Here is a 72,089-nt window from a genome sequence, read left to right as displayed (position 1 = left end):
ACTTCACTTGCCTTAAAACCTCCACTAGGTTCTAGGCTTTTCTCCCTCTTAAGCATTGTGATGCTTTGTATTTTCACATTGTTGCAATTACAACTTAACTAATATGCCACATTGCATCCAATTGACTAGCTCCTCGTGTGCTTGGCTATTAGTAGTTTAGATTGGGCATGGCTAGGTTATTTAGGCATTTTATTATGGTTATTATGATGCTTATTTGGGGCATTTATATTGGCTGACTAGCATTCAATGTTGATTGATCTACCCCTATTTTAGCATTATTTTCTTCTTTATATACGCGGCTCCCTCCTCATTCAGTCACATCATCACCTACAAGTTCTGTGGAGAGGGAGTTGGTGCCAGTGTCTCGGAGCCAGAGACTCATTGTTATATACTTCATTCTCGTGTTTGGTATATGGATTCCATTTCATGAGCACATCTTTGAGTTATCTTCTTTTTTGTAGTATTCTTCTGTCTTCTTTCTTTTTTGTCTTTTGTTCAACAGTTTATTTCAGTACTTGTCTATGCTTCCATTGCTGCATGACTTTTGACATGGTATCAGATTGCAAGATCTAGGTTCATGTTGCGAATTTTTTGTTGATTACAGGTCTTTTTTTCCCTTGCTGGACAGGCTTGCGTTTTTTAGACCAACCACCTGTGTTTTCAGCCCGCACTTGGATTCGAGTTTGCAATCGTCATTTTGTTATATTAAATGCTCAACTAGTTCGCCTTTTTCTTTTTTTTACCCCTAATCGTGGTTGGGGAATTTTTGATTGGTTTTTCTTCATTTTGCAGTAGCTGGCCTTCGTTTCTGATGAGATTTTTGGTTACACTGCATCTGAACTCATTTTGTGAAGTCTTTGCTATTGGTTTGGCTATATTTTCTCTCTCTGTACCCTTTATCCTCTTATCTTCTCTTCTTCTCCTCTCCCGATGGCTCCTTTGTGCATTTCTGATAAGTTACATGGCCCAGACTATCTTACATGGAGTGCTGTGATGAAAGCTTGGTTTGTGGAGAAGCAGATTTGTTACATTGTATATGGAGCTATCCCTCGACCTTAGCTTCCTTTTCCTCTTCCCGAAGATTTTGATGAGGATAACCATGAGGAAGCTTTGCTTATGTAGGATTTGGACGATGCACGAGCGTATTTTGCACTGTTTCGGTGTATTTCTAAAGAAGTTGGATCAGCAGTTACCTCTTGCAAGACATTCCTAGAAATATGGTTGAAGCTTCAGATATTGTATAAGGCACCTTCCTCGATGCTTGTTGTGGCACATTATGGACAGCTTCAATAGATGAAGTTTAAGCCGAAGGACACCATTTAGTCATTTTTACTCCATGTTACATAGGTATAAGACTAGCTTCGACACATGCAGACTCATTGGAACAGCACTCTACAAGCTCCTCTTGGAGTTTGACGGAGTGGCCAATGCTTTGCGGGTACAAACATCCTCTACATCTATAAGCTTTACACACGTCCTCCATGTTGCTTGAGCATGGGGCATCTTTGCATTTATAGAGGAGGCTCTCATCTCATTATGGAGATTCCAGTGAGGCCTTTACAACTTCAGAGAGGCGTGAGAGGAAGAAGTTGAAGGCATGGTGTTATCATTGTGATATGAAGGGACACTTGTGGAAGGACTGTAAGGAGTTCGCAGTTTCATGGAAGAAGAAAAAGTAGCTGGATGCGGACTTCTTCGAGAAGTCATCCTCTTCCTCAGACTTCGACTCCAATCCTTTGGCCAAGGGGAAGACCAAGGTGTGGCCGAGATCCACTTCTTTAAATCGAGGTAAGTGCTTGAATGCCCCTTCCTTTCTTGCTTTCTAGTCCAGGTGATGCAGTCATCCCTCACGACTCTCTAGTACAAGTGAGCGAGAGTGAGCAGGTGGTGAGATGGGGCAACTAAGCCTCATCTATACAAGTATACAGGTGCACATGTTCCAGAGAGGGACGTCCTTGATGCATTGGCCAAAGTTTAGCATATTCAAATCCTGGAGCTACAATTGAGATCCAGGTTCATGATGAGCTGGTTATATGATAGTGAGCGGGATTGGCTCCTAGTCCAAGCTCACATGAGGGGACATTTTGGCGGTCTTGGCCAAAGGCAAGGAATCCATGGTCATGTATGTTCAAAGACATTTTCAACAGGATTGACTCGTATGCTATTGTGAGATATTATTGACAGACATAGAGATTTGTTATGACTCTTCTCTATTTCAAGAGCTAATATAATCGACATCGACATTAGGTTCTCTCCGAGGCATCTTGGTGGGGGACTTGATTACCACTGCTTGGGTATCCATGGTTCTATTTTGGTAATTCTATGTTTTATGGACTGTAATGAGTCATTATCATTGTATTGTTGTATTATATTAGATCACCCATGATCTAAAAGAGGGTGTTAGCAATTCAGATAGCTCATGTGCGAGTCTCGGGCATGGCTAGGTTATTTAGGCATTTTATTATGGTTATTACGATGTTTTTTTGGGGCATTTTATGCTGGCCGACCTACCCCTATTTTGGCATTATTTTCTTCTTTATATACTCGGATCCCTCCTCATTTAGTTAGATCATTACCTACAAGTTTTAGGGAGAGAGGGAGTCGATGCTAGTGCCTTGGAGCCAAAGACTCACTATTGTACGCGTCATTCTCGTGTTTGATATACAGATTCCATTTCTTGAGTACATCTTTGAGTTCTTTTCTTTTTCTAGTGTTCTTTTGTTTTCTTTCCTTTTTGTTTTGTGTTCACTAGTTTCTTTTAGCACTTGTCCATGCTTCCAATGCTACACCACTTGTGACACTACCCACATTTTGAACATCATGCTGCTGCATTGGCTCTTTCTTCAGTGCATATTGGTGTCTCGAAGCTCTTGAAGATGATTTCCTCTTCTTGCCTTTGTTGTCGTTCTTTAAGGTCTTAAAAAAGCAAATGAATTGAGGATCATTTGCCAATTGCACCAACATTTTAGTTGGTGTTCTCAGCTGATCTTTAAATTGATCATCAAATTCCTCTTCCTCTTGTTGGTGTCATCAACTTCAAGAGATCTAGAAGGATCCGCATCATCATCACCTTGTTGTCCATGTTACTTGCCTTGTCCAAGATCATGCATTGCATTTTCCCCAACACTGTGAATTTCAGATTGAGAGGCGTCATCCTTGGTTGATCCCATGTCACTATTTGAAGACTGTCTTGTTGTAATGCTCAATTGAATACAATTTCAGCGGTAGAGCAAAGCATAGTCACCAAGGACCAGGATGGGGACGAGGATCTAAAAGTTATATGTTTATTAGACATAATTGAAATACTCTAAAGAAACTAAACAATTACAATAGCTTGACTCAAAAACCTTGTAAAAATATCCCATAAAAGTTTAAAACATTACATGAGCTATGAAACTTGAAAGTTGAAACACAAATGAATAATGAATACTCAAATTGAAGGGTTGTCAATGCTAAATGGTGAGTGATAAATGTTGTATGACTTAAAGACTAAAGTCCAAAAGTAAATGATGAATAATGAGTCCTTAGATTGAAGATTACAAGAAATAATACAAACTGAGAAATGTAGTAAAAGTTATAACTGAGGAATCATAAATGCCATATGCCATGAAGACTAAAGTCCAATAGTAACCACTAAATAATGAGTCCTTGGATTGAAGACTACAAGAAACAATACAAGCTAAGAAACAATAAAACTAATGATAGAAAACTACAAGAAACAATACAAGAGTACAAGCCCTATGACAAGTGGCTCCCTTGCATCCCATCCGATACGTATCTCCCCCAGTCCCCCTCTTCGTGGGACACGTTTCCTTGTGATGGACCATTGCATGGAGATGCACCCTTTTTGGGACGCATTTGGGACGAGTTCCTTGTGTTCTATGCTCGTGTCCCTTGCATTCCCTGTGACTATGGAGCAAAGCTTTTGACCTTCAATCAAGTGCCTTGGGCCTACCGATTAGAGGGAGTTGATGGTATCCTGGCGATGGAACCTTGAAACTAGCTTTCCTTCTTGGATAGGGTGGTAAATAACCTGATTTAACACTAATATATAGCAAGCATAGAGTTCATATAAATTAAAAATGCATATTTTACCTTTAAATCTTAGACAATGTATAGTCTGTTGCCCCCAAATTTGGCACCCCTTGCGGTATTTCTTTAGTTTTGCAAATGGATGGAGCATAACTAAGATTCTCTCATCTCCCCTGCTAATACAAGTGCCTCTTGCTATCATAAATGACTATCAGGCCTTCAAACCAATTTGCCCCTTGGTTTGCTTGGGGATTGGCCGATTAATGCTAAGCTCTTAATTCTTGAATTTCGGCTATTGAAATTCAAGTCCTTGGTCGTCAATTTTGGGCACACATCATGAGGTGGTTGTCAAACCTTGATTTCTACTATAAATTAGGGTTTACATAAGAGATTTTTCAATATATCTAGCCATTTGATGACTCATATGGTTGGATTTTGTTGAGGAGAGTTGAAAAATGACTAGAGAATGAGATAGAATGCTATACAGAGAGAAATTTCAGAGTTTCATCGCAAGAAAGATTGAAAAACTGTTACTGCCCTTGGTCAAACAGCAATGGAAGTTGTTACCTACAGCTTAGGACCACCAAAAGGTTGTTGCCCCCTCTTATATGTTGTCACCTACACCAGAAGGACCTTAAGGTGATTTCATCTGTATCTGGAGGGGCTTCAAACTGTTGTCACTTGTTGTAGAACTAGTCCCTGATGGTTGCAAATCACAGCAGCAGCATCTCCTTACTCTCTAACGGCTTCTTTCTCTCTCACAATGGTTGGAATAGACTTCCACTAGCTCCCAAAAACGTTTTTTTCACTTGTATGGGCAAGTTTTGCTAAGTGATAGCCTTTTAATCTCATTTTCTTGCATTATCCAATTTATCACATTAATTTTTAGAATATTAATTTAAATAATTAATTTAATAATTAATATAGTGCACAAAAAATTAATTTCACCAGTCAATAATTAAATTGGCTAGGCCAAATTGTCTTCCAAGTATCCACGAGTAGTTATTGGCCCTTAGATTGGCATTAATTAATTAATTAATTAATTAATCAATGTCTAATCTCTAATGTTACCACTGACATTAGCGACTAATATATTGGTCTAGGCTAAAATCTAATGGCAGATACCACGTAGTACCTCAAACATAACTTATTACAACTTTTGCCTTTGACACCAATTGTTATCTTGGAGACTTGAAACCTCACATGTGCAAGTCACATTTGCACATTTGATTAACTTTTAATCAAACGCTAAGCAAAGCAATAAATCAAAGGGGATCTTATTTGTCCATATACAACAAAGGTCAAGGAGGCAGCTTGCATATGCGTTGCTGAAGAAAATAACAAGAAGAAAGTTTGCAGCCCAAGACCGTTGCTGCAATAAAAGTAGAAGAAGAAATAAGAGGAAGAGAAGGCTAACCCGTTTCTTCTTGCTCCTACATGGGTTGTTTGTCTTTGTAGCCATCACCAAATTTGGCCTCCATGCTCGACCACAATTGCTGAGTAAAGTTGCATGGTCACTACCTCTAGCGTTAGTGCCATTTGCTCGTGGTGTGCTCAATCCACGCTTCATACTTTAGACTAGCACGTGTGTTTCGCGCCAACTAGCAGAATCTAATGTGCATTTGTGTTCGTGACTTGTCGTGTCCATCAGCCTTTGTCCAACCCATCATTGAAACGATTGTCACATTATTTTCTACTTGGTGGTGCTTGTCTCAACTTTGCTATGCCACATCACCACAAATTTAACGTGGGCCGATTGGTAAGTTTGATAACTTTTAACAAAATAAAACATTAAAAAATAAAAACAACTTTATACCTGCCTTGTGTATGCAAGTTGCCCTGCTCATGTCTACCCCATGTGCTTAGCTGTTTTTTACCTTAGATTTTGTGCCACTTGTAGCTCCTACTCATGGCCACTTCTTTTCTTGTCACTATCCTCTTCTTAGTTAGTGATGCAACTACTTCAGCCACTAATCACATCATTATTTGAGTTTGCTAGTATTATCTCTACTTTACTATCCTAACTTTGACCTAAAGCGTTGCCTTAGTTCAGGATAAGTGCTGCCATTAACTAGCAAATAATGGCATCTACTATTGGGATGTCAAGGTATGGTATCTTGATTGAAAAATTCTTGAGCATTAGCTTCTCCATCTGCAAGACAAAGATTTAGCTTATACTTGTACGGAAAGGCGTATGGAAAGTTGTGTCCACTAATGAGCCGGAGCACATTTTGGGCAATCCATAACTCCATCAAGAATGGCTCGAGAAGAACGAGAGTGCACTTGCCATCACAGGACTTAGCCTCTCTAACAACCTTCCTCATCACCTTGATATTACAAAAATAGCAAAGGAGGTATGGGAGGGCTTTCAAGGCACATTAGGGGGAGATATTAATAATTTCAAATTATTTTTGAAGATGCAATTGTTTAGTACCTCTTACAATCCTTTGAAGACTCTTAAGCAACATCTCGATTGTTTTAAGTCTTCTTTACGAACAATTGACCAGTCTCAATAGTCATCTAGATGACGATGATAAAAAAGGTTGAACTACTTAGCAGCTTTGTGAAAGAAGCACAATTCAATGAGATCATGACAGCTTTCAAGGTGGCTCGAGAGATGAAATATGAGGAGATGGTCGCCATCCTTCTCAATGATGAAAGGCGCAACAAAGATTCTGACATAGCATTGATAGCCTTCTACACCAAGAAACATTTACGGAAGTGCCAATATTGCAGGCGTATTGATCACATTGTTAACCAATGCTACCAAAGAAAAGGACACTTCTAGTTTGACACCATTTAATATAACCAAGTCAGTGTTTCTTCATATCCATTAGGTGGAGTTTCCTTCGATTGTCTTATCTTTTGAGAGGTGCTCATCGACAATGATGCATTTAGTCATATGGGAGGCCTTGGCTAATTGACAATAGTGCATCAAGTCATATGACTCCTCAAGGAGATTGGCTCTAGGATCTTTGTCTATTAGAGGGTATAGTCATTGTTGGAGATGTTTCTTCAATGCCTATTTGTGGTATTGGCATCTTGCTTGTTTTGCTTGACCATCCATTGAGCTTTGCTTTGGAGGCCCTACACGTTTTGGACTTGGGGTTTTATCTCCTCTTAATTCATGGCTGTACGGATTTCGTTTTTGGGCTGTCTTTGTTGAGTGGGTTGTCTTTGTTAAGGATTCTTCTATAGGAGCCATTCTTGCGACAAGTTGGTAGGAGAGGGGTTATAGAGACTCCATTCCCCTTCCATTGTGCAAGGTCCTTTGAGGCAATTTTCCGTTATTGTGCCTCTTTATGGTTGTGCATCTCATCCCACAAGTTCCATTCCATTCCACAGGGATTCCAACCTACTTGACATTCTTTATCAATAGACTTCATCAACATTGGCACTGTTCTTGCCACCTTCGGATCCACATCTTCTTTGGTCTTTTGCCACATCAAGGACTTGAGAGGGGGTGTAGTAGATGCGTGTCTCGTACAATCAGCTCCTACTTGTGAGCCTCAGTCTGAGTCAAATGAGGACATTAGAAGTTTGGACATTGTCAGTTTGTCATTTTGTGTGTTTTAGGTACTTTAGATGCAAGGTACATCAATGTGTTTCCTTTTGGGCACTAAAGGCTGTCATGGATGCCCACATTATGGGCCCAACCACTTGATTGCCAGTTGTGGCCCCACTTTGCCTATTTATAGGCGGTTTTTCCCCCTCATTCACTCCATTCATCATTGATCCATTGCGATCGGCCAACCCATCCTCATTCTCTCATCCCATTGCTATTGTTGAGCGCCCACATTGACATGTAGAGCTGCATATTGGGGCTGACCGTTGCAGCCTTGCATCTTTCAGCCATTGCAGTTAGATTGTTTCTTCTCTCACCTACATTCTCTTTCAGTCTTCTCTACATGTATACAACACCATACACACCTCAACAAGATGGTGTGGCTGAAAGGAAAAATGGTCTCTTATGGGGATTTCAAGATCATGGATATATGCTTACTGATAAAGGGATTCAGCCATCCTCACAAGTTTTGCTTGGAAGCAGTTATATGTTCAACTTATATCCTTAATTGCTGCCCCACTAAAAGCATTGGATTCAGCTATGCTGTATGAGGTTTGAAATGGTGAAATCCAGTGGTCAACCCCATGCATGTGTTTGGATGTTTGGCATATGCCTTAGTAACATTGCCATGTTGACACAAGCTACATCAAGGCAATAAAATGTTTTGTTTTGGAATATAGCGTAGAAAGTAAAGGGTGCTATTGGTACCAACCCTTGATCATTGTTAGTTAGGATATGGTATTGCTGAAAATGCAGCCCTTCTTCCAGTACAAGAAGCAGCCCCACATGGGTCGACAGGATGTATTTGACACAATGAACCCAGCGGTTAAAATATACCTCATAAGATAATGTGGAGTTTCTCTTTACTTCTGCTTGCTTATAGGATCTTTCCTTTGATTTATTTCTTTGTAATGGCAGTTTTTTTGTATTGTTTTGGGCTCTACTCACATCATCATGGTTCACAGGGAGAAAATTGTTACCATGCCAGCGAAACAAGTCAAACGAGAGGCACGAAGGGAGGCAAAGGCTGAGGTTGCAGCTGTCTTAGACAAGGTATTGTGGCATTTACATAAGGAATGTGTTGGGAAGGGTACAATAATGCGTATGCAAGGGCTATGCCATGTTGGCCTGTTTTTTGAGTAGTTATATGCTTGTTTCCAGGCAATAGAGAAAGAATTGCTTCAACGGCTACAAAGTGGTACTTATGGTGATATTTACAATTTCCCTGTGAAACAATATGAGGATGCTTTAGAGCTTGTTGAAGCAGCTGATGCAGAAGAGGTACGACTTGTTTTTAGTGGCTTGATTCTGCTACCGCTAGTTTGTTGATAGCACTGATGAGAAAAGGGCCATATTCATTTGGCAGGAGGAAGAACCAGAGGTTGAGTATGTTGAATATGAGATGGAAGATGAAGACGAGTTTGAAGATTTTGGAAAGGCTCAACATGAACAGGGAGGTATGCAGGAGCTCTACCATTTTTTGTAGCAGTAACTGCAATTTTGTTCGAACTTTTGGTTCACCTTCTTTGTCTCTCAGGTGTACTTTCTTCTGACGACGAAGAACCTGAAGGAAGTGATGAAGAGATGAACAATTTGTCAAATGTGGGTGGAAAGAGGAGTGTTCCTCTTTGGGATAAAGGGAGACTTGAGCCAAAGAAGAAGAAAAAGAGAGCTCACGTTGAGGTATTTGATTGTTTGACAAAGCAGTGACGTCGCCAGATTTTTTGTGCCATAGTACTTCTGACAGGCTGCTTACTGTTTTTATACAGATTGAATTTGAAGGAGAACCAGAAGAGGTGAAGCAAAGGGTGTGATACTTTTTGCTGAAGATCGTGACGTACCCTCTACATGGTGGAAAGCTGTTCGGCTGGTAGTTTGTTTTCTAAGAAAGGTGCAATACATAAAGCCAATGTGGAACACAGACCCTGGCTTCTCCATTGATAAGCTCCTTGCCTTGACCGGTCATGCCTTCGCTTTCGACACCTGTTCATGAAGTGATGATCAGGGTTTTTTTGTATAACATCCCTAGTCCTGAGGTTGCAAGAAATGTGGGTTTTGAGAAGCAGAAGCCAGTGATACAGTCTTGCACTTACGAGACATGAATGAAGGCAGCATGGATCCACTTCTCTTTTGTAATTGGTGGATGAGAGTGATTTGTAGCGGTATTTTTCTGGGTGCAAAGGCAAGCCCACTGTTTCTCCATGGGCTCAGTTTGACCATGGATAGATAAATGTTAGAATAGAAAACTGCAAACATACCTCCTGGAGTTGTCTTTTTCCTGTTTGTTTGTCCCTGAAGGGCCTCAGGTTTTGGATGCCAAAATTCCTTCACGTCACTGAAATCTAGTGAATGTTAAGAGTTGCCTATATGTATGCATGCTATTCTATGTTAGTGCTGCTTTCATGCTCAAAGGAGTTTTAGCAAGATGCCTGTGCTCGTTCAGAAGAGGACCTTTTCTGCTTCTCTTCCTTTTGAAGCAGGCCCTTGCTCTACATTTGAGACTGTACTGACATTTTTGTCCTAAATGGATGACTATATTATTTAGTGTGTCCAAGAAGATCATAGTAGTGGGAAATGTCCCGAAACGCCCCTTGAGAGGACCGTAAGGAGACAGGCCCAAAATGCATTCCCCCAGCCGAAACATCTCCCCTTCAGGGAGACAACTGCCATGTGGCATTTTTGGCTTGGTGAAACATTTCGGGTCCACCCATTTCCCCACTCACCTGAAACAGTTTTTTAAAATGTGGAACTTAAGCATTAATGTTTGACATTTTTGGTCTTTTGTTATTTGTTTGTGGCCGTTGATGCATTCTCTAGATCTTTTTAGCATGTACTAATGACTTTAGGCAGAATGTATCCCATCTTCACCATTAGATAGTTGGTTGTTCACGGATTAGCTATAGCATGTACTAATGACTTTAGGCAGAATGTATCCCATCTTCACCATTAGATAGTTGGTTGTTCACGGATTAGCTATAGCATGTACTAATGACTTTAGGCAGAATGTATCCCATCTTCACCATTAGATAGTTGGTTGTTCACGGATTAGCTATACCCATGGTTTTCTTCTCGGGATCAATATCATCAATGCATTTCATCTAATGACTGTGTCCGTACATGAGCTTTGAATCGGCACAACCAAATCCAATCAAAGTGTAGAAAGGAAAAAGTTGATTTATACACACGAAAAGTGTCCTGAAACTAAAATTCCAAAACTCAAGAGATCATACGATACTTTTGAAGTCAAGTTTGTGTCTTGATGTTTTCATTCTTTTTTAAAATGTTATTAGTTGAATGTTGTGCTTTTATTCTTTGAGTCAATGGAATGGGACTTCATGGGACAAGCTAGTCCACAAGTGTATGATTTGGTCTTGACTTATAGAAGATTTTGGCAATTTGCAAACATCTCTCTACCATAATAATGCCATGGATCAATTGTTATGTTAAGAATGATCAAAATAAATTCTCTCTCTCAATAAAGTTCCAAACCGAAAAACATGAGCATTAAAACTTTAATAAAGATTTTCACTTAAGTCTTGTGATTGCACTCACACATTCTCACTCCTTTGTGTGCGTGCATGCGTGTGTGTGTGTGTGTAAACTTGGAATTAGAAAACTTTGATTTTGAGCGTGAAACTTGTACAATTAGGCCCTAAGCTTGTCCTACACATTTAATAGCTATGAAGTGGAGGTGCAATCAATTTGTTCTTGGCACTTGCAAACAAGGGTAGTTATCTTATTGATATGGAGTCATCATCCTTGGGCTAGGTTTTATCCTCGAGCCTCAATGTTGATGCAATAAGAATTTTGGTAAATCTACAAGCTAGTCTTGTTAAGAGTACCTTGGTTGTACTTGTCAAGTTTAGGGAGTCTTTCTTATCATTTAGATTTCAATGATTTTCAGCACAAAGGTGCTCAATTTTAAGATATTGGATCATTCTATACTTCAAATTTTAAACAAAAATGTTCCCACTTAACATGGTCCAAGTGTTGTACAAGTGGGTTTAGTTATAATCATGCATCAATATAGATATAGTGATCACATTGGCCTAACATCTTTGATATGTTTGGGGGGGGTGTGGGGGGCCATGACTCATAAGGACCCCTTGTAAAGGGTGATAGACTGTTTGAATATCAAAGGATATTTGAAATAGACTTTGCACTTCACTACATAAAGTTCTCAAATGTAATAAGACATGTCTACTAGTGTACTTGCACCTACATGCAACATTAGTTTAGATCATACCAACAAGCAGCAACCCAATTGGTTGGGTGGGTCTACGATGTGATAGGTTTGTATATGGAATCCCGCAACTAGGTAGCTTTGAGATGCTTGCACCTTTGGGTAAAATAGTAGGATCCCATATCTCCGAAATGCAAAAATACATATGATAAAAAACAATAGTGTAGATCCTCACATATGGTCTTAACATGCTTGTGTTTGGCATTATTTTGAAGTCATTAAGAGAAAAATCATAGCTTAAAAATTGAAGTTGCATATCATAGGTTTGGAGTTACTATCATGCTCTCAAGAGTGTGGTGAATAATTAAAGGGCATTGCTTAAATGGAAAAGGTGGCTATTGGTAGTATTGAAAAAAAGAAGTTCTAGTTTATTTTACCAATTTAATGTTTTGAGGTACGACTCCCTAAATGACATTGTCATAGTATCACAATCACATGATGCACATGTAAATATGATATTTAATGTTTGATCTGGCTAAAAGGAAATTGGGGATTCAGTTTGGTCAACATATGGTAATTTCATACATGTGCATACCTATTTTTCAAAGTTTGAAGATCCTAATTAAAGTCTTATCTTTAACCTTTTATGGCTCTAATGTATTACTTTTGTACTCTAGCAATATTTGCATTAGCACGAGCTAGGAAAATTCATGGTTTGTAGCCTACTTCTATATATTTATACTAAACATACTTATAAAGAATAAATTGCATTAATATTGAATGAATGCACAAAATTTAAAATATTTCATTTAACAAAAATGTAGATTAAAAAAGAATTTTGATGGTAGGCCACTTGGAAAAAATGGTGCTAGCTTCTCCTTCACTAAAGAGGGTTGTCTTGTAGAGAGAGAGATAAAATCCTTTATTCACTATTTATTAGAAATGTCAATTTTCTAGGTTATTAGAACTTGGTATCTTGTTCAAACAAAAAATGTTATCTATGAACTTTTAATGGACTCTCAAGCATGTTGAATTCCTTTCAATCATGTAAAGATAGAGAAAATATTGTAGAATTAAGTTAAAATAAATTATTTTATGCAAGGTTAAAGGCAAGCCATCTATTTAGTTGTTTGAGCCTTGATAGCCTTTCACTTAAGCCTCAAAAACTAGATTTGTATTAGGTTCATTGTGATTTTTGACATTTTCATTTAGTGGGAGCCAACATTATCTTGTATATAAATGTCCTATCAAATGGCATTCATTGGATGGAATATTTTCGTGAGATATGAATGACCAATTTTCAAATTTGTTGCATTTTTTAGGTGTCTCGAACATAGGTCATATTAAAATCTTCAAATTTTCACCAAGACATTGTTGCATGTTGGGGAATTTTTTTAGTAAAAGAAGTGCCACTACCACATGTAGAATACCAAAAGGTTTTCCTACAAAGGTTATGACTTTTTGCATGCATTGGTCATATCCAAACCTTGTGAGAATATGCATGAATACTAGTCAAATTTGGTGGAAAAACTTTTGCACTAAGCTTTTAACATCATAGGCCCATTTAGAGGAAAAGAAGGACTTTGCTTAAGCCTATTCAACATATGCCTCTTTTAAATGAGAATCTGAGATATATGGATTGCAAAATTAAGAGTAATGTTGTATAATGCATTGATCTTTCCCTATTTAAAAAAACCTGCATAAAAGTTTACAAGGATATTTTAGCTCTAGCTTATCGATGTGTTTAATGTTGTAATAACATCTAATAATTTTTAATATCAATAAAAATAGTAGCTCTGAGGATTTGATCAAGAGCTGAGAAACCTCTATAAAAACTTATTTTCCTTGGAGCTCCCATAAAATGCACTTCAATCCACCTACTAATATCATGCTCAATACAACTTGTCTAGTGCATTGAAAGTGCAACAATTGCTAAATACCATTGGGTCACCTACTTTCAAGATAGGCACAATAATATTTTTTTGTTTAAATGTGAGAATTTCATTATGTTATAATATAATTATTTATATTGTAAATAGGTAGAACCACTCAAATGAGATTTTAAGTAAAATGCTTCAAATTGCCCTCATGACATATTCTGCCTAAAAGCTACCAAAATACATGTTCTCAAACTTGCTATGAAAACTAATTAACCAAGACATTGATGTAAAAATAGTTTTATTTTTGGCATCTGTAATTGTTCATAGCACTAAGCTTTTGACAGCATTCCATGCTAGCGAGAAAGCATGGCTTATTTGACTCTTCAAACCTAACAAATGTTGCTTCTGAGTAATGCTCTCATGAGTTGTTGCCTTATCTAACCATATTTGCACCTTCCTCTATAAGATCTAGGTGTTATCACATCTAAAATAAATGAAACAAAATTTTTCCTTCGAAATGACAAGGGACAAATGTCAGGACTACAGCCCCTAGGACTATAGGCCACTTAGTCATCAACCAATTTCTTAAGGGTACCTTCACCATTAACACTTTACACATGAGAAAATTTAGTTTGGGAAAAGGAGTTGCACTCTAGTGTTCGAAGTGTTTTTTGGATTTAAGAATCCACTTTTCAACTTGTTTTTAGGCTAAAAACTTGTTAAGAGAAGTATCTTTGATACATGAAAAGGCACAACAATATTTGCAATAGACAAAAATCCTTCACCCATGGTCCTATTGAACAAATGTGCCAATAAGGGTGCTAACACGTCTCAACAATAAACAAAATGTTCAATCACTAGACCATCATCATTTGGAGACACACAATTGGCGATTAGCATTATGCACCATGCTTAATATGAAGAAAATAGAGCATGTGGGCAATGCAACTCCATATGGATGGTTAAGTTATTAGGTTGATGGTGTTGCAAACTATTATCCATGCCTCTTGGGGATATACTGCCCTATTGTTCCATTATGTCATGTGCCAATGTTCGATAGTGCTCTCATATTCCTCTTGTAGATTAGGGACTCTTATTACTTTAGTAGGTTTGGTGTACAAATTTATAATATAAGTTGATAGAGAATATTGAGAGCTTCCTTGTGGCAAATTATTTTTAGATTACATTTTGTTATTTCCAACTAGTAGAGATTTTAGTTGTATTATGAAATGGTAAAGTCCAAACTCAAGTTCAATACAAACTTTTAATGCATCAAAATATCACACCATGTCACAAGCAAGTTTGAGAAGTAAAGTCCAATTCTTCCACACAAATGTAAGAGCACTTGGCCCAAGGGGTCTGTAGATAATTAAGAAATCGAAACATAAAATGGATTCTCATCTACACACAAAATCAATGAAAAGGGCCAATGAGACACTTGCATTGTCTTTTCTATAGGCTTATGCAACAAGATTCTTTTGAAGGAAATACCAACAATCCATTGAGCAAGCTATCATTTGTCATGACACCTCCTAAGCTGAGGTTATCACAATACATCCTTGCAAGGGATGTTGAGGAAGCCCAGTTTAGTGTCCAAGACAAAGTGAACAAATGATGGCTTGCTATTGTTGATGTACAAAGGCATACAACATTCTAATTACTAATGTTTTGATGTGTTTCAAGTTATAAAGGTTACGATACTCTAATTATTAGTGATGTGTTTTGATGATGCATGGTTGGCCAATTAAAATTAATACATGTTCCAAGGATGATCATGACATGCTAAAGCTCTAGTTTGGGCAAGCAATAATACTTGACACCATGGAATGTCCATCCAATAATGACATGTTGGTGATTACAGGATACAAGGAATTCTAGGTTCAAGGGTACCTTACATGAGGCCAAAAAATAATAAAGTGCATGCTTTTCATTTCAGACTTATGTAAATATAGTTAGTGCACGTAAATTTGTGCAAAAATCAAGGAACTTTTATCCACAATGTAAAATTCAAAACTATAAGAAAAGATCAAGGAAAACATGGAATGCCATTTGCAAGCTCCACTTCAATGGAATGAATACATAAACTTTGTGAGAAAAAAGCCTCGAGTGAGTCACTTATGACTAATGTACAATTTCTCAAAAACACACACACACACCCCTTTACAAGCATTATTCTGCCTTTATATGTGTTCTTATGAGTGGTTTTTTGTGCATGCTTGCATGCATTTTAATGTTAGCATTGATAATAAAACCTACTTAATATAATGTCATTTGAAGTTATTGCCACACAAAAAGACATGTGAACTTGCACATTTGAAACTATTAATCATTAAGTCTAGCACCTACTTATTGAAAGTATATTAGAAGATTGACAATCATTTAAAACCTAAAAGGAGTAAACATGGACATGCCAAAATTGTCTAGGAGCTTTCTTTACAATAGCCAACTATCGAGAGAAACATGACACTCTCTTGGTGCCAAAGACATGTTATTAATATTTTCAATGTAGACATCCTAGATGTGTCTCTTAGCTAGCTTCCTTGGACAACCCAACCATTTTAACTTAAACAACTAGATGTGTCGATTAGCAACTTTTCTCTACAATGGTCAAGTTTTATGCAAAAACATGACACCCTAATGCCACCATCAATGGACACATGCTAAACATTATTAATAGTTGACTTTCTCTACAATCACCAATTTTAAGAGGAAACTATGGCACTTCAATATCATAAGAAAACAAGAGCATATAATGTTTCTTCCCAGATTCATGAAGATGTAGTGTATGATAAAGGAAGTGAGCAAAAAATCATAACAATCCACTATACTTTGAAAGATAAACACTGAGGTATCATCAACATGTCTAACTTAATATTGTGAAATACTTGCCATGTGATTAGTAATATTCTCTACGTAACAAGGCAAATAACTATGATGGGTAAAGTAATGAGTCAAGTGTGCTATTATTTGGATGCATTGTACAAAATGGATGCATTCACTTGCTAGTTTCATGGGACATCACACACAAGTGTTTCATCATTATCCTCATTTTCAAGGTCCACATCTATAGTTCAGATTGCATTTGAGTCATGGTATGCATTATGAAAATAGGGAAAGTACTTGTCACATATCTCCTAATCATTCTGAATCACTATGCATGGGTGTCCACTATGTATGGCAATCCATGCAAAGTGAAGTCTCATCTCCAAGTCCAAGCACACATCCATTTGGAGGGCAAAAAGCCTCCATAAACAACATATGTGAGGAACTTGCTTGGTATTTCTTGCTTGTAGCAAGAAACACCAAGCACCACTCGTCATTGTAGGAAAAGGGTTGCTTGCTAGAAATTTCAATGATGGTTTAGAATTGATGAGAAAGTTCCATTTAGAGGTGAATGGTGGAAAGAAGTTAAGAAATTCAAAGCCAAGCACTTGGAGTGTGGATTATTCTATTATTGACTCACCCACAGGTTCCCATATGCTCCATGGAATAGACACTTTCAAGTATCAAGTCATCATTGAGAGTGGCAAGTGTGATCATGGATGACATGGTTTGGGTGCTTGCTATTTGTCTCTTGATGCTTTGGAATTGTGTAGAAAATGACATTATATGTACGGTTGGAGATAGGTCTCCAACGGTCATTGGAGAGTAGCCTTATTCCACCAAAACAAAATGTGGAGTCTCTTTAAAGTTAATTAAGTATTCTTTATGTTTCTTTTTTGGTTGTTGGCTTGTGTCTAACTATTTCTTATGTTTGCATAGAGTCAAATTTTAGTTACTAGCTTTCCATAAGATTGAAAAGATTCCAAAATATAATGTAAAAGCTACTTCAAAGGTAGAGACCACTAATCAAGTGATCACAATAGTACTAGTTCTTTATGTGTTGTAAAGTTGGTAGAGGTTACTAATTATTGATCACATATAATATGAAGATCTAACACAAGACACCATACACCATTACATGCCTTCATTTTGCAAAAACCGTACAACCACAGTTATGATCCCATGAGGGGTTTTGTAAGCATATTGAATGAAAATGCTCAAGTGGAACATCATGCATCTCCAGATGAGCCATGTTCTTGTGAGAGATGATGGCATTAGTTATCTATGCAAAGTCTACACTAAGAAAATCCCGTAACTATTAATTTGAGAATAGGAAAAACAAAGAAAGCCAAAAAAATAGAGCATTAGTTATCTATGCCTAAGAAAATCCCATAACTATTAATTTCAGAATAAGAAAAACAAAGAAGACCAAAAATTAAGAAAGAAAAAAATACTTATGTTGGAAGCATACCCTTGTTTGATCTAAACATTCTCTAAGACCAACACCATTTATGTTTTTTGCTTGTTTTTTGCCACTTTTTTAGCATTGATTTTGTTTAATTTCTCTTCCAAAATTTTCCATTTCTCCTCATCTAGATTGTCTTAAGATCTTGAAATTGATTTACATTTTCCTCTTGAGTGCCTAAGTTAAATCTCATTCTGTTCTTCTAAGCATTCGCCTCTTTTCATGTCCAGCCACCATAGACAATGTTTGTAATCCAAATTGGATACTATAGGACTATCATCACGATTATCTTCCCTACAAATTTGAGGATATGTACATACAATATGTAGGAAGAGAAATATTATTCAAGCCTTACAAATGTCTGATAAAGATATATCTTTTTCATTCCAAGTAATAATAACAAAAGCCTATCCGAGAAGATACAAATATATGGTAACAAATGATTTAAATACTTAGCTATTAGCAATGGTGTATTAAACTAAAAGAATATATCCAACAAAAAAACCAACATGTACACTCAATGAGAGGCATTTTGCATATTTGCATGTTTTGCTATAGGGGTAGCCATAAATATCTCCTATTGGAGAGGATGAAAGAGAACTTCTCTCCATTTCACAATGTCATGGAAATATTGATTGAATTTTAGCTCCAATAATGCAAGCTCAATTTTCTCTCTTTGACTATTATATCTAAATCACTTGCTTAAGTAATCTAGAAGTTTATTCTAGAAGTTGATCCATTGAAACTACCTTTGCTAGCCACAGAATATAAAAGCGATCACACACTTGCATCCTATAACTTTATCTCGCATTCTCATTAGCTGTAAGAAAAAAAGGAAAAAATGATTTCTTTTGCACAGAATACAAGAAATAGAATATATTTTTTCAATGGTTACTTTGAACTTTGCATCTTTAAGAGGAAACTTCCAAAAAAATTGAAACTAAACTTTACCCAAAGATGGAATCACACCAAAGTATGAAAATAAATGACCTTTCACCAATTTAACTTTAACCTCAACTATCAAGAATAAAGAAACCAAATACTCATGCAACTATCTACCGCTATCATCTTTCTATTGTAGGTTTTTGTGACCATCTTTCTTGCCTAACTAATTATTGCATCTTGTTCATTATTTGGAAAAGTAGAATATTTCTAGATGCCAACTCAAAATTAACTTTCTGATTACCCTAAATCAATTAAAAAAGAGATTCAAAGAGGACTCTTAATATCTTTAAAAATTACATAAAAGGGTCAAATTAAGTTAAAACAACCTAATGTACGAACAATGCACCGAAGACTTGTTCGAGTTAGAAGATATTGCACTCTCTTCCCCATAGTCACCTCCAGTACATGTATTTTTTGAATTGATTTATTCTCTTCTATGAGTCTATGTGCAAGTGGAGGTAATATGGCCTATTTAGGAAAATATGAAATAACGGTTTTAAAAAACATAAAAGACTTACAACTTGAATCCCTGCAATGCAACAACCAAAACCAAGTCTCTCTCCAGCTTTGGAGAAATTAGTTGTGCTTATACTCACAAGTATCTTGATTTGTTGTTTTTGTATAGCTCCTCAACCCCCTTAGTTCATTTTCCTTGCCACAATTTCTCTTCTCCTCCTTATGAACATGCATTGATGAATGAAAGCTTGGCATAGTTTTTATGCTTTCAATCCAATCCCACCATGCTATCTCCTCTTGAACAAATAACTTGCCATGCTATCTCCTCTCAAACAAAACCCTAGGTCAAATTTCCCACCTTCCAATCTAATAAATCACGACACAATCTCCTCTCAAACAAAACCTTAGCTTGGATATTATTCCATATATTAATTTGTTAACCTTTGGAATGTGGTTGAAATTGTCTATCTTATTATTATTATTCTTAACATATAGGAAGAACTTTATTGCTCAAACTATTTTTTCTACTTTAGTCTATGAAATGTTGCTCCTATCATTCACAATAGATACATGGTGTGCATGAGTAGAAACATGTTCTTCTATACTAACACAAGCCTTCTCCACTAGTACTTGTACGACACATGCACATGAAATCTACTCATTTGTATTGCATACTTAAAATCAAACTCATAAAGAATATAAAAACATGGGTGGGGGTGGGTCTATAGAGAGAGTCGTTAACAAGTATTGGTAACAATGCCCTTTTTCACCAATTCATGAAGCTAAACAATCACCAAGACATTAACATAAACTTTTTAAGGACAAGACACACTAAGGCCAGGACATCAAGTCCATGGCCAAGAATATAAAGTAGTTATCTTAACCCTTTCACCACTAAAAGTGGTCATAAAGGATCCTAAAAATGTCCCTATTATATCAAACATAAATCATATAACTGTTTTAGATTTTGGCAATATTTGCAAGATTTTGTTGAATGAAGGAAACATAATTCCATCATTCTTAAGCACATTCATTGCCTGAAGTAATCAAGTGGATTGAAAATACTAGTAATGGACATATGGCAAAAGAGAGGGTGATAATAAAACAACTTGGTCGGAAGATCATAACGTACTATCCAAATTTGTGTTTCTTGTGACTTTAGCATGCAAACCAAATTGAGTTTTTGGGCTTTCACCAAGTCACCTTCTTCCAACAAACATTGTGTGTTGCAAACTAATGGATGGAAACTCAAGTCCGTGGAATTGACGATAGAGAATGGCTTGTTAATGCTTCCCAAATAGGAAGTTGCTTCAAATTTTGAATTTGTAAAAAATACTATCATTGCACATCAAATTTTTTGTTCAAATTCTAGCGACTTGTCTTTTAAAGTAGCTTGCATAAGTGCAAGTGCTTATCACATGTACCATTTGCATACTCAACTTGGAAGAACCTTTGTTGTGCATGGTGCGATTACCAATGTGAATCCAACTTCATCACCTCCTAATTTTATCTAATCCACCAACATTGTGATTAGATTGCACAACTACCAAAGCATGTTCCTTGAGACGAACATTTGTAATGGTGAAAGAGATTATCCAAGTTGAAGAGTTTCCTAACATGTATAACAAGACAATTTTGTTTGAACTTCCTTATGCAGCTCAAGCTTCATTAAAGAGAATGGATTTGGAAAACAAATTTGATGGGCATGTATTATGACTAATGATATTTCTACCTATTGTTAGATAGAAAAAATGTGCAATGTAAAAATCCTCTTTGTTCGGGATTCTTCATGAACTATACCCTATTTTTCAATATTTAGTAATCTTGGAATGTTTCCTTTGCAACACACCTTCAACATGTGTTCTACTTGTCCGTGCACATTGTAACTTGTGTTTTTCCTAAAGAAGATAAAAAGAGGATAACTAGAGCAATTGTTCATTTGCACTATCATATGCTCCTTGTGTGAAAAGGTGTTTCTTGAATGGAAATAAAGGATGTAAAGGTTTGAGATTGTATTCAAAGAGGTGGACAAGGGAGATGAAAGTTTGTGCAAAAGACAATGGCAAAACACACAATGATGGAGTCAATTCTTTCCATTGCTCCTAATGTGCTACAGAAAATGATAGATGAGGAATTAGATGTGTTGTTTTGTAAGCTCACACTTACTCTTGATACTAGGAAAATTTCATGTGGATGGTTATGATGCTTTACTTCGGCTTTTAAAAAATATCTATAGATGACTATTTCCAAATCATGGTTTTTATTGGTCAACTTGAGTTCTCATTTTAGAGATGCCATGCTTTCAAAATGTCAACCCAAGGCCCAACAAGTGGTGTAACCTAATAAACAAAAATAATGCCTAAAGGAGAGCTTTCCAAGTGTTAGGTATCTTTTGATTTTGTGTGAAAGATGATAGATTGGAAACTATGGCTTACCATGTTTACACTCCACCTATACATGACCTACAAACAATTGCAATTGGAGACTATGTGGAAGGCACAAAGGTCTAAACTTTGTTTTGAGAATCACTTTACAAGGTGATGGAAAAGGATGTTTATCTCACAGTTATGTCTAGAGGATTTGTGGTCGATGGCATGTAATGAGAGATGTGTTCAATGTGATTCCAATAAAATAATTCCCATGAAAGAAAGGTAACATTCCTTGCATTGGGAGCAAAGCCTCCAAGATCACACCAAAAAGTATATTCTCCCTCATAATCAAGGAGATTTTGTAAGTGTTAACTTTGGAAAAATGCCTCCTTGAGAAAGTTGCTCTATGAAATTTGCTAAAAGATGAATTTAATAGATCAACCATGATTAATCTTAGAAACATTGTAGAAGAGCTGTAAGTATCAAAGAGGAGATTTTCATGTGATGGGGATGCAAGGAGTATGTGTAGGAAACAAAGAGCAAATATGCAACATCTAATAAGGGACAATGAATCCCATCGACCATATTATGTGAATCAATAAGTGTGTAAAACAAGCATTCTAAAAGGGTCTAAAATCATTTTATAAGAAGATAATTTGAAGACAATTCAATCAATTTAGAAAATCATTGTTGGTAGTGAGGTTAGATGTTAAGAATACCTTGAGGGGACAAAGGAAGAAGCATAATATGCTAATTGATCAAAAGGATAGTGCTGATTGACTCCAAGCTTTTCAATAAAAATCGATGTGTGCAATTGTAGATGGTTTTGTTTAAGCACTCTAGATTACAGATGAACACCATTTAATATAATTATTGAGAAGAGAAGAGTCTCCTAAGTAGTCTCCTTAAAAGTGGAAATTTGCAGGGGTTACAAATTTGACATCCATGGAAATAGAGGACCTCAAGTGAGCATTCAAGCTTACAATATTAACTACCAAGAGAGCAATGCTAGTTGATATGGATAGCTTGGATGTACATGCAAATGATCTGGATGTAAGGCCACTACATCTTGGAGATAAACTAGCTGTTTTGACCAACGTTCTAACAAAAGAATGAGTGCAATGAATGAACTTTGCTTCTCAAATGTATTGTGCTATACATAGCAAGAAAGCTATAAAAAAAGGTAAACATGCAGAGTTTCTTACATCTTCTAAAGGTAGCCAAAAAAATGGAGACATATACAATTCCATTATGTAGTCGTGAGGACTTTTAGATCCAAGTAGAGCAGTGAAGAAAGTCTATCCATGCAAACACCTATATTACATATTCCCAAAGATATTAGCTTTAGTGCAAGCATACACAAGCTTGTGCATATGATTGCATTGACTAGCCATAGTTGTTATTTGTACATAGACAAAGCAACATTGTCTATTTAAATTTCACTACGATTAAAAGTAATTGTAATTTAAGTGTTCATCATAGTACATTTTAATCCAAATGCTTATAATCAAAATCTTGTATAAAGTTGTGCAATGGATTAATCTTGTCATAAGTGTCAAATATGGATCGTAAGCGCCTTCTACGAGATAGGTTTGGAACATTGTTCAACAAAGCATGATAAAAAATGGGTCATTTAGTGTGATAACACAATACAACATGCAAATTACTATCTTGTTACTTGCACCTTCGCCTTGAATGGAAACAAACACATTTGCACTGCAAAAAGGCTGCCAAGAACTCATGCCCTAGAAGGTGCCTATAATCTCCATTTGATAGATACCGTGACGCATCCACATCACAACTTTTTATAACGATAATAATAATAGATGATGTTTACATTCAAAAGAGTTAAGCTTAGTTTAGTATGACACCCTAAGCTCTACAACAGAATCAAGATTATGAAGGATGTTCATTTAAATTTTAAGGACATAAAAGCATGTGTGAAAAGTACCTCAAAACCATATGTAAACGCAGAAGTAGGGCTAAACTTTTTCTTCCAACTTGCTCATTTTTCTGTGTGGCTCTAATATATTGTCCCCTCTTGCTCATCATGGTGGATTTAGAAGTCCCACCACTTGGATGCATAGATAATCTGCAACAAAGTGGAGATGAATTCTTCGGGAGTCCATGCTCCACCCCCACATCCCTTCCATCACCGCCTCCAACAAAAAGCCACATACAAAGCTCATACAAATATCCTCAATGGCATAATATGATTAGCTGAGGATTGAGAGACACTACAGAAGGCCAACCTTCAACCTTCCCATCTCGAGCATGACTTGTGCCACACGCATGCTTATGTTCACCTTTCTGTCGTCCATTGACCCTCATTGTCTACCCAAACCCTAGATTAGTCTCATTTTACCTTCATTAATCCCTTGTTATGTATCAATGATTTAGCATCAGTGTTCAACAAACCAGCCTTGTCATCGCAACTCTATTATATGCAGTCAAGTGTTGGTCTCATTGCCCAAGAGACCAGATCTCATGGCAGTGTCTCTAACTGTAAGACAGTCAGGCCCACGGCATATATGCTCTCTCTATGCAACTCTAGAGACCAAGGACATTGAGAATTTCAAGCTTTCTATGTTGTGGGCTTCAAGAGAACTTTCTCTGCCTCGTAAAATGCCTTTTAAGCAAACGCAACGCATCTATCAAGAGTTGCTTGATTGGTCTTGGCAGTCTAATCCTGCACCATATATTAGGCCACACATACTCCCAACTGAGAGAACAGAGAAATCTGCATGTCAATGAGAAGAATCAATGGTTAGCAACGTTCGCTTTTAAGGAAGAATCAAGCATGACAGTCCAGGAAATCTTATATAGACTTAGACTTATTATGTAGTGTTGTACAAAAAACCAGTTTACATAAATGTGATAAATAATGTCAGGGAGCGCCTTATTTTAGAGGTAAATGTCACACCTCCATTTCTGATATCAGGTTGGAACATGGCAATCAAAGCTTCAAAAGTCATTTTGGCAAACATTTCTGAGTTCCTGATTTGTGCAGTTTGCTATTCAGAGGTTGGGCAATCACCATGGCCACACGGGCCTCTATCTTGAAATGTTGCTCCAGTCCACAGCTTTGCCATAGTTTGCCAAATTCAACATCGTACAACTTCAATACAATGCGACACTAGCTGGCAGACATAGATACTCAACTGAGGTGGAATAGAATGGAGATGTTATCTCATAATGCTCTTCAGATTTATGGTAACCTTAGCTCAGCCAAAGTTCTGTAAAACAGAAGCAGTATATTCGCACACGCACTTGCCCTTTGAGAAAAAGGGCCAAGTGCATGTATTGTATTTCTCAGATATGTTCATCGAAGGACAGTAGAACGACGTTCAGTTTTAGGCCTAACAACTTCAAGAAACCCACTACCAGGGTTGTCCCTCTTTCATAACAATTATTTCACTCTTTCACTGCAAGGGGCAGATACCATTCTTGAGGAAAGCCAGCTAATACCTGCAGCACAGTGAGTTATCTCTTCAGGGTAAATCACTTCTTCCAACAAATCAGCCGTAACATTGTCACCACCATTTCGAAACTGCTTAATAGTTTCTGGTAGCACATCCAACCCCCGTGCCTGCATGAATAACCACACATTAACCTAGATATTATTCTCTGACAATCAGTCCAACCGAACTGAACATACCATAAATATGAAAACATGGAGGACCAAACCATAACTTGGTTGCTTCCAAACAGGTTTATTGAGAAACATAACAAGTTATCAGAAGTAACATCACTAACCTCATGAACACAATGTTCAATGGCAAGGCGGGCAGGAAAATCTTTGGAAGTTGCATCAGCAGAGTCCCAAAGACCATCATGAGCAGCAAAAGATCCATAAGAAGATCCCAAATCTTCCAACCTAGTCGCAAGCAGATAGACCTTGACAAAATCATTGAAGAAATCCCAAGGCATACCTTCTTGCGTTCCAAAGCGAGCAATAATATCCTACATTTTGAAGCATGTCATAAGTACTCCACATAGTTACAAGTTATCACAATGATGGTTGGGCTTAGCAAGAGAAATCTCACTCTGAATGACATCTTAAGAGACAAAACCATACTTAGTGAGCAAAATAATCATTGTTGAATAACATGTTAATTAACAAGAGGAATAGAAATAAATTAGGATGCAGAACACCAGCTCTAGGTGAGAAAAAAGGGCCTCAGCCTTGCTAGTTCAACTCCTGAGAATAGGGACCCCACAACAAGGCACCAGGTTGAGAACCTAGATTCTCAATATGGAAAAAAGAACACAAATAAGTATCTATTTTAAGAAAAGGACAAAAAAACTACACACTACGGAATTTGTCTCTCTCCGAAGTTCTAAATTGACCTGGCAAGATCCGGACCCAGATCTGGCACAGCAAAAACAAATGCGACCTCTGAGCATCAGACCAAAACTAATCATTGATGCCCTTAATCGATAGAGAAAGCTGGGTTCGTTTAAGATTTTATATCATCTTTTTCTCATATTTTCCTAGCATTTACTTTTTGGGTATCTTTTTGCTAAGAAGAAAAAAAGGATATGTGGAAAATCAACATAAGGAATGAAAAGAGCAAAGCCCCCAACCTCTATTTGAAGTCTTCTTAAGAATAGGTTGAATGCCCTTCAAGGAGCCAACATGCACACACGCCATACTCATGTAGTATGAAACACAGAAATGGACATCAGATTTGCTTTCCAGCCTAAAGAGGCTCATCCCCGAACCTGGTACCAACAGCATAACAAGCCACCATCCTAGTGTATGGACGCAAGGGCTGGCATACCATACCACCATCCCACTGTATGGACACAAGGGCCAATAGTCCAAGTTGGTAATCACATATACAAGGTAGCACAAATGAGTCTCAAAATCCTATTTATAGCACTCCACTACCCTAGCCTGAGTGTCTTCACACCTACTTTTCCTTGCCCACTACAGGAACCACTCTAGCCTAAGGGTGCATTTGAACTCTACTCATTAAGTTACCCAAGGCAATGACCAACATTGCAACCATCCAATACTTCATGGCCAAGGATGTGTTAAAAGAGAAACCTGATACAAGGCATTGAGCCTATTCATATTGAAAATAGGGTTCCTCAAAAGTTGAGTGAAAGTCTAGGTGAGTCCTAGCATCTTTTCTGCCAGTTGCTTCAGTGGTCCTTGTGTTATGACCTGTTCCATACATTGTGTTTTGCAATATTTCTCTCTGCACTTCAAGGATGTGTTAAAAGAGAAACCTGATACAAGGCATTGAGCCTATTCATATTGAAAATAGGGTTCCTCAAAAGTTGAGTGAAAGTCTAGGTGAGTCCTAGCATCTTTTCTGCCAGTTGCTTCAGTGGTCCTTGTGTTATGACCTGTTCCATACATTGTGTTTTGCAATATTTCTCTCTGCACTTCAATTAGTGTGATCATTGCTCACAGTTCCATTCACAAGCAAAGTTTGTCTAAAATTTCTCTCCAAATCTTGCGAGCTCCATTCCTTTCAATTTTTTCAAGATTGTATTAGAAATTAGAGCTTGCATTCTGAACTTCCTCCGCTGCCATCTATCATGAGTTTCTCTATGTTGCTTGCAGCTACTTCTAATTATATGTTTTTGCTCTGCATGGCTTATAAAACTTTTTTTTCAGCCTCATGCCCCCTTGGTTACTGCTGTGACCTGCATGCAACAAGCTATGGACTGCTTGTTCTCTCCTGCGAGAAGTATGGAGTTGGACTACCCTGCTGCATGGCTGATCAGAGGTGTTCTTCACACTTGCTGTTGATCACAGCCTTTATTCCTATCCACTGCTGCACTTATGCTGCAGGAGGCTTGTGTATGCTCTTGGCATCTGTGTATTCCACATTTAGAGGTGTTCATTGCTGCATGGTGATTCTTGGATGGCTTTTTGATCTTTGCTAATATACTTGATGAACACCTTCATCAACAACAGCTGTGGGGGACCTCTGACTGCTGTATTTTCAAAGGTGACTGTCCCTGATTTCTACAAATTTGACATACGGCCTATTCCTACAGTTGTATCCTCATTCCCCGGCGGCTGCCCTACTGTCCTTCAATGTCTCACTGCCACATCTTGATACCATGTTGACAGCACTTGAAACCAGCCTTCCTTCTCAATAACCTGATTAAGCACTAATTATAGCAAGCATGAAATTCACATAAACTGAAATGCAAATGTTACCACTTAATCTTGGACAATGGACACCTGTTGGCCCCAAAATCCACACCCCTTGTGGTATTTCTTTAACTTGTATTGCTAAAGGTTGAAGCACACTAGCATCTAACCTAATCTCCCTCAACCTTCAATACATCTTGCTGTCCATAGCAACCAGCCAACCTTCTTATCAATTCACTTGTCACAGGAACGTGAAATTTTGAGATGCTTAATCTTGCCGATAACATTAGATTAAGTTATTCATTAAATGTGCAAGGTTGTTTAGCAAATGTGATGCACATGGAAGTTATTTCATGGTAACAAACCAAGGACCCTGAGATATCAATTGGTGCCAAAAGCAAAAGTTGTAATAAGTTATGGCTGACAAGTACTAAGTGGCACTCAGTGTCAGATTTGGGCCTAGACCAATTTATTGGCTACTAATGTCGGTGGTAACATTAGAGACTAGGCATTAATATTAATTAATGTTGGTCGAAGGGCTAATAACTACTCGGGGATACTTGAAAGACAAATTGGCCTAGCCAATTTAAGTATTGGCTGGTGAAATTGATTTTTTTAGCACTAGAGCAATTATTAAATAAATTTTTAAAATGAATATTTTTAAAATTAATTTAATAAGCTATTAATTTTAAAATTTAATAATATAAACTAGATAACGCTAGAAAATGCGATTAGAAGGCTGCCACTTGGCAAACCTTGCCCGTGCAAGTAAGAAAAACGTATTTAGGGATTAGTGAAAGTCTATTCCAGCCATTGTGAGAGAGGAGGAGACTGTTAGAGAGCAAGGAGAGGCTACTAAAGTGATTTGCATCCACCACAAATCAGTCCTATAGCATGTGACAACAATTGGGAGCCCTCCAAGAGCAGGTGACAACAGCCCAAGGTCCTTATGGTACAAATGATAGCATAAAGGATAGGGCAACAATCTCTCTAGTGGTCCTAAGCTATAGGTGACAGCTTCCACAATTGTTTGAGCAGGGCAGCAATAGTTTTTCAATATTTCTCGCAATGAAACTCTGAAAGTTCTCTCTTCACAATATTCTTTGTCATCCCCCAATCATCTCTCAAGTTATCTCAATATTTTCCAATAGTTTGAGTCATCAAAGGAAGAGATTTCAATCAATCTCTGCTGTAAACCCTAATTTACAAAAGAAATTAGGGTTTTGACAGCCACCTCAAGATGCGTGCTCAAAAATAAAGACCTAGGACTTGAATTCCAACAGCTGAAATTGAGAAATTTCGAGGAGATTCAATAGGTCAGCCAGCCAATATCAAATTTGGGGTTGAATTTGTCTTTCAAAAAGCAAAGTGAGAACCAATCCCCAAGCAAACCAAGAAGCAAATTGGTTTGAAGGTTTGTTGATCAATTTTGACAACAAGAGGCACTTAAATTAGCGGAGAAAATCGGAGGATTTCATTTGTACTCCTTCCATTTGCAATATAAGATAAGGAAATACCGTAAGAGGTGTCAATTTTGGAGCTAACAAGGTGTCTAATGTCCAAGATTAAAGTGATAAAGTGTACATTTTCAGTTTATGTGAATTTTAAGCTTGCTGTAATTAGCATAGTTACCTGGAACGAGACCCCTTGGAACAGGGGGAACGTCCAAGCTAGGGAAACGAGAACGGGGGGAACGGCACATGTCTTAACTGCCCCAAATATGCCTTGCATGACCAAATTGCCCTAAAGAATATCCCTCTAATTGCCCCAATACCCCTCAATGCTCCAAATTGACCCGAATGTCCCAAAATTGACTCGATTATCTCCATAGCTCCACATTGCTCTGAATTGCCCCAATTATTCTAGTTTCCCTTGAAATTAGACAATATAAATGGATGATTACCTTGGAATTGAGAATAGGCTGAAATTTGATTGTGATTTACAAGAGTTCATAATGCATCAAATTTAAACTTTGCATGGACTTCTGATTGGCTTGTGGATTGTCTTGACGCTTTGAATATTCAATGAGAGAGAGAGAGAGAGAGAGATATTAGTGTGTGCACATTAGGCAATGGAGATGGGTGAACATGTGGTAGAAGAAGTGTGATATAAGCAAAAAGAAAAAGAGTGGAAAAATGTAAATATTTGGTCAACATGCTTCGAATGGCCGTTCCAAACAGGGAATGGCAGGGAACGTCAAGAAACGGTCGGGAACAGCAGGGAATGTTCCCTGGCCATTTCATCTCCTCCAAGGGTTTGAAACACATTAAACCGTTCCTATAGACCGGAACGGCCATTCCCTGTTTCTATGGTAATTAGTGTTAAATTAGGTTATTTACCACCCTATCCAAGAAGAAAGGTTGGTTTCAAGATTCCATTGCTGAGATACCATCGATTCCCTTGACTTGGTGGACTCGAGGCAATGCAGCTAGACTAAGCTGAGAGTAAACGTGACGGATAACACACACAAAGAGTAGGCAGCAAAAAAAAGGAGAGTGAGCATGACACTTGATGTTCGGTACAATGACTAGTGTACCTCTTTAGGTTTTAGATAGATATATATGACCTCTTTAGGTTTTAGATAGATATATATGAAAGCACAAATGTGCTAAGAATGTGTTCACACCCGTGCACATATAAAAGGCACGATAGCCCTTTATTTCCAACAACCTCCCACCTAAAGGAAATGTGCCTTAAGAGGAGAAAAGAATCAGCTAAGTCTAGGTATGTACAAAGCTGAAATACATATACCTATCTAACTTCCATCATCTGTCGGAAATGAGCTAACCGCTCTGCTGGAAAACCCTTCGTGAGAAGATCTGCAGGATTATCATCTGTACGCACTTAGACAAGCTCAATACTCTTACTGTCAAGTCCATCTCTAATGAAGTGATACTTCACCTATATGTGCTTCGTCTTTGCATGAAAGACGAGATTCCGAGCTAGCATGATAGCACTCTATCACAATGGAGAACAGGTAACTCTGTAATGCCAAGCTCTCCCACCAGACGTGAAAGCCATAAAGCCTCCTTGCATACCTTAGTGGTAGCCACATACTCTGCCTCTGTAGTAGACAATGCCACACACTTTTGTAGCCTGAAGATCCAAGAGATTGCTCCTCCTGTGAAGGTAAACACATATCCAGAAGTGGACTTTCTGCAGTCTGCATGACCAACACAATCTGCATCTGTAAAGCCAATGACGGATGCCTTCTACTTTCCAAAGCAGATACACAAATCTTTTGTGCCTTTGAGGTATCTCATAATACCTTTCACTACTTCCCAATGCTTTTTACCAGGGTTTACCATATATCTGCTAACTACTCCCACTACAAATACAATGTCAAGACGTGTAGCAACCATAGCATACATCAAACTGCCAACCACTGAAGCATATGGTATCATGGCCATTTCAGCCTTCTCATCATCAGATGTAGGACTGTCCTCTGCAATGAGTTTACATATGGAGACAATAGAACCCCAATTGTTTTCCCCCCCTCCATATTGAAATGCTACAAAACCTTGGAGATATACTCATGCTGAGATAGATAGAGTAATCCTTTTGACCTATCTCTGAGTACTCACATGCCAAGAATGTGATTTGCATCACCAAGATCCTTCATGTCAAAGTTGCCATGAAGACTTTGCTTCAATGAGTCCAAGGCATGAGTATCCTTGCCAGCAATCAGCATGTCATCAACATACAGAACCAAGATAATCACGCTATCATCTGCTGCATTCTCGGAGTACAAGCAATGATCCACTTGACTTCTACGAAAACCTTGAGATTGCATAAATATATCAATCTTATGATACCATTCTCTTGGTGCTTATTTCAACCCATACAAACTTCTTTTGAGTTTACATACCATCTTCTCTTTCCCTTTTGCCACAAACCCTTCAAGCTACTGCATATGTATGCCTTCATGCAGATCACCATGTCAGAATGCAATCTTTACATCCATCTGTATAAGCTCCATATCTTCAGCTACAACCAAGTCCAAAATGGTTCTCAATGTAGTCATCTTGACTACAAGAGAGAAAATCTCATCAAAGTCAACTCCATGTTCCTGCTTGTACCCCTTCGCAACCAATCGTGCTTTGTACTTTGGCAAGGAACCAGAAGTGACCATCTTGTAAACCCATTTGCATGGAAGGGTTTTCTACCCTTTAGGCAACTGCACCAAGTCCCAAGTGTCATTTTTCTCAAGAGAGTCCATCTCTGACAACATGGCTTTATACCATTTCTTGTTGTCATGTCTGTCCATTGCTTCTTGGAAGCAAAACAGTTCACCACAATCTGTCAATATGACATAATCAGCCACATTGTTTGCGCCAGGAATGAATCTATCAGGTTGTCTAGTAGCCCTAGAAGATCTCCTAACCCAATGATCATTGTTTCCTGGCTGTCCAGCTTGCAAATTTTTATTTTCAGCTTGCTGTCCTGGCATTTCAGCCTGCAAATGAGTATTAACAGCTTGCTATCCTAGCTATTCCTGCACATCCAGTGGCTCATCATTATGGGCAATGGTTGCCTGATTATTTCGAGTATTTTTTTTGCATTTGCAAGTTCATTTACAGCAGGTATTTGCTGTTGTGTAACGGGCACATTTTGCTGTCCAAAAGGTATTTCTCCCAGAATACAACCCTACGGACTTCCTCTGTTCTTTTGGGATATTTACACATGTGATCTTCTCGGAAGATAACATCATTGCTACGTACTACTTTTCTTTTCTCGAGATCCCATAATCTATAACCCATTTCACCTTCATCACCATACCCTAGGAAAATACATTTACGGGACTTTGGTTCAAGTTTGCTGCGTTCTTCCTTACGTATGTGCACAAATGCTTTGCAACTAAACACTTTCAAGTGTGCATGCAAAGGTGCCTTGTCCGACCATGCTTCTTGGGGAACTCCCCTCCCCCCTAAGACCTGTTTGGTGACCGATTAATCAAGTGTATGGCTATCATAATAGCCTCTACCCAAAAACTATGAGGTAAAGCATCATGTGACAACATTGTCCGAACCTTGTCTTAAATGGTCCGATTCATACACTGCAATACCATTTTGGGACGGATTATGACGGGCAGTGAGCTCCCTCTTTATCCCTTTGCTATCACAAAATACCTGAAAGGCCTTGGACATATATTCCCCACCATTGTCAGAGCGAAGACATTTAAGCGTCTTATCAGTCTAATTCTCAATCAATGCCCGGAAGATAACATCATTGCTACGTACTACTTTTCTTTTCTTGAGATCCCATAATCTATACCCCATTTCATCTTCATCACCATATCCTAGGAAAATACATTTATAGGACTTTGGCTCAAGTTTGTTGCGTTCTTCCTTACGTATGTGCACAAATGCTTCGCAACTAAACACTTTGAAGTGTGCATGAGAAGGTGCCTTGCCCGACCATGCTTCTTGGGGAACTTCCTCCCCCCCCCCCCCCCCCCGCCCCCAAAGACCTGTTTGATGACCGATTAATCAAGTGTATGGCTGTCATAACAACCTCTGTCCAAAAACTATGAGGTAAAGCATCATGTGACAACATTGTCCGAACCTTGTCTTGAATGGTCCGATTCATACACTCTGCAACACCATTTTGGAACGGATCATGAGGGACAGTGAGCTCTCTCTTTATTCCTTTGCTATCACAAAATACCTAAAAGGCCTTGGACACATATTCCCCACCATTGTCAGAGCGAAGACATTTAAGTGTCTTCTCAATCTAATTCTCAATCAATGCCAAGAATTTTTGAAACTTATCAAGCACTTCGTTCTTGCTATGAATAGGGTAAACCCATACCTTCCATATAGCATCATCGACAAAGGTGACAAAGTATTTCTTTCCCCCTAAAGATAACCCTGGCATCTCACATACATCAGAATGTACTAACTCTAGAGGAGAAGATTTCAACGAAAGAGACTTCTTATGAGATGTCTGTGCATGTTTACAATAAACACGATGATCACAATGCTCAAAATATGCATAATGAAGACAAGGCAAGTAACCCAAATGAGAAAGCACTTTCATTCTAGTTTGACTCATGTGTCCCAACCAGCCATGCCACAAGGAAACACTTGGTTGCTCGGTCACGGTAACAACATGGTTACGCACACTAGATACATAGAGAGGATACAAGGTATCACTTTTACAACCTCTGGCAATCACTATAGATCCCTTACAAATCTTCCATTTTCCATCACCAAAGGTGCTATGAAATCCATCGTCATCTAGCTGCCCTGTGCTAATCAATCTCTTCTTGAGTTGAGATACATGTCGTACATACTGAAGTGTGCAGACAAAACCATGTTGAAACTGCAACTGCACGTAACCAATACCTATAATGTCACATGCATAGTTGTCCCCAGAATGGACAACACCATGTCGACCCCCTACAATACCTACAATGTCACATGCATAGTAGGTATTGGTTGCAACCGCACGCAACTAATACCTACAATGTCACATGCATAGTTGTCCCCAAGATGGACAGCACCATGTCGACCCCTTGTATAGTCAAAAAACCACTCACGATGAGGGGTGACATGAAAGGAAGCATCTGAATCTAGAATCCAAGTATGCATGTCATTATCCGTATCTGCAAGTAACGCATGTGTACTAAAGTGTGAAGAGACAAAGAGTACGTCATTCCCACTGTCACTGTCATTAAGTGACTACATTCACCTCTTCAATTTTAACAATGCTATTCTTAGGCTGACTCTCTTTCTTCTCTTCCTTGCTATCATCTACCTTCTTGCCCTTTCCTTTCTCTTTCTTATATTTGTAGCAGTCACGTTTAAAGTGACCCTTCTTGCCACAATGATGACATTCAACATCCTTACCACGTGATTTACTATGTCCCTTGCTATCAGATTTGCCTTTCTATTGTGATATGCCTCCTAGTATGCAAAGCACTGGAAGACTTATTGGATTCATTGTTCTACCGATTCATTTCTTCCATGAGTAGAGCACTCTCTACATCAACATACAAAAGGATCGCATTAGAATTGCTCATAGCAGTCTGAATGTATCCCAACTCTCTGGCGGAGTACGAAACAAGAATGTAGCCTTAAATTCTTCATCAATCATGAACTTCGAGGCAACCAACTGGCTGAAAATGGAGTTAAACTCACTCAAGTGAGTAGACATTGATGTACCCTCTTTCATACGCAAATCCATAAGCTTTTTCAGCCAGTAAACTTTGCTTGCGGCACTCTTCTAGGCATACAGTTCTTCGAATCGAGTCCAAATAGCATAGACAGAATCCAAACCTTCAATGTTAAACAGCAAGGCATCAGAAATCGATAGCTCGATGGTTGAGCGTGCAAGCTCATTTAACTCATCCCAGACTTCCTGTTCCATATATGCGGGCTTTGCACCCTTTGGTCTTAATCGGCCTTTCATGCTTCTTCTGCAACAGGATATTATAACATTGTTTTTACCAGACTGCAAAGTTATGTGCTCCTTCAAGCTTCTTGATGTGCATGAGATGACTGCTGTCACTGCTGCCAGCCATGATTTTCAGCTCAAATGTGACAAAAAATTCAGCAAATGTAGATCCAAAATGTCACACAAGTGACCAAGGTACAAACAAGTACCAACCAGTAATAAATAACCACAATGCAGAAATTTCAGATCTGCAAATAGCTACAGCACTCCACAATTGATTACAGTTGTTCCAAGGACAAATACATCACATTACATGAGAAGTCCCAAATTTTAGCTGCAATTTCTGTTGTACCATACATCTGCATTGTCTCTGACATGCATAGAATAGGCCAATTTCGCCAAAATAGAGCAATATTAGCAAAACCCCCAAAATTTCCAAGTGCTAGATGTCCAAATTGCATTGAATAAAGCCCGCATGTACATAAAATGACCAAATGGTGCACAAATTTCACCCAAACAGCAAAAGCCCCAAATTGCACGGGATCCAATGTGCATCAATGTCAAGAAATTGGGTAAATTTCAGCCCAATTCTTGCATGTACATGAAAAGCCCCAAATGTCGGAGGCAAAATGTCACAAATTCCTACAATTTCTGAGACAAATATCACTGTTGTGTCTTGCTCACATCAAATTTGGACAAATCCCCAAATTTCTCGCGTCTAGTGTGCACAAATTCCAATGAAATTGAAAAAATTCACTAAAATGTGAAAAGCCCCAAAATTCACAGGCAAATGTGCACTGATTTTGCAATTTTTGAGTTAGATTGTCCACTTTTGCATTAAAGTCCCCAAATCTGGGAAAAGCCCCAATTTTTTAGGTCAGGCTTGTACACTGTGCATGTGTGCGCAAACATCCAGTTGTGGAAGGGAAACAAATTTGAAATATAGAAAAAAATGTCAAAGATTTTATGACCGGTTTGTGACCCATGGCCCGTCTAGTCACAGATAACATGACGAGCATGTCGCAGCCTGTCCCGTCGGATCACCCGTCGCAGCCCATCCCGTCCGCCGCTTGGTCCTGATCACGTATAGTTCCCGCATGACTCCCCGTTGACCTGTCCCCTATCGCCTACTCTCCAATAGCAAATGTCGCCTGAGCCGTAGTGCAATCTTCGCCTAGCCTCCCATCAACAACGCTGACCTTGTGCTGACTTGCACCTACTGAACACTGACTACACTGATACCGACACCTCTCACTTGAGGTCGCCTAACTAGCCTGTGCCTGTCCAGCTTCGAGAAGTGTGCACTCCTTGTGCTTTGATACCAATTTGATGGAGCCAAACTGAGCTGAGAGTGAACGCGACGAATAACACACACTGAGAGTAGGGAGCAGTAGAAAGGAGAGTAAGCACGACACTTGATGTTCGGTACAATGACTAGTGTACCTCTTTAGGTTTTAGATAGATATATATGAAAGTACAAATGTGCTAAGGGTGTGTTCACACCCGTGCACATATAAAAGGCACGATGGCCCTTTATTCCCAATACGAGGTACGTGATTGAAGGTCAGAAGATTTGCTCTAGTGCTGAAATTGTATTCAGTTGGGTATTACAACAAGAATATCTTCAAATAGTGACTACTGAGAGAAGGGTGTACGGTGTTGCTTACCTAGCTGGCATGTTTTATAGACCTCTCCAGATAGTTTTAGGTATGGAAGGCCCTCAACCATCCCCTAATGTGACAACTCATAAAGAGAGTCATAGCCAAGATAACTTAACAAAAATACCAAAGATTCTCGGAGTCCATGGGCTCCCATGTTGTGGCCAAGGCCTAGAAGTGATAGAACTCCGAATCATCGGCAATCGGCTCAGTAAGAAAATGGATCATGTGGTAAAGGCCATTAGGATGTACCATGTTGTGAGCAATTACTAAACTAGTCTAAGAGTCGAGAACCTCAACTATGGTCGCAATGAAGAAAATTACCCGCCCCAACTAGCAAAGTTGTTGAACGGACACAAGTTCACCCCAAGCTAGGGCACATGATAGACATCATCAAGCGAAGCTAGATCTAGACCCTCGTCAATGGAAAAACTAACGCGACCCTCGATTGGAATCTTGACCGAGGAGTTATTTCCTACACGCACTCTCTTGGCTATAGGGGCTTGGGAAATGAAAATGACCTCTATAGGAGTCATGTAATGGGTAGCTCCACTATCCACAAGCCAAACAGGTGCTGATGTGCTCAGCTATGACAAGTGGGCCTCTGCAACTACCTCGTCAGAAGGCAACTCGTAGATGTGAACGAGACTCGCATCCGATTTCTTTAAGGAGACGATGTGGGCCTCTACAAACCAACCAAACAAACACTCTGAAGTTGACGAGTTTGCCAACTATGATGACTAACCAATGGCAGTGTGGCTCTGGCCTCGCCACTGTCCCTGCTAAGGATTACCACCACCCTACTTCCCCTATTGGTGGGAGTTATCCGACTGGGGAGACTCGGTTGCACGGATCCGATTCTTGGATTTTGGTTATGTGCCTCTTACCTTAGATCTATACTCGTTGTCATAATGGGCAATCTTTTGATAATGTTGACAATACATATTCTTTTTAGGCACATTCCACCATCCAAATTTAAGAGTTAATTGTGTGGTTTCTTGGGATCCATTAGTCTTGTTTTGATTTTGATATTGATCTGGATTGTGTTTGTCCTTGCCCTGCTATCCCTTCTAGGCAAATGCATCAAGAGCTCCCTCTATCGAGAACATGTTATGAAATTGTATCTGCCCTTGCCTTGCTTTCCCTTCTGAGAAAATGCAACGAGAGCCCCCTCTATGGAGGTTATGTTATGAAATTGATCGAACAACCATACGTAACACAACAACTGACACTCAAACTCGTAAAATATGGACATATGAGGTTGTGAAATCACCTACTATACAAAATGAAAATATTTCTCGGCAGCTTGTTAAGAAACAAGGTAACATAATCGTCATAGGACTTAGAAGCCCCAGTGGTCAAGAACTCAACAAGGAGACACCAATACTCAGCCAACTTGACTTTCAAGTCATCCTTGTCTGTGATTTTAAAATTTTGGAGCTCATGATTCAAATTGATGTGGTAGCTCCTATCCTGAACCGCACAATGATCAGTTAAGTGTGCCCAACGCTTGAATGCTAAGTTGAAATACTAAAGCTAAGAGTGAAACTCGAGCAATAAGCCCTACATAAGCTTGATAATAGCTGATGTGTTGCGAGCCTTCCATGGGCAGACAACCATGTATGGAACAAGTCTGGGATCAGATTAGGGTTCCAACCCTTACACTAAGTTCTATAGCTTCTGAGAGTCTATGATATGCCTCATCAAGTTTGACCAAGTGGTGTAGTTTGACTTGTTGAAATGAGTCTTATCGTTAAATGCATGCTTGCCAGATAAGGAGCTGAAACCATGAGATGGTTGGGAATATGGATAGGGGAGCTAGGGTGGAGAATAAGATGGTGGTAGTGGTGGTGGATAAGAAAAGGGAGGGGGTAATGATGAATCAGCAAAAATAGATTGCTAATGTCCAATGAGTGCTAATTGATCTATCGAAACTATCATAGTTCCGTATAGTACCGTAGCTAGAGATGGAGACATAGATATGATAACCCTGTCCAAATTAGGCTAGGGCACAACATAATGACTAGATGGTCCACTAGATAATGCCATAGAGGCAAATCGCAGTACCAAATGATCTACACTTGAGTATGTCTGGGATGCACTCCTAGAGAGAGAAGTGTGTAGAACCCCCCAATGTGGTGTGGTGATAAATGTGGTACACTTAATGAAAGCGGAAAGGAAGATGCAACGGAAGATGAGGGAAGGATGCGTGAATGCCCAAATGGATTGGTGATAGATATTAATGCATAAAACATGGTTGGTTCCTTTTGTCCATTAAATACATTAGATTAAGATGCACCTACTCCCAATGAACCATGAGAAATAAAATCATTTGAAGGAAAAAAAAAAGAATACTTAGAAGTTCTTCTTTCAGCTTCTTATCTAGTTTTGAGTTCATTAAGAAATACATGTTTTCCTTATTACTCAGAAACCAAAGATTATTTTAAAGAGTCCCATCTTGACAAGCATCCTCTAATCCAACAAAAAATACAAAATCAGTTGGCATAGAATCTACCATAATAGGGATTGTACCTAGCATTGGAGAAAATATGTATTGTGGAAGTGGTGTGTAATCCGAGCCAAGCTCCACTTGCGGATGGTCAGTCCATAGTAGAGATTCTGAAGGTCTTGCAAGATCATTAATTCTATCCACTAAATCTAAAGAAGATAACTCAAGCTTACCTTCAACCTTCTGCTAAGCCCTATGCATAAGAATAAGATCATACTCAACAGAGGAAATTTAAAATGGTCCGTGGACTCTATGGTAGTCCGATGGTTCTCCGCCCACATCAGATCGGATAGTAGCAAGCTGGGAGACCCACTCTTGATCATTTTTTTCCAAGTTTAGCTATGGAGACCGGAGCGGTGGTGTGAATATGTTCGAAGTCATCTGATCCTTCTCTTATTCCTGCTTTTTCTACACAAAACACAGTTAGGGTTAGGGTAACTCAAAGACAATGAACACAATGAATAATGAAGTGAATGACCACTAAATATATAATCCTCGTACTGCCACACACTATGCATTGAATACTGAATCTCCAACTCTCACATCTCTAGGATCAAGGCGAGATTACAAGCTAGAGAGTGTGTCATACTCTAATACAAATCCCAAAATGCAGCAAGGCAACCTCCATGTGTCGAACAACAGTAAACGCAACTAGAGAGGCTAGATCTAATGCTGATAGATAGTGAGGAGAGAGAAAGAGCAAAAAAGCAAATACCTAAGAAAAATTGGGTGTCGGTTGGAGGAGAGAGAGAAACTCAGTAAAAGAAGATTTTAGATGATGGCGATAGTGTTTGACTAATGGCAATATGTCTAGCTAATGACGTCAGCAACAAACACAAGGTATAGACTATAGGTGATAGTTGGAGGGTACCACACAACAACTCCTAGATACAAGCAACAGTTCACAAATGGAGATGAAGACTAGAATCAAGCACCAGATGATAGCACACAACAATGGGAAGGTCTAACCACGATGTCCTTTGCAAACGGGGTATGGATAGCAGAGATACGATTCTCGAAACTTGCAAAAACAACATTAAGGGAGAGTAGGGGACTGTATGCCTATTTATAGAAAATTTGAGTCACCCAAATTAGGGTTTGGCATGTGAGACACGGTAACTCTCTAGGATCACGTTTCTTTTTTAAATAATAATTAAGCGTGTTTTGGAGTTGTTTAAGTCAAACTAAAGTATTTTCAGCTCAACACAAGGTAGTCTCCCTTACTTGCTTAGCTTCGCTAACTTACTTTCCGCCCACTTTTTTGCCTATCCACATACTCACCATATTTGCTTCGCACACCTTAGTCTATTTCTTCGTCATTGACACCCAACAGTGGTAGGGATAGCTTGCTTATTTTGTAAAAGGCTTTGGGTCACCGCTAGTCTCCTGTCCATTACTTAATCAACCACCACCCACACTTTTTGAAACAAACACATCAAAAAAACAAACAAACAAACAAAACAAAACACAAAAAGTTCACTATGGTTCCATCCGTCTTTACAGGGCTTTGTAGGCCACTGGGCAACAGATGTACACTCTTTGTCCAATACCCCGGCCTCTCTAGCATGACCACTTGGACTCCCTCAGTAAGAGAACCATTGCCTTTATAGTCTTGGTAGGCCACTGGGCAACCACCGTATATCCTTTGTCTAATGCACTAGCTGCTTTGGGGTGAAATGCCTTGGGGTAAAAACAAAAACACACCAAACTTTGGGTTGGCCTTCTTTTTTAGCTCAATTTTTGGTTTGAGAGGAGGTGTTTAGCTACAATAAGTATTACATACTATCTTCTTCTATCTCCTCAATAACAACATTAGATACCACATTTGCTTTTTCTGTTTCTTTAGGGGTAGAGCTGCCATCCTTTTCATTCTTTTTGCCTTTTGCATTAGCTTGCTTATATGTTCTTGTTCCTTTTTATAGTAGTTGCAGTCGGGCTTTTTATGCCCTTTGCGTCCACACTAATAACAAGTGACATCTTGCTGTTTTTCCTTGCTTTTGCTGTGATATTTGTTCTTATTTGCAACATTTGACATTTTTTCAATTCTTTCTCTTACATTGTAGGCTGATCCATTGTTTTCCCCACTTGCCTTATGTCTAATCTCTTCATTGAGGATAGAACCAAAGCACACCATCAAAGGTCAAGTTGGGGTTGTTGCTCAATGACACAATCAATGCTTCCCATGAATCGGGCAAAGTCATGAGCAAGAAGATAGCCCTCAATTTAGGATCAAAAGCTGGCAAGCCTACATCCTGTAGCTGACTCAAAATACCACTGAAAGCATTCAAATGTTCTGAGGCAGGCTTAGACTCGTCAGGCTTCAAGTTGACCAACTTTCGCATGAGATATACCTAATTGACAAGAGTTATATTCTCACACATAGCCTTGAGTTTCTCCCAAACTACATAGGCAATGGCAAGTCCCTTGATATCAACCGAGATATCATCTATAACAACCATTTTAATGTAAGTAATGGCCTTTTTATTCATTTTAGCCCAATCCTCAACTGACAAAGCAATCAGGCTTATGTTATGCCAAGGCATCATCACAATCCTTCAGAAAGAGTATACCCTGCGTACAATCTTTCCATAGATCAAAACCATTGCTATCAAATTTACGAATCTCAAAGAGATTCTCTGTGCCAGATGTAGATGCACTGCCAGCCATCTTCAGCAAAGAAAGACTACAATAAAATGCTGAATACTTTCAGCCAATAGCAAGGTTGCTGAATGCAACAAGAAGTATACACACTTGTACTTCCATAGGTGTCCAAGAAGCAAATATTTTTGCTGCAATTTCAGCCCCAATAGCTGATTACAGTATGAACATGAACCGAATCTGATACATTTGCAAAAAAAACAGCTCCCACTTCAAGCAATACATGTACCAAGAGAAGCTGCCCTTTTACAACGTTTGAAACATCCCAAGTTCAAATTTCTCCCATTCAGCAGTGAATCTATTGTAATTTCACTGTCAAAGCTCAAATCGGCTGAAAATGCATCACTGATGCGAAAAGGCCCAAAAATTTTGTAGTGAATCCAATTGCATCAGTACATCCTCCTGAGCATCAAATACAGGCAAATGTTGCAGAAATTTCACGAATTCTGCAAAACCCCGAATTTCGAGGTCCAATTGTGCACAAATTTTAATGAAATTGGCTCAACCGAGCAAAATTTTACTTTTACATGAAAAGCCCCAAAATTTCCAATGCATGTACACCCAATGTCTACAATTTTTGGGTCAACAGTCATTGTTATGCGTGTCCAACACCAAATCTAGAAAAAGCCCCACATCTTCAAGTGTAAATTTGCACGGATTCGAACCCTATGTTTGCACACGCGAACATCAAGTAAAGGCAATAGAAAAAAAATTTGCAGAGTAATAAAAAAACAAGGAAAAAAACGAGTGCATGTCGTAACATTGACCAAGCCTCGTCCATCGCCAGCTGGACCTGCCCGTCACGTCGTTTGCTGGACCTACCTGCAAGCTCGCCTGCCTATCGCCTGTCTAACTACCTTCCGAATGCGCCGCCAACTGCAATTCATGCCCCGTAAACTACATCTGACAACTGTAATCTACAAAAAACTATCCCGCCTACAGTTCGTGCCCTGCGAATTACATCTGACAATTGTAATCTACAAAAAATGTCCCGCCTGCTATCACGATGATCACGACTGTAATGACTATTGAACACGACTGCCAACACCGGTTCTCATGCTTTGATACCAATTTGATGAGTGCGAGACAAAGCAATCAAAATATGTGCGTGGATCAAGGTGCGTGCAACAATTGAGAGAGAGCAGTAAGTGATAGTGAAGAGTCAAGGGATAGGTGTGTACCAGTGCATTACACACAAAGAATAAAAGAATGTATTTATACTTAGGGTACGGTACACTTACAACCGCAAGGGTGTGCTCACATGTGTAAAGTAATATACACTCCAGAGACCATGAGGGCCTTTACACCCAACACACACATGGTCGATGAAGCCTCATATAGCATCTGCAACTTGTCCCATACCTCTAAACCTATATAGAAAAAGGTGACCACCAATACAACTTCTTTAGAAATGCATCGAAGAACAGCGGAATATACAAGAATATCATTTGTATCCCATGTAAACACAAATTCCTCATAGTTGTCATGGTCCCAATCATCGAAAAAAGGAGTTGGAGTCTAGGCCACACAATAGCTCCTGAAACCACTTACCACCATCGCTTCTACACAAACCATGCTTTCATAGCAATAGTCTATGTACGGTAGTCAAGAACATAAATTTTATCATCAATAGAGCGACAAGGGGATAAAGAAAAGAGACAAATAAAAAGAGAGAGCACAACCAAATATATCACAGATTACGTGAAGCACAAGTTTACATGCAATGTAGAGAGGAGCTGATCACAAAATGACTACTGCAAATAGGGGAAAGCAAGTTAGACAAGTGAAAATCAGCCAAAAATGTAGGAATCGAGTAGAGTACATTGTCAGAGGCTTGAATATACTGTCATCCAGCCTGCAGGAGCACTAAATGTAGAAAATGCAGAGGCAGATCACAAAACCACAAACTAAGTTACCATTAAATCCAGCCGTATAGAGTGTCAAAACCCTAAATGCAGATTGCAGCACAAAACTGCTGGTGGTTGAGGGCTGAAAACAGGCAGAAAATACCCAAAAACTAGCTGCCAGGCTGCAGCTAACAGGGGAAGACTGACCAATAGTAAAATAGTGTAAGGGTAGACAGTCCACAACAGAAAACAGCACCCAAAGACTGGACGTGAATGCTTGATACCATGTAAGAAGTGGATGCAGTGATGGAAGCATAGAAAACTCCTGAAATACATTGCACTACACAAGAAAGAAGAAAGAGAGACTATGAGAAAAGAGAAACAGAAGAATGTTGCAAAAGGAGAACTCAAAGATATGCTTAGGAAATGGAATTCATACACCAAGACATAAGAAATTTGCATACAACAATGAGTCACTAGCTATGTGAGTACTAGCATTGGCTCCCTCTCTCCAAAAGGACCTGCTCTGGAGGTCAAAAAAAGTGATGAAAGAATAAGGAGGAGGGAGCCAAAGAATAAATAGGCAAAAATTATACCAATACCTGGATCAAGTCATGGGCCAATAAAATAATTAGGTCAGCCATAAGAATAAGCGCAAATAACTCAAAAATAGGAGCCAAAAAAATGCGCAAAATAAACTACTATGCCCAGCCCACTAAACCACACACAAACTCACTGATGAGCTGATTAATCTGGTGATAAGAACAAATAGCAAAATACTATGGTTCGAGAGCCTAGTGTCGCTAGGAGACAGCACACTAGATTTGAGTCTATTGTTGGAAAACAACCAATATTGCCACCAATGCAGAGTGTTCTGATTCCACACTCTGCTTTTGCATTCATTGTTGAGGTCATTAAACATGGTAATAACTTTCAAAAGGTACAACAAGTATACCGAGCAATTCAACCACCATCTATGCATTCATGTTACTTTTGAGGGGGCCATCACAGAGATATAATTTGCTTTGAAACTCTCTTTGGCAAGTCAAGTTGTGTTGGGCATGGATAGGTCCATCAATGAGTAAAAAACGAGAGTAATTAATGTGCAAGTGATCCATCAATGAGTAAAAAACGAGAGTAATTAATGTGCAAGTTGTGTACACATTTAATTCATTTACTATGAGACTTCAAGTTGTACACACTTTTAATGGAATTAACAAGAAACTTAATAAAAGTTTTGTGGGCCAAAGTTTCAAGCTGAGACACGTGAATGTTAAAACTTGGTTGAATTATTTAATTTTCATATAAAATGTAGTTATTCAAGTAAAATGCTCACAAAATGCAAGGAAAAGCTGGAAAATGCAACAAAAGGCATAAATCACAGCTTTTCTTCGAGTGGCCTTTATGTGTGCAAAGCCGTCAAGAGAACATCCACTATCATCATCTAATGGTTGTGCCACCATTGAAGCTAATCACGCTGTTCTACAAGCTGGCGATGCAAATTCTAAGGAGAGTGAAGTTGTTTCTATAGCAAGCAATGCTAATTTGATGTTGGCAAAGGCTGCTCGGAGCAAGGCAATGGCTGTCTACAGCAAGGCCAAGACTGATTTGTCCATGAAAATGTTGTCCTAAACTAGGCAATGTGTTTTGTGATGGTAAGGTGTTTTGCAACAAATTTGGGACTGTTTTGTACTTGTTTGTGATGGTAAGGTGTTTTGCAACAAATTTTGCAAAACAAGGTTTTCCTAGCAAGATCCAGTGTTGGAGTGATTAGTCTTTTGCACCTTTGTGGAATTGTAGTTGTTTTACTTAGATCTAGTGTTCTTGCCCTTGGCAAGTGAGAGCAGCTAGAGACTATGTGCTTCAACATGTATCGGCCTACTCTCTTTGTGTCACGTGTCCTCATGTAGGAGCATTCTAGCTCCTTTGTTTAATTTTTTTTCTTGTTGCTTAATTTTAGTTCTTAATATTTAGTGCTTGCAAATTAAAGTTTCACTACGCTTTGGTTCATCAAAGGTTGAATTCAAGGGCTCAATGTTTCAAGTCTTGGCAATCACTATTCCAGCTAGCCAATTCACTAGTGGTGGCATGTAGACACAATTGCAAGGGAATGCATTTTCTGGAATGCAAGCCAATCTAACCCAATGTTAAGTATGGGAATGTAAGCACTTAGCCAAGTATTCTTATAAGGATGGACGCCCTATCTATAAAGTATGATTGTGCCAACATTTGCAAATGTGAATTCAGCGCCTACAGTTGTTATTGTTGGTTGAGCAACCAGCAATGCAAATCAACCTCAGATTCTTGCAATCACTAATCTATGACAATCTCAATCCGAAGGAAAAGCATAATACCATCGATTAAAACCCACTCAAACATACAAAGTGCAATTGATGTCAAAATAGTAACAACATATTGAACTGGCCCGACTTTAATCTTCTTGGCATGAAAGATGAGTTCATGTATTTCCTACTTTTAAGAAACACCTATAGATTTTTGGCATTTCCTAGCATTTTTCGGCAACACTACTTGGTTCTTGAGTAGATACTGCCACATGAAGGAAGAACGATTAAAGATAAAGCTTCACATCATTCTTTGGTGAACTTTCAAAAGTATTCGTTGATGAATGTGAAGTTAAAAAGGAGGGTGACTTACTAGATTCACCTCAGCTGTTGCAATTTATCTAGAGGCATTCCAACTAAAGCCAACCTTGGTTGGGGTTGAGATAGGTTCAACAAAGGGCAGATCTAGCATGTTGCTTGGTGCTCAAGAGGGGGGTAGGCTGTAGCACCCCCCCCCCCCCCCCGTGCGAAGGCTACAAACGTGCAACACCTGCTGTAGGAGTCATGTGCCAAGAGGCACCATTGTCAACAATCCATTCACGAGGGTGTGAGGCCATCAATGTAGCATCAGAAGCTCTAGGGATCGATGCCTCAATCACCTCCAAGTGGAGGAAGGCAACTAATGAGCGAGTAGCCACCGCTCCTGAATCCTTTGAAGACTTCTCCTTCTTCTCGTTATCAGGGCAATCCTTCTTCCAGTGACCTTTCTTGCCATAGATGTGACAAGTGGAATCCTTCTCTTTGTCCTTCTTCAATTTGTCCTCCTCCTTTTGGTCCTTCCTCTTCTTCTCAGAGAACCAACCTATCAATGCCTCCGATTTGGAAGCATTATGTCCTTTCAATTGCTTCTCCTGGTCCAAAACCATAAGAACCAACTCTTCCCAACAAAGAGCCTCTATCCGCACAATCAAGGTAGAATAAAATGCACTGAATCGGGGTAGTAACAAAGAAAGAAGAGTTATCACCATGTCCTCCGAGGTAATCACCTTCCCTACGTTTTTAGACCTACATCTACAATTGTCAAAGCTTATTGGCATGCTCCTGCATAGAAGAAGACTTGTTATGACTCAAAGTCCTCATCTAAACCTCCATGAACACCCACTTTATCACAGTCATCCAATTGTACATCTGATCAAGCTCCAGCCATATGTCCCGAGCCATAGTTAAGTGTTCAGTGTGTGAGCAATGATAGTTGGAGTGTACGAAAGAAAGCGGAAAGAACGAATGCAATTTGTCCCAATGCACCTATACCTTAATCAACTCAGTTTCTCATCTGAAGAAAGCTTGGAGGCGTCAAGAGCTGTAGGATGGTCTATAGCCTTGATCACAAGCTCCACCGAATCATAAGTCTCCAAGATGACAAGTACCATTACACACTAGATACGGTAATTCTTCCCATCAAGCTTTCGATCTGAAGGAAGAGCTGACAACACAGGGACCTTACGTCCATAATAGCATGAAACTCCACATGAATTTCAATTAGCATTGTAAATAGAATGACCTGCACAAAAACAAGGGCAGCCCCCTTTGACTCCACGCACGGTGTTGATGCCTACTGGGGCTTCCTCCGCTCGTCCTCAAAGAGTTTCACCCACCGGAGGCGATGAAAACTCAAATCTACAGAAAAATGTTGAAAACACAACCTTTCCTCCTTCAGGAACAGCAAGGACTTGCAAAAAACAGCTACTTCGCTCCTTCTGCGACGCAACTTGTTCACCACAACCTCCAAAGGCTGAAAACTCAAACTTTTGTCGCAAAGAATCCTCTTGATCAGGTCTACCCATGATCAATCAACCCTTCTATGCTATTTTGATACCATGTCAGAGTGTAGCGTATGCAAAAGCATATAGACAAGACTAAAAGAAAATGAACACAAGAGAAAGGGAAAAAGAAAAGAGAGAGAAAAACATAGAAATCTGCAATCAATGAATGTTGAGATGAAGAGAGCACATATACAACGTTTGTAGACGTATCTCCTCGAGCCATATCTCTCCCATCAACACCCGGGAAAACAACCTGAGGAGGGCAAGCTGCCAACCAGGCCTAAATAGGAGGAAATCATGCAGTAAATTAACACCATCGACCAACAAAAACTGGCCGACTTGATCAACAAGCTGCTACCTACAACATAAATGGATAAAATAATTAGCCATCAGTCCTCCAGCTACCATGTGCCATCATTGCTTGCCTGACAATTGCCTGTACACACTGTCTGCTGAAAATGCCCACTGACTAATAGAAATAATGAATAATGCCCTCCAAGAGTACCTCCTAGATAACTTATTACACCAATGGTAACCTGAGAAATGCTAGTCCAAGGGATGAATAATCTCTTGACATCCAACTATTTAGTCATGTTTCTTTCAATCAAACCTTAATTTTGATGACATGGAAACTCATAAAGTTAAAATCAAGCTACTTTATTCAACTACATATTTGGACAAGGTAGCTTAAAGAACAACTAGTGATGGTTGTAAAAGCATGGTGGCCCAAAATTGTGAGATCATGAGATCTGTGAGAGTGCGCAACAAAAGAAGGACATGAACACAAAGAGAAAAGAAGAAAGAGACAATAGGAAAAAGGAGGAAATCTGCACTCATTGAAGATAAATGCTAAATAAAACACTGTGGACTTATCAGTCCTTACATACACGCTGCCAAAGGCATCAATGAGGGCACCGAATCAAGCTGAGAATAATGATGGCAACAACACCACCACACAAAGGAGAATATCGGAGTCCAAGGAGCAACTTGCAAAAGATGTGTATGAAAAGTGAGAAGGGTCAACTATAAATAGCTAAAAGTCTCCAAATTTGGCCAACCTGCCAAAAAAGCCTCTAAATATAACCCACCTACTAAAAATAGCCTATGACTGCAATACATGCAATCTAACTGCATAGAAAAATCCAAAAAGTGATGATGTGGCATCCTAGGCCGTACCAATTGACAAACATAGGAAATGTGCCCAAAACAAAAGAAATGCACACTAAAATCCCAGAGCTCCCATGTCTTTGTCAAACTCTGACAAGAGCTTACAACTAAGAGATGACAAACTGACAACCCTAAAATAGGCAAGTTAACAAGATCAAGATCAACAAAATGTTCTTATTTAGAGATCATGTAAAGTAGTCAAGAGACAACTACCAAGCAAGCCAGAGTGCTCACGATCAATGAAAACGGATGTGTTAATGACTTTGTTGTGGTTGGAGATAGTTCATGACAACTTGTGGCTGGCATTGAAGTCAAGATAGGACAACGAGGCAGCTTTGAGTATTCAAAGTGATAAGCATTGGTTTGAGTTTAGGCTATCAAAGCCTATACCTTGAAGTACAATCGTATATCTAACTACTGCAAATATCAGATTCGAGGATCTCTTTCATTCTTTTGTGCCACTTACGACCTAGTGTCTTACAAACAGGGCCAATGTGATTAACTGGTTCTATTTTAATATTTGTATCATTTCCCAAGGTTTTGATCAATGTTGCCTACACTTTACGTCTAAATAAGTCCATGTCCTCCTATTCTTCATCCATACTTCTCGCGCAAATTAGTATGAGTGTGCTACAACTGCTCTCTAAGTTTCCAACACTGATCACTTTGAAGCTTATGATGAGATACATGAACAGACAATAAAAGATTTACAAAGATCCCATTATCCTAAAAATCATCGAGGACCCACACCACCCACTGTTGAAAGATCCCATTAAACTGCAAGAGATATAGTGGTTTATGTATAGAAGGGACAGAATAAAGATCAAAAAACACTTGGCCACCATGAAACAAACAAATCCAGGTCTATAAGGTCTTCCTGCCAGATATTGAAACATGTATCTAAGCAGCTCATTCCTCAACGTCACTGTGGCAAGATTGAGGACTAGAGTGGTCTATCCTAGTCTAAACAAGCATTAAACTTGTTCAACAGGACCAAATAAACTCACTTTTGCAGCGTGTGACATTCAGAGCAAAAGCCAGCAGCTAGCATACGTGCGTTGGATGGAACAATGGCATAGCCAAAAGATTTCAAACTGAATCAATACGAATCACAACAACATACCCATGACAGGTCCATGACAGGTCGATTGCCCAACTCTCGATGTGAGCGAGGCTGTGCAGTAGGGCCTGTCTACTCTGCAAGCTACCACCCTTCCCGAGCTTCGGCATGTGCTGGGGAGCAACCAACCGGACCTGGTACCAACCACATCCACCGTTGTTTCTCATTCCTGCGGGAGGGGCGCATATTGGTTCTTACTTAAGTATCCTCTTTAAAAAGACAGAAGCTGCACTGTCTAAATCGAAATCACGATGGGAATAAGGAGACGCAGACCGTGTTGGACCGTGCTGGCCGAGGCGGGACGACGATGTTGTCACGGGGAGAGCAGGCCAGTGTGATGCGGCCCTGTTTCCATAAGTCGACTGCAAGCTGGCCGTACTTGGCCTTGAGCCGAGGGTGCCCGGTTAGAAGCACCTTGAGGGGAGCCTGGAAGAGAGTGTCCTGTGAAGATGAAGGCGGCGGCAGAGGGGCCTCGTCTTTACTCTCCGCCACGGCGCCGGCGCCGGCGCCGGCGGCTGAGTCTTCGTCGTCGGGGAGGCCGCCTGCGATGTATAAAGGCCAAGGGTGGTGTAATTATGCAGAGTGTATTATCATGAACGTTTTATATTCCCACGCCCTTTCGTTCTCTTAGGCTATCTATACTATTAGTTAACGAGAGGTGGGGGGCGAGTGCCACGTGGCAGCTCCCACCTCCCCCACAAGAAAAAAAAAGAGAACGTGGGGGCACGTGCCACGCGTCCAGCACCCGCCCCCGCTCACAAAAATCACGCCTGCCCCGGTGTGAAGCACCGGGACGAGTCTAGGCTCAAAGCGCCTGGTTTGCATTAGGCTAGGCTTTGCACATCACTTCATCATAAACCTTTTGTATCAACTCTCCCTTTTGCCTGCCAACGACCTCAAGGGCTTACTACCGGTTATTGCAATCCTAGGGTGGTGCTATTTCCACCGAGACTACACTCGATCCCAGGGATGGCCTAGTCATCATTAGCCTCACCTCTATGGGAGCTCTTGGCATCCTTATAAAAGCCTATTGCATTTTTTTTAAATCTCTCTCTTGCCTTGCCAATAACCTTAAAGGCCAGCTCATTTACGCTAGCCAAGTGTGTGTGCTTTCAAACTTGGTTCTACTCCCAAGGATGGCTCAATCTTAATTTTCCTCACCTGTATGGGAGGTCTTTGCACCTTAATAAACCAATCATATTACCAAAAAAAAAAAAAAAAAAACTCTCTTTTGCCTTTTTTTCCTTTTTTCTTTTTTCACATGCAAAGGCTTTATGACATAATATCACTCAACCTTGCAATTCGATTTAACTATACCAATATATGATAATGGGACTTTGCAATGTTATGGCAATTAAAGATTGTCTGAAAATTTAATCGATGAACAAGTTCTCAAATACTATCTTTCATTAATAATGGTTAATAATTTGACAAGTGTGGTGTTGTTTACATAAAAATACACACAAATAAAAGATCTTATGACTTTCATGTAAAAACTTGCAAGCCCAACTCCCCTTGCATTAATCATAATAATAGCATTCTTTCTTGTCTATTTCCAAGTCCAAAATTCATTTGTTTTGGCCAGAAGTGTACATAAGACCTATTGAGAATGAAGGGTGTGAGTGCGCACACGTGTGTGTGTGTGTGTGTGTGTGTGTGTGTGTGTGTGTGTGTGTGTGTTCAACAAGACATGATAATCAACTTATTAAATGAAACTATAATCAAGATATTCAATGTAGAAGGGGCTATAGCAATTTCCTACTAGTATTGCAAAGTTGAAAGTATAGAAGAAATTTCCATAATTCAAGATATAATATATATGAACGGATTGTGCATGTTCATGTAAGGTTGGTATGCCATGAATCACCAAGAAAGTGCATACCTCAAGACATATAACCTCTCCAATTTTAGGATAAACCAAATTAATTTGCTACAAAACCATCCATAATAATGGAGTAACAGGAACAAACACACTATTGTGGGATACAAGGGTCGACATTCCATTGATTAAACTTAGTTACAAACTTGAGTAGAAAATGAAGAAAACATGTTGGTCTTGTTACGTGCGTAGTTAGTCACAGTAGGAAATGCTAGAAATTTTGAGAGAATGGATGGAATGTGGATCAAAGAAAGATGCCCTTTATATAAGAGCTCAAAAATAGTTTATCAAAGTACCATAACTTAGCTTTTTAAAAAATCATATTCTCACAATACTCATCACATCATGTCACGTGCTATTTCGGGTTGCCATGCTGGTAGTCCATGCCTATAAAGGAGTGGTGATGATATTATTGAGGAGAAAAATGCACACATTACATACACATATATCATCATAAAAGGAACCCATTTTATGTGGGTTATCGGAACCTAGTTATATTGAGATGGATTTATTTATGAGCAGATAGCTTATTTTTTAAGAAACCTAAGCCATTGTGAGTCATATTCATAGACTAGAAGAAACCATCTTATATATGAGCCTAATTTTTATATGCAAACATAAAAATGGATTTGTGTTATGTAGTTGGAGTGTTATTATCCATAATTTGAACTAGTACAAGAAGCTATATAGAAGGCTTTTCTACCTATGTATTATGTTTAATTTGTTACTAAATGCATAAGACCCATGTATGAATGAGTTATACTCATGGGTTATCAAGACATGCTAGAAGGAGGGATATGAAAGACCTTTTGATTCATCATACACTGATTGGTTTAGGAAGCTAAAATAGACATCCTTTCTTTCGAAATTGAGATATCAAAATGGGATAAGGATAGGGTTTAAGTCTATATACAAGGCTTATTTGCCTATGTATTATGTTTAATTTGTTGTTGAATGCATAAGACCCATGTATGAATGAGCTATACTCATGGCTTATCAAGACATGCTAGAAACACAAATATGAAAGACCCTTTGATTACATCATACACATTAGTTTAGGAAGCTAAAATAGACATCATTTCTTTTAGAATAAAGATACCAAAATGGGATAATGATAGGGTTTTAAGATTAGGATGGATTTACCATCATGTGATAAAATGTGTCTATTATAGATGCAATCTACATGTGCAATTTGTTGAATAAAGCTTGCCACACTAGACAATCCATGTAAATTATATGTAAGAAAAGAAGGGAACATTAATCTCTATGTGTAGACTACACATAAAAGAGAATCATATCACACTCATGGATTATGAAGTTCAAATAAAAGCCCCTCTTTTAAACTAGAGACAATATAGTTTTAAGCTTAAGAAGAGGTCATCATAATGAAGCACGATGTCGATAGCTATTTGAGAAAAGGCCTAACATGTTGGGTACTCAATGGTATCATGGGAATAAGTTAAAAAGAAAAAGCCATGAGCATAAAACACCTACATGAGAGTGGCTATTTGTAGTAGTTTATCTCCATTGCCATGTTCATAGGCTAAGCGGCCATATATAAGCATTTGGGTGAGACTTGGTCATCATGAATAGCAATGGCTCAATGTGCAAGCATTGAGAATGGCTTCATAACCATGAGCATGAGCCATTTTGTTTTTTTTAAGATAAGGGGAAGATGTTGAAGAAGGCAAACCAAACCTTTCTCATGACAGAGGGATCCCTTTCTTTTCAAAAAGGGATTTACACTATCCTTTTAAGGGCAACATTATCCTTATTCTACATGTATACATAATCCTATCTACAAAAAAAATAAAATTTTTAATCATCCTTTTAGAAAATCCATTTCTCCTCTTTCCCCTCTTTGTTTCTAATTTGTTTCTTTTTTCTCCCTCACTCACACACACACACACACACACACACACACACTCTCTCTCTCTCTCTCTCTCTCTCTCTCTCTCTCTCTCTCTCTCTCTCTCTCTCTCTCTCTCTCTCACACACACACACACACACACACACATCTCAAACTTAAAACTAAAAGTAATTCATAAAATTTGTAACACAAAATGCTAGGTTTACAAACAGTCTCTTATATGCACCAAACTTATAAACTTTCATCTATAAACAATTATATGAAAACACATCCTTGCTTCACATGATATTTAAAAACAAGTTATATTGAATTTGATCAAAGACCAAGCATTACAAAAAGACTTTCTCTAGGAGACTTGCTCAAAACAAAGTCGACTCCTTTTTTGAGGAATCGTTTTTATCTCCAAGTAGGACATTCATAGGTGAAGTAGAGTCCGGCACTAGCATACTTGACCTCTTTCTAGCATTCATGCCACAAGGGAAGGTATAAGATATCCTACTTTCCATTAGCCAGGCATGAAGGCAAGCTTTAAGGCATCCTACTTTATGTATACACAAAATTGTTTCCAAGTGTTACAAAAATGGCTTGATGCTAACAAAAAAAGGGCAATGTCTCCAAGAAACTTAAAAAAAAGAGAGATTTCTCTTCTTTGAGGAATCAATAGCAAAATCATTATTCTCAAGGCTAGCTTTAAGGCATCCTACTTTATGTATACACATACCCATGTGACTCACTACAAGGATTTAAGCCTATAGCGATGGCAGGTAGCGACGCGGGTAGCGGCGTCGCTAATAGCGACGCTCCACAGGGAAAAAAAATAGGCCAAAATCGAGCGCGACTTTATTTCACGTTTTGTGTTTTGAGAGCGAGAGCGAGAGAGAGAGAGAGCGACTGTCGTGAGAGAGGGAGAGGAAGAAGACTTGCCGCCGCTGTTGTTCACGAAGGAGAGGAGGAGCCTTCATCGCGAAGAGAAGCCACCCCACAGTCGCCATATCTCATCGGTGAGTCTCCCTCTCTCCTTCTTTTTCTTGTTTAAGGTTTAAATCACTTTCTCTTTTGCTTGTTTAGGAGAGGAAATGAGAGAGAGAGAGAGAGAGAGAGAGAGAGAGAGGGAGAGAAAGAGAAAGAGAAAGAGAGGGAGAGGGAGAGGGAGAGGGAGGGAGAGTGCATTCTCTCTCTCCCTCTCCCTTTGCTTTTGGAGAGTGTTAGGATATATTGTGAGAGGGAGAGGAAATGAGAGAGAAAGAGAGGGAGAGGGAGAGAGAGGGGGAGGAAATGAGAGAGGGAGAGAAAGAGAAAGAGATGTATACTCAAATGGATAGCTTTATGGAGATGTATGTCTACTCAAGATGTAGTCCACCTGTTTGTGTATATATTGGAACGACAACATATCCATGATTATGGTAATGGTATGCACTTTGCTTTTTTTTATGGGTACCATTATATCGACTCCTTAAGAGGGCTAAAAATTGGTCATACACTTTATAAAGTCTAATTAGGAGATTTAAGATGCACTATAATGGACTTATCGATAATGGTATGCAATGTGCTTTACCATGGGCCACGTACATTGGTGACTCTTTAAGATGGCTTAAAATTGGTCATATCCTTCATAATGTCCAAGTAAGGGATCTAATTGTGATATGCATAATTCCTTGTTTTTGTATTAACTTTATAGGCATAACAAATTAGTAATCATGCCAACTAGTCAACGGAAGGACTAAAAGAAAATGATCCCCTAGCTAATGGTCATTATGGTACTTCATCAAAATGAACCCAAAAGTATTGCCATAGAAGAAGAATCCCTTAAATTAAGCATAGGATATTTTCTTCAAAGGTTATGACTATGAGTATAATTGATTGGAACAAATTTTATAACTATGGTACACACACACACACACCCTCACACAGGCACAAACATTTTTACTATTTGATATTGTCTTTGACATGGTAACCTTGTATTACATTGTTGCATTTGATGTCTTCCAATCATTACAATAAAAGTTGATAAATTTCATAGATGGCATTAATTTTTATACATGGACCTAGGACAAAAAAACCACATTACTAAGATGCTTCTTGTTGAGATTGGTTTATTATTAGACTAAGAGATCCTTAATGATACTCATAAATTTTGTTGACTAGGATTACTTATACTCAAACCCCTCTAGTGCAGTTGTATAAGTAATCCTAGTAGAGCCCCTCTAAGATACTCAAAGTACATAACCTAGAGACCGTAGCTAAGTATATAAGGTATAATGGCCATACAAGAAGACACCTCAATAATTGATTGATCACCACTAAATCCCAAAGAAGAATCATGTTCCATCCCCTTCAACTCTATATTCACCTCGTGAAGAACTTCATTAATCGTAGCATCCTTGTCACCAATCTTTTTGTTGCAATGATGAAGTAACATATTCATCACTTTTCCTTTTAGCATCTAAGGCATTATCCAATCTTTTAGTCAAGTCCAAACATTTAGTCTTCAACTCATGAACCTTATGAAACAATGCCTTTTTTTTCTACAATAATGAATAATTATCTACCGGGACAAACAAATCCTTGAGCATGGTATATAGCCGAGATATAACATCAATAAATCTCTCAACTACTATGTCCCATGCATTTTTTACATCAATCAGTAAAGCATTTCTTATATCTTGAAGTTTAGATTTCAACACCATGGATGCATCAATATCAACCTCAATGTTTTTCAAAATTTGCTTCTCAACCTCTTACAGAGGCTAAAACCTCTCAAGCAAGAGCTTATGGTCAACTTGCAACTTGACATAAATCATAAAGCTATCCATTTGAGCCTCGTTTTCCCAAATTGTATTACAAGTCATTAAATTGTTTGTTGTAACATAGATAAGATGGAAAACAAAGAAGGTCCTGTTGTTCAAGATCGCGAGGCGTATCTTAATCAACGTGTCCCATGTCCTTGTTCTCAATGCAAGTTGCCAATTAGACGAAAACGCCGATTGTTTATAGAACACGTACGCCGATTTGGCGAGTTTCAATCTGAGATCATTGATCAGGCAATTGCGGATTTTCAGCAAACGATAATTTGAAGTCAATATCAATTATGCATTATACTCGTAAGCTAATTGAATACCATATACAATAAGATTGGGTCTTGCTGGCAAATTTTCTATCCAGGGAGGTGATGTCTTGTCCCAAGGGGGAGTACACCCTTTGCAGCCAATTAGAAGAGTTCGTGGGCATGCGATGGATGGAGTGCAGGAGCCAATCCACCACTCACAAGGCCAATCTATATCGTCAATGCCAGACCTACCTACAATCTTGGAGCCTAAGATGGAGGCAATGATCGATGCATTGATTCCCATGGATGTCGAGACTTCTGATCCGCTTAGAGAGGAAGCATCCATACCATTATATGATGGGTGTCGAGTATCTCGGTTGAAGACACTGCTTGCACTCTTAAGTGTACAAGAAAAATACGGGTGGAGCGATACGAGTGTGACCGAGTTGTTTAGGTATCTTGTACATAGGCTTCATTGATATTTTTTTTGACACTATTATTACAAACATTTGTGTTTTTTCAAGGTGTTTTATGATTTTTTTCAGGTTATTGAAATATCATATATTACCACCTACAAATACCATGCCTGAGTCTCGTGATGATGCACGACATGTTTTACGGAAGCTTGGCATGGAATCTTCGGCTCGGTCTTGCAATGGATGGCATGAACCCATTCGGTCTACGCTCAACTTCTTACAGTGTGTGGCCTATAGTCCTTGTTAACTACAACATCCCTCCATGGCTTTCTACGAAGAAAGGACATCTCATCCTTAGCTTGCTCGTCTCAGGCCGCTACAAAGTAAAAAATATGGATGTGTATCTTCGTCCATTAGTCGATGAGCTTAAGATTTTGTGGGAGGAGGGGGTCATTGTGCAAGATATAAGCAGGCGCGATGCTCGGTGGTCAGTATTTGAGTCATTCTCATGTGGACGATGCATGACTTTCCGGGATTGGGAGAGTGCTCAGGTGAGTAGGCCTCCGTTCTCGCTGGTAATATCTATTTTTTATCTCATTCAATCAAGTATTCACTAGGTCGTGGTGTTAGAACAGGTTTGGTTACCTCAGGTTATCATGCATGTCCATTGTGCGGGCCACAGTTAGACTCCCGAAGGTCACGAACCATGAAGAAGACGGTATATCAAGGACACACTGCTTTCTTGCTGGAGGATCATGAACTCAGGGAAAGTTTCCTTGGACGACCTCTAATACGTATGAACGCCGCAAGCTGGTACGAGCTGAAAATGGTCCACGCGGAATCACATCCAAATGGAATGCGGCGATTCTTAGTTTTCTACGAGTTGCCATATTGGACCCACTTATAGGTCAACCACTTGTTGGATCCCATGCATATTTTCAAGAATGTGGGCAGCTTGCTATGGGACCACATCACAGGAAAGAGAGACACTATAGGAGCACGAATGGATTTGAAGAAGGTAGGTAAGATAGAGGCGCTTTGGCCGTAGTCGAGTGCTGATGGTTGCGTGCAGCTTCCTCGCGCTCCTTGGGTTTTGTCCACTAACTAGAGCGCATTGTGAAGCAAGTAATCAAGTCTATCCGCACTCCGACGGGTATGATGCGTTCTCTCAGGTTCGCATTTTCTAAAGATGACCAATTATCGGGGCTAAAATCCCATGATTGGCATAAGATATGTCAGGTTTGTACTACGAATGGATTGTAATTAGTGTGGGCATTTTGCTATTTGGAATGTGGTCATTATTCATAATGTTTTTTCATTTGTGGCAGTTTGTACTACCGATCACGATCGCAGGATGTCTTACTCCATAAATTCGTGGGGCCATTTACAAGTTGTCGACTTTGGTGCAATGAATATCACAGAAAGAGATTAAGACGTCCTCTATTGAATCCGCGAGGCGGGGAGCAGTGGAGACAGTCTGTCTCTTTGAGAAATACCTGTCCACCAGCATGCTCACGATACAAATCCACCTTCTTGTGCATCTTGTGGACGAAGTGAAGATTGCTGGACCTGTCCATATGCGATGGATGTTCTTCTTGGAGTGCTTCATGAAAACCCTGAAAGGCTTTGTGCGACAACGAGCTTGGCCAGAAGGTAGCATAGCCGAAGGTTGGTTGGTGTCTGAGGCGCTAGTGCATATTTCACAATGGCTACCAATGGTGGAACCAGACAATGAAATGCTATGGTCAGTGAAGGATGATGATAGACTGACTGGAGATGTGGTGGTTGGAAATGGGGTAGAAAAAAGAATGGATGCCTCAATGGAAGAGAAGGTGAATCGCTTTTGTATATTGCACCATGCCTCCATGGAGACGTGGCTCACCAAGTACCAGATTGCAAGGCAAGATCGAGAGGGAGTGTGAGCTAAATTCCAACGTAGTATGCGTCATCGTCCGATTCGATATCCCGAAGGCATGGAGGAGATGCCGCGGTTTATGTCAATGCGATGATTGCATGGAGCCTTGACCGCAGCATCTCACGAAGGGACAGAGGTATCAATGGAGGAGTGGGAATTCTCGAGGGGATGTAGTCCAAAGGTGATGAGGGGTTTAGAATCTATTGTATCTAAATTTTATATGCGACATCTAATTTGAGTGTTTCAATGTACAGTACAAAATATATAGTGCAGCGTGGCCGCGCAGACAGCATTTTAAAATGGAGCGTATTGACAAAATGCGCTCCACAATGGACTGTGGTGTCATGGCAAGGTTCGAGCAAGAGAGCCGGCGATGAGCAATGGATCCAAACACAGTTGTGGATGAGATGGAGTATTTTGGGAACTTGTAAAGTATTAATACGGTGGATTACCGTAGCTTCTCCATGATACTATTCGATGTGCAGTGGTTCAAAGTGGTACTTGGAGGAGCTGGAGCAACAGTTCGACGAGGTCCATCTGGATTTCTCGAAATAGATTTCGAAAAAAAATGGACGGATTTGCGCGACACATTTGTGTTGCCAGCCCATTGTGAACAGGTGCATGGAGTCATTTGCTTGCTAATTGTATTACGACATGGTTTATGTCACAATGATTTGAACTCTCTTGTACGTGTTTGTGAACAGGTAATCTTCTATCCAAACCCCTGATGACCTCGATGGTGGTATGTTATACCTTCAACTCCCCGAAGTGCGAGAGTATATGATCAAAGCGATGTTCCGAGCATAGATGAAGATCATATGCAAATAGAGGGGTCGATATTGCAAGGGGTGGAGACCGTTGAAAGCTTGGAGTCAACATCGGCTAACAATGATGGAAATAATAGGAGTCCAAGAATTCTTTGAGAACGAGGCAGACTCATTCTTTTGTGGTGACATGTCTATCGACCATCCAGTGTATGCGGAGTTGTGTGAGGAGATTAACATGGGACCATAGGATACTTCATACTTGGAGCATCCACTTACTCAATTCGTTGACCAATCTCTTATAAGGGTACATAAGATATGCATTTTAAGTGAGATTTTTAAAAAATGATTTATATTATTGTGCTTTGTATGATTTAAATTGATTATTCTAACATCATTTTTTATCTGTACAGGTAACATTTTCAGGATGAACCGAGGGATAAGCAATGAGAAGTTACAGGACATCTTCGCACGCATGTCTCCAGACCAGATCGCCAGATTCAGAGAGATGGTAGACTAGGAGCTGTCTCGTTCTTCGTCAGGGCGCTCTGCTAGATCTGCTTTAGCGCGATCGGATGCTTCAGCTTTGAGCAGATGATCTCGCTCACAACTTGGGCCAAAGGAAGGGAGTGCATCGGAATCAGGGGGATGCTATTGTGGAGGCACGGATGTGGTGTCTCCATCTCCTCGTTCAGCTGGAGCTGCGTCACCTCTAGGATTTGTCACACCTGTGGGGACGTCTACTCTAGTTACTTCGGCTTTTGCGCATCCGTTAGCAGATGTGGCACCCCTTTGGATGCCACTCCGAGAGAGATTACCCTCGTTGGTACACCATATGCAGAGGGGTCTCTTGGATATGCCCAGGAGCGTGGACGCAGATCGGAGAGGACCCATCTTAGGCAGACTCCTAGGGGTTATGGATATCTGGTCGCTAGTAGGTCAGGAGCCACCATCATGAATGATGAGGGGAGGAGGGTGATGGCTCGCATGAGAGAGTTGTGCTAACAAGTTTTTCGGCACAACGTCTTGGATCATTGGAAGAACATACTGAAGGGGAGCAAGGACTACATAGTAGCATCCTTGCATGAGGAGTTTTCGGTGCCAGCCCCGTAGTAGATAGATTCTCTACGGGCTAGATGATGGATTGCATGCGTGCATACATGTCACATAGACGATCCGCGCAAGGCGATCAAGAGTGGGGCTGCAAAGCCCGAGTGGTTAGATGCAGACGACTGGCGCCGACTGAGGGAGGAGGCTACAGATTCTCCAGGACGTTGGAGTCAGCAGCGCGAGGCGGCGAGGGCACGACTCGAGGCTGGAGTGGTCCATCATCTTGGGAGTGGCGGCCACAGGACATATTTGGAGGACTTTGTAAATTTTTCTTTTGTTTTGCTTGTTTGTTTTTTTGAAATATTCTTTGTACTTACAATCATGTTTCTAACAGTTAGCATTTTGTTTTCTTTGTAGCACTCCATTACAAATCGGGATCCATCTGGCCTTGAGACTTGATATGCAGAGAAGCACGGTCTCAATGCATTGATCGACCGATTGTATAGACGCGGCGGCCCTGTAAGTCACTCATCTTTCTTATCCGTAGTTACCATGAGATATTTGAATGCATTATTGTATGGTGGACTGATGTGTTGTTTCTTTTTCTGCAGAGTCCGTTCGATGCTCCTTTGCAGCGGGACAAGCTTTCGGGGGACGAGGATGTGTAGCTCGCCCTTGGATCCATGGAGCTCACACACCTTTATTTTTGAGTCACCTGATCTATGTAGATATGTTCTATATATTAGTGATATCCTGCCATGATTGTACCAATCGCTTTTTATGCGATCATGTATTTATTTCATGTATCAGTTTTATGATTTTAGTATACATTCTTTTTGTTTGCAAGCGCTTTGTACACAGTAGTACAGAAACTATTTTGTATGGCTCTCATCATAAAGCACACAGTGCTATATGTGGTAGGGCAACTTGCTGCCCTGCCACAATTTTTTTTAAATCCCTGTTACCGTCGCTATTGGTGTCGCAAATTTTACTGCTCGCGTTGCTATACGCGTCGCAAACCGTCGCTATCAGTGTCGGTATTGGCGTCACTATCAGCGTCGCATGATAGCGACACCAATACTGACGTTTCTATAGCGTCGTTAATAATGACGCTTTTTGCGACGACAGGGGCAAATTTTGTTGTTTGTATTTTCGTCGCTTTAAACGCCAGTATAAGGCCTATATCTTGTAGTGACTGTTTCCAAGTGTCACAAAAATGGCTTGATGCTAACAAAGAAATGGCAATGTCTCCAAGAAACCCAACAAAAAGAAAGCTTTCTCTTCTTCAAGGAATCAATAGCAAAATCTTTGTTCTCAACCAAAACATGTGAAGGTCAAGTAGGGGCCATGATCCCACACTTTCTACTAGTAATCGTTGAGGGGATGTGATAGTCTTACCTCTCTTTTTGGCACATGCATTTGAATAAAATTACAATATAAGTACGTGCAACAACTAACAATATCATTTTATTCCAAAAATAGCAATATCTAGTTGAACATTTGTGAACCATCCAACAAGTACTATAGATGTTAATGTAATGTCACAAAACAACCCAAATCCTTGAATCCATATGTAAACCAATGCATGAGTATCTTATTAGTATGAGAGCATTGAAACTTCTTCTTTTGATTAACCTTGTACATATGCACTTGAAAACATTGAGTGTATCCACGATGTACAACTTAAATAAAAATTAGTAGCTTAATGTCTATATATGATATCATCATACAAATGCTCAACAACTCTCGCAAGCATCCTTCTTATGATATCATCAACCGTTTACTACATGCAACATGCACTGTAGCTCCTATTGATAGTCATAAGCTAGGTAATAATCCCACTCAGGGATAGATATTTACAAAAGTAAAAAAAATATTGAAACATGGGAAATTATCCACTTCCAAAAGCATATATGCTAACCCAATATGACACGAAGAGTAATTCACACGTATGCTAGAAAAGTGACCCTACAAGGTCATCAACAACCATATCTCTACAAAAAAGCAGTGCATATCACTACACCTTTCGAAGTACATCCTTGTATGTAATGTTTGTGGTCATATCCCTATCCTTTTCATTCAATAGGACTTTTACACCACGTGAGAAATTTACCCTTGAAAATGCAACATACAGCCGATGTTGTGTAAATACCGAGGCTTTTAAATACATGGATAAAGTTTGTCCTCATAACTTGTTGATCATAATAGCGAATGCCAAACAAATGGGAATTTGCCTTCATTTCATAGTAAATGGTAGCTACTTAACATTGAAAATAAAAGTAATCATGTGAATGAAAACCCCTTTGCCTATATTTGCCCCTTGTTATTATGTTAGTATCTATCACTTTTCTTGAAAGCTTTACATATCAATTGTGTACCATTAGATAGACCCTTTCCTGGGTTTAGGTTTTTGAGGAGAATAATAGGTGCATTTATATTTAGCAATAATAAATGAGGAGGAAATCCACCTCCAAGTTCTAATGTATTTAAATACTCCACAAAGTATAAAAATGAATTATTTGTCTTTACAACCAATTCTACACTATAATACTGCCTAATCTCTCTTGGCATCAACTGCAATGCATGATCATTCAAAGTAACCACATTTGTATTTCACAATGCAAGTATAGCCCGCTCACTAAAATACATTGTATAGTCACCCACATTGGACATGTCACCATAGACACTATCAATCGAGGTTTCAATAGAGTGTCATTTTACCACCATGCTAGGTGGAAACTGCAACTTATCACAATTTTTGGTAATGCCTATTCCATCCCCTATTCCATGAATCCAATAAATGAACCCATTGTCCTTCACGTTGCTAGCTATTGACACTTGCATATTTCCAAATAAACCTTCACACTCTCACATAATGCCACAAATCAGAGTAACATGATGTAACAATAACAAAATCGTCATGTGTTTCCTTCACTACAATAAGCAAAACCTATTCGAAATCTCCTCTAAATAAAACAATCTTTCTACCAAATGGCTTATCACCATCGATAACATCTCTTAAAGTTCTATCAACTACTTCAAAGGCATGCGGATGGGACATAGAAGCCTCATCCCACAAAATAGGACCATTGCACACCTTTGCAAGCAAACATTTATACAAAAAAGTCTTCCTATACCCACTAGCACCATCCAAAAAGAACATATCCCTAGATTTTGCATCAACTATCTCCAAAAAGAACAATTCTAGCAACTATCTCCTATAATACTATAATACTACCTTTGGGCTTCTCTTACCTTAATAGCATTAGACCTTTATCAACACACACACACACACACACACACACACTCTCTCTCTCTCTCTCTCCAACTTGTGATCAAATTACTCTATTTAAAAGTTTTTGGCCTAAGTGCAGTTAGACTAAAAAGTCACATTTTGATTATAATTTCAATAGTATAAAACTTTTTTAAATATTTGACAATGTGTTTATTTTTCTAGATACACTATGCAAAGACAATATCCATTATAGATTATGTTAATTGTTAGTTTTCTATGTTAGGAGAAAAACTTCTCAAAAGAGAGGACTTTTTTTTTGTTCATAAGGTCAAAACATTTCAATGTAGTTCATTCATAAAGTCTCGATCTACTATGTCTCACATTAAAACATATCATAAATACACACATAATATGATATTTTAAGTAGTAATTACTTTTTCTCTCTTCTCTCTCATCAAACATTATTTTAAAACTTCCCTCTCTCCTCTTCTCTCTTATAAAAAAAAGTGTGTGTGTGTGTAGATACAACCCCTTCTCGAGATGAAAAATATTTTTATAAGTCTCCTCCATCATTTCTTTGAGGGTACTTGTGAACATTTTTTAAACTAGATAGGGGGTTGCCAACAACCCTTTCTCGACGAAAAAGATTTTCACAAGTCTTCTTTGGATTTTTTTTCACTAAACAAGGGGTTGCCGATAACCCCTTCCTAGCCAAAAAAAAAATCATAAGTCCCCTCAAAGAGATGAAGGAGGCAACTTGTGAATTTCTTTTCCATCGAGAAGGGTTTGCCGACAATCCCTATTCGGTGAAATTTTTCTTTACATCCCCTTACAGAGATGAAGGGGAGTTGTGATTATTTTTTTTTGGTTGAAAAGGGGTTGCTAGAAACCCCCTTTTTAGTGGAAAAAAAATTCAAAGTAAGTTACATAATCTCTCTCTCTCTCTCTCTCTCTCTCTCTCCCATTTTTAATGAGGAAACTACTACAACATTCAAGTGGACAAAGATTTTTTATTCTAGTTCACATAAGAAATAAAGAGAATTTCAAATCAGATTATGATAGGAGTTTTAGAAGTCGTGCAAGTTAGCAACATGGAGACTTTTCTACAAGCATAACTTGGTATCCTTCTATAGAAGTATATTTGCAATTATATCTTGTCAATGTGTTCTCTATATGTAATAGAACTATGAATGGCAGGTTCATAGTATGGGCAATTTGGAGAAGGGGGTATTTCAAACTTTGCCAAGGGAATGCAAGGATTAGGTGGACTTAAAGGAGGAGTAGCTCACATATAAGGATCACTAGATTGAGCATCAATGGAATGAGGAGTATACTGGAGATGTGCTATCTTCCTTGACTACCTAAAAGAAAATTCCTCTCCAATGAGAAGGCATTATACAAAAAATACTCGAAGAAAATAAGGTGCAAGAGACATAGGGATTTGTGAAAATTTCAAAGAGGCAAGCATTGGAATGTGTGTACAAGAGGGAGAAGAGAGCTCAAAGTACAAGAACAAAATCTTGTTTACTAAGTTGTTTACAAGTACAACTTAGGTACACTCTCTCACTCTTTGATAGTGACCCATAGTCTATTTATATAGCCTCTGCCTGGCTAGGATTAGGGTTTCCCATGTCCTATAGGCTATTCACAACCATCTGCCCTCATACACCCTTGCTTACGATGGGCTCCTATGCCTATCTTCTAACACTCCCCCTCAATGCCAGGGTGGCATTGGATTACAAAGCATGTAAGATGTCCCCCCCCTTAAACAAATGGGATGCCTTTATAGATCAGGCTACAAAAGTGTTTATGGGTAGATGGTTTAGAGACTCAAAAAAGTCGATCATCAGATGGATTTGAGACATAGTTGGCCACCAGTTCTTTGGGTACTTCAGGAATGTTGAGGCATTTACTAGTGATATGCTCCGTCTTCTTGCATTTGTTACATTTCATTTTTTCGGGATACTTCTTCCAATGGTTGTTTACAATATGCCCTTTTTTCTTACAAAAAGAACATTTAGTGAGAACTGTATGCACCAAAACTTGATCACGGGAAGTTGAAGATGCCTAACTGGTGCTGCCTTCTTTGTGGTTCCTCTTTTCTTCATCCAAATAGGATTGGATGGTACTTGCCAAGGTAGGATTTGGAATGTTGGTAAGAGTGGTTACAAGGATAGGAAACACCTTTTTCACAACTTTTAGGAGAATAGCAATAGCATCCTCTTCATGGATTGGAGCTTGTACTACTAAGGCAAGCTGTGCCATGAGACCCTTCATGTGAGAAATGAATTTTCCCAAGTCTTCTCCTGATTTATATTCCAAGCTAAAGAATTCAATTTTAAGGAAGATTTTAGTATTTTTACCAATGGCTCCATAGAGCTTTTCAAGCTCATCACATTTTTCTTTAGCAGTATTTAGTTGATCAACATGATGAATCAAGTGTAACATGATGATTGCTTGGGCATGTTAGTCAGCCTCTACATCAACCAGATTCACAAAGTTTACAGCTCTAATGCCTTGAATGAGAGGCCAATACCCTCTCTTCATCATCTTGTACTTGATAAGTACTTGCCATGGGTGGAAATCTTTGCTATCAAATTTACAAATTTGAGGGTGGACATCAGCATATGTTGTGGCCATTGGAAAGGTCTTACCACTTGCTAAGACAAGGGCAGTGTCTAGTCCCTTACAAACTTGCCAATGAATGCGGAAGCAAATCAAGGACACCCTTACAAACAATTGATATTCAAAATTTTAATGAAGAGAAAGACTGAAAATTATACATATGTAGTACTTCAAAATATGACTTTGGTGGTCCTTTCTTATGTGCAACCTTCTTCCAAGGTTTAATGGTATTTTTAGGCTTCAATGATGTGAACCTAGACTGGACTTCTAGCTTCTCCTTGTGGTATGGTTTAGTAGATGAACCTTGCGTTGAACAAGGAAGGTCTATGATGACTCCAAGGAGAGTACAATGACACTCATCTCTCTGATTTCATTGACCAAGATATTTGAAAGAAACCACACATGATATGCAGCAAGCAACACAAGTTTAGGATAGGATGGTCTATGTGTTTATAGTTGTACACATAGCCTTACAAATTGAAGTAGAGCACTTAATGGTTTTAATTTTCTGATGAAAAACTCAAATTGAGTAAATACCAACAGCAAAATGATTGAGCAATGTGCTTTAGTTCTTACAAGCATTCATCTCTAGTTTATGCTTTTAGAGATGGTAGATGTTGGTCTTGATGAGCTTGGTGATGCCCTACCAAGTGAAAGAACCTCTGAAATGGAGTTCCCAGATTAGTAACTAACTCTAGAAGAGATAACTCAATGATTAAAATCAATGTTAGTAACAACAGAAGATGAAAAAAACAAGAAGGTCAAGCTTTCAAGCTTGTGGCTATGGCTACCATGAAACCCACAGTTAGGGTTTGACTCTGTGGGAGTAGCAGAAGAAGAGTTTCAGGAAACCCTCTTGCATGGAGGTAGCCCACTTGGGGGGCTATCAAAGCCCCATAGTCACCGCCATCATTGCGCCTTCTATAGGCCGCGCCGCCATATGAACTGCCAGACTGTTTAGAATTGCACCATTCTGAGAAAACTCACAATGCTGTGCTCGTGGCTGCCCAATGTCAAGCTCTGACTTGCCATGCAATTGTGCCCTGAGGTGGAGAGAAGATTTCTAGAAGATAGCACATGAGCTGAAATGCCCTCCTATGCATGCAGCAAGTCCACCAAGGTCAGGGGGTCCAGAACAGGCTATGGAGGTGAAGAAGATAGGATGAAAAATGGAGTTCTTCTTGTGCACTTAATTGAGATAGAGCTGTGGGAAGCTGAGTAGATCAAAGATTGCTTTGATACCATCTGAAAATATCAGAGAGGCAAGCATTGGAATGTGTGCACAAGTGGGAGAAGAGAGCTCATAGTACAAGAACAAAATCTTGTTTACTATGTTGCTTACAAGTACAACTTGGGTACACTCTCTCACTCTTTGATAGTGACCCATAGGCTATTTATATAGTCTCTGCCTGGCTAGGGTTAGGGTTTCCCTTGTCCTTCAAGCTATTCACACCCATCTTCCCTTATATACCCTTGCTTATGGTGGGTTCATATGCCTATCTTCTAACATGATTTAGATTCCTGGTAGGTAATTTCATATATATTCTTTAGAATATGTCATACTTTTATGTTTTCTTTTAAAAAGACTATGGTTAACCATAGGAAAGTGATACCAATGGTGCATCTGTTCTCATAACTCATTCTTCGGGAAGGAGTCAGGGTAAAGCCATAGTTTCTAAAATGTTTTAATGATATTGATTGGACACACTTTAGCTCTTCAATGATACTATTTGTGGATGATAACATAAAGAAGATGCAATATAACTCACCTAACTCCTTTATATGTCCATCCACATTTGAAGAAAATCCCATGGATACCATTCTTTTCAAACACATGCTTCCCTATTTAACTGAGGAGATCCCATGGATACCATCCTCTTGGAATACGTGTTTTCCTATTTGATTGAGCTAGTAGGTTTTGATGAGGGAGTCTAGGAGTTTGTTAGAGAATACCCATTTCACCCTCCAACCATGGAGTTGGATTTATATACAATAAATATGCTCGTTTTCTTTGTGCATAGTAAGTCACTAACTTGCAAATGCATTTGTGGATTTAGTATTTTTTTTTGTAGTAAGTTCATATAGTACAATGTGAAATATATCAATACGTAAAAATATTTGATTGTTGAAGTTTGGAGTGTAAAATGAAAGATTCTTGAAAGGAATAACAACTACAAATACCGAGGCAATACAAAGCTATGTTTTATGGAGATTGTGAAACAATTGCTTGCGAGGGTCTATTATAAACGAACACATAACTTCAAACCATATATAAGCCTAATCAAATGAGAAAGAGAGGGACCAAGAGAAAGAGAGAGAGAGAGAGGAATGTGTAAGTATAAGTGGATGTGTTTGTGGTTTGCTCGTATATGCATAATTGAAGTACTAACATATCGGGATGTAATGATAAAATATGTGCAAAGAAGGGAGAGAGATGGATTGTGAATGTATATGTAGTGTGATATTACTTGTGTATGCATAATTGAACCACTAAATTTGTGAAAATATTATAAAAAATAAGCGCATAAGCTTAATAAAGGGAGTGAGATATTGATGGTTGGTCCCCAACATATGAGAGAGAGAGAGAGAGAGAGAGAGAGAGAGAGAGAGAGAGAGAGAGAGAGAGAGAGAGAGAGAGAGAGAGAGAGAGAGAGAGAGAGAGAGAGAGAGAGAGAGAGAATTGATTATGGCTCTAATGAGGAGGGGGAGAGTAAGATATGGTGGTGCTAGTGGTGGTGGTGATGGCAATGGAGGAGCAGCAATGGTGTTTGATATGTGCCCAAAAGAAAAAGAGGACCAACTGGACTATGTGGAATAAAACTGAAGGTTGCCAAAAAAAGCTCGCTCAAAAGCTTGCTTCTCGCATGCACTCACTCTATCTGACAACTGAACATAAACCATTCTATCGTAGTTACACACTTCAAAAGATTTGAAAGACTACTCTAAAATTAGTAAAGTATGAGAATGTGATAGTCCCCCTCTTTTGGAATTCAATCACAATAACATAGTCTAGAATCTTTCCAAAGAGGTCTTTTTGCAACAATGTGTACATCAAATCAACATGCTTTTGTGAAAAACGTAAGTGGTTAAATCTAGATGATTATAAGCACTCTATCCAAGTAACAAAGTATTAGTTATCTCCAACCACCTTGGATTACATGTCACCATTATAAAAAGGTCAAGTTTCCCCTTACATCGCACTATAGCCATGGCATCCGGATACAATTGATATATGTGTCTCGGTCCACCTATAAATGATGATGATGATAAAACTATTATTGTACCAACATCAAAGGGACCAATTATCTGCATTGGTTCATTGTCATTTGCCTCTATCATGTCTACCATGCCTCTATAGGTCTCCAATTGCAAGATTGACTGCTTTTGGTGATAGCAAGTTAACCTGCACTAGTCTATACTACAATAAGTATCAACAATAAATAGTTCCAATAGTCAACCACTATGCAACATGCACACCTCAGTATCTTCACACATCTGAAGTCAAAATGCATAAAATTGCAATTGGGTAACACAATTTTTATTGGACTATTCATGTATATTAATAGGAACATTGACATTACTATATAGGGAATCTTTATATGCCAACTATCATCACACATAGGGAAAATGAGGATATATATCATTGGCCTATATGCTTTGAAATAATAATACATCGACCACCCTGAGTGTAAACATAAATATTTTGGCGATCAAGAGTATTCTTATCACCTTGCCCTAGAATGATAATTGCAACCTCAATTACTATAGGAGCCAAGTACTGTTTATTGGTTCTTTGAACACCAAAAATAGTCATTCTTAATTCTTGCATATGATTATTTTGTAGTTGTATATCCATAGACCTAAAATCTTATGCTAAGAGATCGTGCGCACATAACACCCAACTGATTAAACAACTCATGCTCAGTATATCAGAAACATAGAGTTATGAAAACCTTGGCCTTTCTTTACGCTACATATCAGGAAGTAGAGGACTTATACAGTGATAAATTAGAGCCATAAACTGCCATAAACTCTAAAGGTGTAACCATTTTCAATAGCATGTAGCTCGTCAATATTATCTCTAAGTGATATAGATGCAAGGGCACTATTGTATGCTCATATGTTATTTTTACATATCCTACTCAGAGGGTGCATACCATGCAACAAATCATGAAATTGCTATGGTGGACATTGCAATGGTAGCAGTATTACTTTTCCATTCTGACAATAATGCTTTCCAAACAAAATCGATCCTTGTACTTGACTCTCACATCTCCACAATTTAGCTAAACACCTCTCACATATTTCAGAAAGACTCTCCATAATGTACAAATCTAGCTCCTAAAATAGCAAATACCATTGTTGCTAGATAAACATTTGTTGTAGGAAAATTATAAAAAAAGGAGCATAATCCACCATTTCGAGGATCAAAAGTTGGAATGTTATTGACACGTGAATCATTAACCATGGGTTTTTCTACATTGGAGTGACTCCTAACATGACAACTATCGATTGATATTAAAACATTAGGCACAACATGATCAACATGCATCATAGTCAAATCTATATCAACATGTTATTCAACTAGTTCATTATCCCCATTTGCAATTTCAACATGCTGACAATCATAATGAATCAATCCATTATGATTTCCACCATTTTGGCAGCTAAATGTTGAAACATTATTAACATGTGATCCACGTGATTTTCCACATTATTGTGTCTTTGGCCATTTCAATCACTCGTTGATGGTAAAGAATTAGTCAAATCGATACATGACTATCATTGAGCTGGTTCATTGTTGCCACTTGCAATCTCAACACGAAAAGGCATATTCTAAACATCATGCATCCTTTGGCAACATCCCCTAATGAATTGTGTATATTTAGATATTAAATATTGAATATTACAATCACAAAATACACCAAGGATTATCATGACTAGATAAAATAATGATCACCTTGTAGTGATACTTAATATTAAATGCATTG

At 39.0% G+C, this 72,089-nt stretch overlaps 2 protein-coding genes across 10 annotated transcripts in view; one reads left to right on the top strand and one right to left on the bottom strand.

Moving 5' to 3' along the window:
- LOC148023026 (MAK16 protein-like protein) overlaps positions 1–10,008 on the top strand; it is a 16,091-nt gene extending 6,083 nt beyond the window's left edge. The window contains exons 5-9 of the mRNA XM_087695163.1: positions 8,563–8,650; positions 8,759–8,878; positions 8,964–9,054; positions 9,135–9,280; positions 9,367–10,008. Coding sequence (XP_087551289.1) covers positions 8,563–8,650; positions 8,759–8,878; positions 8,964–9,054; positions 9,135–9,280; positions 9,367–9,411 — 490 coding nt within the window. The 3' untranslated portion in view covers positions 9,412–10,008. The remainder of the gene's footprint in view (positions 1–8,562; positions 8,651–8,758; positions 8,879–8,963; positions 9,055–9,134; positions 9,281–9,366) is intronic.
- Positions 10,009–23,487: 13,479 nt separating this feature from the next.
- LOC148023025 (3-oxoacyl-acyl-carrier synthase-like protein (Protein of unknown function DUF455)) lies at positions 23,488–50,885 on the bottom strand. 9 transcript variants are annotated; one of them, XM_087696023.1, is made up of 6 exons: positions 50,572–50,885; positions 50,302–50,467; positions 25,651–25,681; positions 25,475–25,515; positions 25,187–25,307; positions 23,488–24,458 (listed from the first exon to the last, which is right to left on the bottom strand). In XM_087696023.1, the coding sequence occupies exons 2-6, from the start codon at positions 50,314–50,316 to the stop codon at positions 24,373–24,375; spliced, it is 294 nt and encodes a 97-aa protein (XP_087552149.1). In that variant the 5' UTR covers positions 50,317–50,467; positions 50,572–50,885; the 3' UTR covers positions 23,488–24,372. The 9 variants fall into 9 exon arrangements, 5 of the variants coding, with proteins under 5 accessions (XP_087552149.1, XP_087552148.1, XP_087552146.1 ...); XM_087696022.1 differs by adding an exon at positions 39,425–39,809 and having other exon boundaries at positions 23,497–24,458; positions 25,475–25,681; XR_015693600.1 differs by adding an exon at positions 24,642–24,993 and having other exon boundaries at positions 23,500–24,458; positions 25,475–25,681.
- Positions 50,886–72,089: the final 21,204 nt, after the last annotated feature.

This window comes from Lygodium microphyllum, chromosome 16 (genome assembly GCF_053477565.2).
Source record: "Lygodium microphyllum isolate KBCC chromosome 16, Lygodium_microphyllum_v1.1.10, whole genome shotgun sequence".
NCBI classification, from domain to species: domain Eukaryota; kingdom Viridiplantae; phylum Streptophyta; class Polypodiopsida; order Schizaeales; family Lygodiaceae; genus Lygodium; species Lygodium microphyllum.
This window is presented reverse-complemented; position numbering and strand designations above follow the sequence as displayed.

Coding starts and splice junctions, on each gene's coding strand:
- LOC148023025 (XM_087696020.1), bottom strand. Junction 25,308..25,474: donor TTGAACATTGTGTTCATGAG/GTTAGTGATGTT, acceptor TTATTCATGCAG/GCACGGGGGTTGGATGTGCT. Junction 24,459..25,186: donor GATAACTCACTGTGCTGCAG/GTATTAGCTGGC, acceptor ATTGACATGCAG/ATTTCTCTGTTCTCTCAGTT.